Source organism: Eubalaena glacialis, chromosome 15 (assembly GCF_028564815.1).
Source record: "Eubalaena glacialis isolate mEubGla1 chromosome 15, mEubGla1.1.hap2.+ XY, whole genome shotgun sequence".
Taxonomy (NCBI): domain Eukaryota; kingdom Metazoa; phylum Chordata; class Mammalia; order Artiodactyla; family Balaenidae; genus Eubalaena; species Eubalaena glacialis.
In genome coordinates this window covers 20,759,206-20,831,294 of record NC_083730.1, presented here as the reverse complement: position 1 = coordinate 20,831,294, position 72,089 = coordinate 20,759,206, and the positions used below count along the sequence as shown (strand labels likewise).

Sequence of the window (72,089 nt, the reverse complement as noted above, 5' to 3'; positions counted from 1 at the left end):
AATGCAGGGGACACGGGTTCGAGCCCTGGCCCGGGAAGATCCCACATGCCACGGAGCAACTAAGCCTGTGCGCCACAACTACTGAGCCTGCGCTCTAGAGCCCGTGAGCCACAACTACTGAGCCCAGGTGCCACAACTACTGTAGCCCGCGCACCTAGAGCCCATGCTCCTCAACAAGGGAAGCCACCGCAATGAGAAGCCCGTGCACTGCAACGAAGGGTAGCCCCTGCTCGCCGCAACTAGAAAAAGCCCGCGCGCAGCAACAAAGACCCAACGCAGCCAAAAAAAAAAAAAGAAATGCCTGAATAGAAGGTCTTGAAGGTAAGATCTCTGATCAAAAAAAAAAAAAAATCTTGTGGGGATCTGGAATGCCACCCAATGGCTTTGTTTCCTCATTTTAGGTAGAATCTTTGCCTGCAGTCTTTCTCTGAATACAGATCTATGAATCACTGCTAGGTTCTGGGAGAGATGCAAAGAAGAATACAAGTGTTTTTCCACCCAGTAAATAAATTTTTTTCTCCCCCCCTCCTTCCTTCCACAAGTATTTCCTGGGCACACACTATATGCCAGATGCTGTGCTAGGCTCTGGATGAATCAAACGGCCGACATTTTGAATGCTCACTGTGGGCAGACACTGACTGTTTAAAGTGCCTTTTATGAGTTAACTCATAGACTCACAACCTCCCTTGATAAATCAGAAAGGGAGGTCCAGAGAGGTTAGGTGATTTAACCTGAAGTTACACTGCTAGAGAATAGCAGTGACAGGATTCAAACTTAGGCGTTCTGGCTCCAGAACCCGGGCCTTCACAGGGTCCCTGCCCTAAGCTCCTAGCCTAGTTGGGGGGACAGAATGTAAAGAGATTTGTAACTAGAGTCCAACAGGGCTGTGATGGAAGGGGAAGCAGAGGGGACTCCTGGAGCTGGCTGCCTGGAGGAGCTGGGAGCCATCACCAGGCATGAGACAGTAACTCTGGAGCCATAGCTTAGTGACAAACAATCAAAACACAAAAAAGCACCTCTTGTCTTCCTCAGTGACTCGCTTTGCTGTTAAGGTGTATCACTCCACTGAGGTTACTTCGCTAATGCAATTTTTAATTCTTTTAAAAGTAATATAAATAAAGTACTGACTGAAGCAATGAGTGCCACTTGGGTTTGTAAGACTTGGCAGGTATCCCATGTGTAAAGAGTCACTTTATGCTCTTGCTTTTGTCTCTCAGCCTCTTTTGTTCTCTGGGCTGGTTGGGGGGTTGAGCCAGGGTGGAAATCTCGAGACACTGGTAGCTCTCCCAGGACCACATGGACGTGACTAAAACCACCAGAAATGGAAAGGGAAATTGGAGGGGAAAGGGGATGGATAAATTCAGCCACTCCGTTGTTGAGACTTTAATCTGTTCATTCTCTGTGCGCTCACTGCCCCTCAGAATCTTGCGTCTTCCATCTCCTTTCCCTGAAGTACAGTGTCATCTCTTATTCCTGCCTGTCTGTGGTCCCGAAAGACGCGGCTCATAGCCTGCCTCTTCAAAAAGCCTCCCTCAGCTCCAGCGCCGTCTCCCTCACGTCACACTCCTGTGGTGCTTAAGGTACACACCGCTCGTCTCACTAGTGAACAGACATTGCTTTTGAAGAGCTGGTATTTTCATATTATGACATCATATTTCATATCTCTTCAAATTCAACTCAGTACCCTTTTTCTTGAACAGAAGATTCTAGTTAACTATACATCTAGGGTAGGTCTTCCTTTTAAAGCCGAGGAAATCTTGATTGTGTACCTGTAAATTTCTCTCCTTTTAGGCTTGTCAGCAGGTCAATTTTTCTAATCCTATTTTGCTTAAAAATCAGTTCCTCTTGTGGTGGACTCCTAACACTTTTTTATTTTTAAATTAATTAATTAATTAATTTATTTTTTGGCTGTGTTGGGTCTTCGTTTCTGTGCAAGGGCTTTCTCTAATTGCGGCAAGTGGGGGCCACTCTTCATCGCAGTGCGCGGGCCTCTCACTGTCGCGGCCTCTCCTGTTGCAGAGCACAAGCTCCAGACGCGCAGGCTCAATAGTTGTGGCTCACGGGCCTAGTTGCTCCGCGGCATGTGGGATCTTCCCAGACCAGGGCTCGAACCCGTGTTCCCTGCGTTGGCAGGCGGATTCTCAACCACTGCGCCACCAGGGAAGCCCACTCCTAACACTTTTGCATAAACTTTATTTATATAGAAGTTACAAAAATTTATAGGTATCAGCATGGTTGTTGCCTTTTGTTGAGAATATTGCATTGTTTTACGTACACTTAAAATTTTTTTCTCATAAAATACGCATAGCATACAATTTACCATCTTAACCGTTTGTCTGTCCTTTTAAAATCTCCAAGGTTGTGAGCTAAATAATCTGAATACATTTATTTCTTTTTGTATTTCTGATATTTCATAAATGTATAGAGCTCCATGTATCAGTCATTAAATATATCCTACTGGAACATTCTTGTTTCCTTTTTGCTGTTTTGTGATAAAGGTGAAAACACATATAAGGAATACATTTACCTAATGAATTCATTGCATTTTAATTTTTGTGTTCCTAATTAATTTTGGGTCCTGCAAGTCGAATTGATAAGTTCCCAGTTATGGACAACTCCATCAGGCTCATCGCACTCCTGCTTTTTACCTCCACACTTTGCTAGGTTTCAAATATTGTCAATACTTATAGCTGGGATTGAATTATTTTTGACATTACATTGAATATTGTGATTTTAAATGTAAATAACACTAATAATATGAATACTACTACTAATAGTAGCTAACACTTGTCAAGTACTTACTATGTTGCCAGGGAATTTTTAAAGTGATTTACACAGATTGACTTAGGCACTCAAAACATTAATTCCAGTCAATTCCTGTGCTGAGTAACACTTTATACTGTCTCGTGAAGTTAGACCAACAATAGATGCAGGTGTCTCTTGTTCTCTCCTGGGTTTGCTCTTGGGATATAAGGCACAAATATTAAAGTTCACCAAGAAGGGAGTAGCAAACTATACTAGACTGGAAATTCCTAGAATTATTTATTTTTGATATCCCAAGTTATTATTTGGCATACAAATATTTGAGAAATAAATGAATGAATATTATTTCATTAGAGCCCAGTAAAGTATAGGATCATGATGGGCTTTGAAATGGCAGGGGAAACAGCTGTGCAGGGAGCTGAGTTTTCAGCTAGAACTTACCTGCTGTTAGGGAGGTAAGTCAAGAAAAAGATCTATTCCTGTCAAGGAAAAATTTTAAGTACATGGTATTGGCTTCATGGATGATTGCAAATGTCAAAATTCCATTAATTTGATTTTTAAAGTTTAAGGTATTCTGCCATTTGGTTACTCAGTATATGAATAGAATGACATTTATTGTACTTGGCTCTCTGTAAGCTGCACATGCACATTTGTTTGAAGGGTATCATTTATCCCTTTAATGAGTATTTTAGGAGCACACCATGTTGGGCTAAATAGGATGTGTGAACTAAAGGAAAAGGACTCTGATATTTAGACTCTAATGGAAGACAGACCTGCTGAACATGAAAGTCTTAAGTTATAATGAAAACCAGTGTGGGATTAAGTGGCAGTGAGTGATACAGACAAGATGATACATCTACATATATTTCAGAGAAGGGAGAGGATGATCAGCTAAGGCCTGATGAGGAAGGTAGGATTCTGTTTGGACTTGAACTGCAGGGAGGGGAAGAAGAGTTTCCTTTAGAAGTGGAGGTGTGTTGTGACCCAAAGCAGGAATTAATAATGTCTGTTTTTGAGGTAATGTAATGATTTTTTCCTGGCTGGAGTTTTTTTTTGTTTTTCTTTTTTAAGGTTATTTATTGAGCAGTTACTACATGCCAGGCGTTGTGTCAAGTATTAAGGTGCATCGTTTAACTTAATCCATCTTATCGCCCTATGAAATAGCTATTACTAAATCCAGAGAGGACACTCAGGTAAGGGAGGTCAAGTCACTTGCCCAAAGTCATACAGCTTGTCAGCAACAGATCTCAAGTCTCTCCCTCACAAAAGTTTGTGCACTAACCCATCTGCTCCCATCCCAATTTGTTCAAAACAAAATGTAACCCAAGTGTCAACCTCTCTCGAAGACGTCTCTGCCTTTAGTATATTTAGGGATAGGTGGTTTTATCTCACATTTCCCCTGAGTTATTTCTCCGTAGCACACGTTCCTGCTCACTTCTTTCAGCTTAGCCCTGAGGTTCTGCTTATTTCATGGGTGGTCACTGTTTGGACACTACAACCATTGTCCTCATGATATGACGCTGCTGCCATTGTGCTGGCTTCAGCTGAATGGTGGTGTGGAGAAGGACACAGTATCTTTTACTGCTCTGTTACTTAATTCTTTACTATATCACCAACACGAAACATTACTGAAGGAATAAACTGGAGGTTATCTTAGTTTGGATGTAGGTTTAATCATAGAAACAGAGACCCACCATTAGTAATGGCTTAACTATGGTGGGAGTATGAAAGTCTGAGCTGTTAGGGTGGCTCTCCTTCATGACAGGGACAGGGGCCAGACTTCTGCCTTGTTGCTGTGCCATCGTAAGGCAGCTGCATGTAAGGTCCAATGTGGTGCATCATCATGTCTATATCCTAATAGTCTTTTTAAGGAATGGCCTGGAAGTTGCACACATCACTCTCACAACCATCCTGTTGGCCAAAACTTAGTCACATGGTCCTGCCTAGCTGCAAGGGAGGCTGGGGAATGCTGTCTGTATCCTGGGTGGCCAAGTAGCCAGCTGAAACTCAGAGGTTCTATTACTATGAAAAGAGGAGAATAAATATTGAGGAATAGTTAGCAATCTCTGCCACAGAGGGAATGATTACAAAAGAAAACTGAAAAGACCAAACTATTAAAATCTTTGGATTTGGGAGGGATGCAGTCCTCTAATAGACATTGTCTAGGTATAATCTTTGCTCTCAGGTGTGACTTCTTTCAGAGAGAGAGAGAGAGGGAGGTCCTAATGTACCTCTTCATTCTTTTAAAGGACTCTGGGTACTCCTTCTTCCACTGAAGTAGTTCTCACCCTTGGATCTCTCCTCCAGCACTGTCCTTAGACACGACAACCTGCAGCCATACCTTTGCCAAATTCTGGGGTTTTTTATCTAGAGTTACCCACAAGGGACATGAGTGGAAAACCCCAGATGTTACAGAAGAGTGTTACAAATGCAGCCAAAGTGGCTTTTTGCTTCACATCACTGGTGGGTTTTTTTTCCAGAAACAAAGTAGAAATGAATGTCTACCTCGCTTAGCTTCTACCAGCAGGTTCTGAGTCTCCACACAGTGGTTCTCAAACGTGGCCATCGACTGGGACCACTGACGGAATGTTTAGAAATGTCAGTGCCTGAGTGTCTCTCCCAGGGCTTCTAAGTTAATTGGTCCTGATCATGGCCTGGGCCTCAGGATTTAATAGGTGATTTTAGTGCACAGTTGCTGTTGGAAATCTGTTCTCTGTCTTTTCATAGGGATATTTCCTGAAGGATTCAATTCTGAGTTAGTGACTTATTTTAAAATGGTTCTGGGACTTCCCTGGTGGTGCAGGGGATGGGACTCCATGCTCCCAATGCAGGGGGCCAGGGTTCGATCCCTGGTTGGGGAACTGGATCCCATGTGCCTGCCACAACTGAGAGTTTGCATGCCCCAACTAAGGAGCCCGAGCTGCAACCAAGACCCCGCGCAACCATACATATATATATATATATATAATGGTTGTAAAAGCACTTATACTTGGCTGGTAGAGAGAACAATTAGTGAGCAGCATTGAGAATTGGGTAGAATTAGAAATAAAGTTGAGATTCCAAATCCTCTAGATCCAAAGTGAAGTGACACATAGGTGCACGATGGGTGGGAGACAAGGTGACTGAACCAGGCAAGATCAGAGTGAGAACACATCGTAGTGAGGCAGATGTAGGGGCAGATGTAGGAGGGAAAGGGTGAAGGGGTGGGCTCTGCTACTCCAGTCTTCTGAGGTAAAATTCTAACCAGGAGGATTTAGATTGCCTATGGGCTTTGGAAAAGTGCACAGGAGAGCAGGAATCCCAGGTGCGAGAGTAGAATTAGAATTCACCTCTGCCAAGCATCCCTCTTGCAGAGCTGCTTGGCTGGTCCTGTGTGCACTGAGGGGCTGAGAAAATGAAGGTTGAACACACCCTCCCTCTCCCATCCCCTCTTCTCTACAAGCTTCTCTGCCAGGGGACTGTGGACAATTCCTACTCAGAGCAGGGGGATTTAGATTTGACTTGGAATTGTAAAATTTCCAAAATCACTATTTACAGCTCTGCCCTGTTGGTTCAGTTCATCTCTGCAATCCAGGGGTTTTAAGGGGAGCTTTTAAAAATGGGACAGGTAGAAGTTGAGGAATAGGAGAGAAAATTCAAATTGGTCACTTTTGACCTATTAAAATTTGGAGACATGGAGCCAGGTAGTGATGCCTGGATTAGCAGTATTAGTCTTGCTTCACTTTAGTCCTCGAAGTTATTTTTGCTCTTTGTAGATATATTTTTCAGGGGATGAACCCGTGTCCCCTGCATTGGCAGACGGATTCTTTTTAAAATAAGTTTATTTATTTTATTATTTTATTTATTTATTTTTTGGCTGAGTTGGTTCTTTGTTGCTGCACGCGGGCTTTTCTCTGGTTGCGGCGAGCGGGGGCTACTCTTTGTTGCGGTGCGTGGGCTTCTCATTGTGGTGGCTTCTCTTGTTGCGGAGCATGGGCTCTAGGCACATGGGCTTCAGTAGTTGTGGCATGTGGGCTCAGTAGTTGTGGCTCATGGGCTCTAGAGTTCAGACTCAGTACTTGTGGTGCACGGGCTTAGTTGCTCTGCAGCATGTGGGATCTTCCCGGATCAGGTCTCGAACCCGTGTCCCCTGCATTGGCAGGCGGATTCTTAACCACTGTGCCACCAGGGAAGCCCGCTCTTTGTAGACATTTATTTGGTGTTTTTCTGCATCTCCTTGCTCTTTGATAATGGGTAAGATCTGATATATGTCCAGATAGAATAATATTAAATGACTATGTTTTGGCTCATATTACATTTTACATGTATTACATATTACATTTCTGCCTTGTAATAGTCTGCTTTAGTAGAATATCAGATTTTTCATTTCAGTGCAATGCAACCATCGAGTTTGGCTTTTCTCCAGTTTTTTCTGTTGGACACTAGTGGCAACAGTGTGTAAAATTTATACTTGCATTGAACCCCTGTAGTTAAGGGTTCAAATCATTCTTTTTGAAAAATTACTTAAGATCTCTGAGCCTCAGTTTCTCTTTTTAAAGTGGGGATAATAACAGTCTCTATTTTATAGGGTTGCCTTTTATACTGCTGTTTTAAAAATTATTATTTGGTTTTTACAAAAACCTGTTTTAGGACTTCCCTGGTGGCGCAGTGGTTAAGAATCTGCCTGCCAATGCAGGGGACATGGGTTCGAGCCCTGGTCTGGGAAGATCCCACATGCTGTGGAGCAACTAAGCCCGTGCGCCACAACTACTGAAGCTCATGCGCCTAGAGCCCATGCTCTGCAACAAGAGAAGCCACCACAATGAGAAGCCCGCACACCGCAATGAAGAGTAGCCCCCGCTCGCCACAACTAGAGAAAGCCTGCGCGCAGCAACAAAGACCCAACACAGCCAAAAGTAAATAAATAAATAAACTTATAAAGCAAAAACAAAAAAACTTGTTTTACAGTGCTGGAACAGTTTGAGCAATGACTAATAAAATAATATTGAACTAAAACTCAAAGTATAAAATAAATAAAATACCAATACTGACGTAATACATGATTGATTAATTAATAAATGGAGGGAGACTAAGCAAATCTGTGCAGAAGAATTGCAAATAATTCTGAAGTCCAGTCCATCTTTCAATCCCAGGTCAAAGCCAAAGTGTCTGATGGTAAACAAAACAAACGTTAATTTGAAAAAAAACCTGGGATATCCTCAAGAAATCTTAACACCTAATGATGACAAGTTAAACATGGAGAAGTCAGGGATGTTGGAGGGAAACATTCTCTCTTCGAAAACTATAAAAACAACGCCAATAACTTTCTACTTTGAAAAACTTGAAGTTTTTTCACGTTTGTTTTAAGTGATTTTTAAGTTTGCAATCCTGTAATACAGTGTTTTGGCTGATCCTTTAGAGTCTTTATTTTTTCCTTTCACTTAGAAAAATCAGGCTAGAGTAGTTGTGTTTTTCTGGTGTCAAAGAGAGTAGACTTTGACGGTGTCATTCCTCCTCTTTCTCTCCGTCCCCTACTCTCCCCATCCAACACCACGCCCCCCAACCAGAGTATTATTTTATGGTTATTCACCAACTCTTCCTTTAGCTAAAGAAAATATTTTTGGAAAAGTGAAAGATACGTGTTATTCTCCAAAGTTTATTTCTTTTTCCCGTTTGGACAGCCCTAGAAAAGATGGGTATATTTGAAGGTGTGAAAGGGATCAGGAGAGGATCTGGGAGAAGGCGGCAGTCGGTGTGTCAGGGGTTTGCACTCTTGTTAAGCAAGGTCTCAGCCAACATTACCTCTGACCTGCGTCCCTCCCAAAAGAGATTATGTTTGTCTGACAGCTTTGCGCCGTGTCTGCAGGGCGTGTTGGAAGTTTGTATTTGTATAATGCTTCTTAACGAGTGCATTCAACAATGCTCACTGTCATAGTTTTGAGGAACCAGTCTTGTTAAATCTTGTTTCACGTGAAATAGTTTAGCATCAATGCCTTACTTATGTCAAAGACATAGGAGCAAAAAAGTGTGACGGGATAATTTACTGAAATATTAGCTGACTGTTTTCTCCTGTTATTTCCCCTCTTCTCTATTTGAGGAATATAGCCTCGTCTAGTTTTTTGTTGTTGTTGTTGTTGTTTTTGTTTTTTGGCTCAGAGATTTTTGTTGGATAGAAAGGAAAAGCAACGTTTCCTTCCTTCCTTCTTTCCTCCTTCCTTTCTTCCTTAGCTAATGGCCAGAACAGGGAAAAATAACTATTATTTTGTAATAACGATAAATGGAATATAATCTATAAAAATATTGAATCATTATGTTGTACACCTGAAACTAATATAATATTGTAAATCAACTATATTTCAATTAAAAAAGAGCTAATGGTAATGTCCTATGAGGAAAAGGGAAATAGATAAGGCCTTTAAGGGCTTGGAGAAATCGAGGCAGAAGATTCTCCCCAAACTCACAAGTAAGAGGTTTGAGGTCTCATGGGGGAATAAATGCATTGCTTAGGGGCAAGAGCTGAGGAGTTGGGAAGACCCCAGAAAAATGGCACCTAGGGGAGAAGAGACATTAAGCGTGAGGGTTGCCAGTGCAGGTAAAGATCCCTAGTGCCCACGTGTGGCAAGGAGGCCAAGTCTTCTGCCCTTGTAGGACCACTCTGGGCTTGGAGGATGTTCCGCCAAAGCTCTTCCTGCCTTCTCTGCATTCCAAGTGACCCCATCGATCTGGTGCAGCCTGGGAATGGAAGGGGTGCTCTTCATGACTGGGATGAAATGCAGGCTTGGTGCCATATTAAGTTGATTAAAAGGCAATAAAACAGCAATATTTCTTGAACACCTGAGCTTGTGGACTGAGATTCATATCTGCTACACTAGAATTAATTCATGGCTAATTGATTTGAGGAGAAAATATTGATCTTTCACACCAAAGGCAAATGTTTGAGTAAGCCCCGACAAAAGCAGGAATTGTATTAATTTCATGTATTAAGGGAGAAGAGAAGGAAAAAGCGTAAGTAAATATATAGGGTTGGTTTTTCTATAAAAACTCAGAGTTCCAAAACCCTAGTCAGAGTTTCTTTTACAGAATATACACATTTTTAAATTCTAGGGGTTTGCAATCATTTTGGGCAAGTTTTAGGTGTGAATGGGGAGGGAGTCATTGCCTTACTTCCCGATTGGTTGTCCTTTCCCTTCCATATCCAGCTAATGCACTTTCTCGTCTCTGGAAGGAGCACTGGACTGGGAGTCAGGACCCTGAATTCCAAACCTTGGTCTTGGGTGAGCCATTTTACCCCTAAATATGTGAAACCGAGGGGCTTGGCGTACATGGGAGTTCCCACTTGTCGGGGTTGAGGATGGGGAGTCACCTGTGGGGAAGTGCGTAGAGTGAAGAGCACTGGACTTGCCCTGAGGACCAAAACTCAGAGTTCGGCTTTTAGTACTTACTAGCTTTTATGACTTTTGGCAAATTATTTAATTTTTCTCAACCCCAGTTTCCTAAACTGGAAAATGATCCTTATTTTTTGTGTGTGTGAGGATGAAATGAAATGCTGTATGCTGGAGTACTTTGTAAATTATGAACTACTGTACAAATTTAAGGCCTTATTAGCAGTCAATCAACATAGATTTTTGAGCACCTGAAATATGTTGCTTGGCTCTAGAGGAGAGATGAGAGGAGCCTAAGATGACTTCAGGTCTCAGTGAACTTTTCGTTCCGTTGAGGACAGGAAACAATCAGAGGACACCTAGCAAAGGAAAACTTTTAAAGAAGTTTGATTGGGGCAGGACGAGAAAATAGCTGGGGCATATTATTAAAAAATTATGACATTAAAGTAAATAAAAGCTAAATTATTTGCCAAGCCTTCTAAAGTTTGCCAAAATAAACCCAGATGATCTTTCATTTTTAAAAATTTTAATTTTTTTTCCTGGAACTTTATATATCATAGCAGCAAACAATTCCCATCCTATTCAGAAAATGCAGAAAGCTTCTCCGGGTGAGAATCTCCATGCCTGTTAAATCCCAGATCAGTAAAGATTCTTACTTTTTTGCTTTCTTGAAAGTGGCTTGCCTGCCAGCAGTGTGTATTTCTGGAAGAAATGATAGTAAGTTCAGGTGTCCCCATGCTTTACATAAATTTGCCTGTTTAATCCTCACAACAGTCTTATGAGTTAGGCACCACCATTACCACCAGTACCCCTGCTTTATAGAGAGGAAACTGAGGCACAGAGGAATTACAAGCAGTTGAGCCTGAACATGAACCTGGGCAGCCTGATTCCAGGGCCAATATTCTATGCATTAACCAGTATTCCATGTTGCTGCCGAAACACAGCATCATCTCTGATCTTAACTTTTGCTAACAATGAAATTTATATTCTGTAGAGTGTAGAATACCCAAAGTTCTCAAAGGCAGTTTTTTTGGAAACATTGTTTTATTTCATTTAAAGTGAGAATATCTATGACAATCTGTTTGTTCATTGTTGGCGCCATCAGTGAAGACAATACCCCAGGAAGATTAGTACTTTCCTTTGTGCTAAGGATTCTCTAGAGTGATGATACTGAGATCGTGAGTCCTAAACTCACATATAAGTGACAGTTAGAAGAGAAAAATTTAAACAAAGAAAAAAATGGAAACAACAGAATGAGATCTTGAAAAGACAGAGTAGAAAAACAACATATGTCAGATTTATTTTAACACAACTCACTTGAATTCAATGCATATTGTGAACAGTTTTGACTGAGATATTTGAATTCCCAGAGAATTTTTTCTTTCTATTAGTACATCCTTTAATTTTAAGTTATGTATTTGCATATCCAGATACTTGTCCTTAGGGCAAAAGTAGTTACCTATGTCCTTAAAAAATAAATTATTTGTATGGTAAACATGTTGAATAAAAAATATTAGGTCTCCAGGCAGAGGATTCTGTTCATGCGTAATTCCTATTTATTATCAAACACATATGTAATTATAAATCTTTTTGAAAAAATATGGAGAGCTGTAGTAAAGCTATTATATGAGCAACAATAAAAAATTTTACAATTGTGATGGAAAATTGGTTTGGGTGTTTTACCTCTGCATTAGGCCCTACATACCTTCAAACATTTAGGGCACTTCTGAGGAATAAGGAAGAAATTGGGGAACGCCTAATGGTAATTATATTAAATTTCCAACACCTATTTGATTGTAATACTGAAAAAATAAACATGATACTAGGTGGCAAGTTTAAATGGAGAAACTGGAGCTTACGTAAGGAGAATGAGACAGATGTTCAGAAAATTTGAGAAATCGGGCAGTAAAAATTTCCAGTGTGTAATTTCTTCCTAAATACACATATTAAAAAAACAGTTTTATCCCCTTACCTTTCTCCTTCTTTCCTTCCCTCCCTTTTTCCTTCTCTCTCTTCCTTTCATTCTTTCTCACATATTTATTGGGTGTGTACTGTATTCCAGTCATTGTGCCCACTCAGAGTGCAACAAGACAGATGTGATCAAGACAGGTGAGGTTCCTGCCCTCCTGGGGCTTACATTCTAATCAGCATCTCTCCCATGCTGTTTCCATTTTCTTCACTATCACTGCCATCCCTCATTAATAAATGTGAGCTATTGTAGCTAGACTTCTAACTGGTTACCTGGTTTCAACTTTCTTTCCTTACTCTGTTTAGCATACTGCAACCAAATAAATCTTTGCAGTATGTTGCTTAGTTGAATTCGCCACAGAGTGAGGACCAGAATACTACCATATGGTTAAATGAAACATTCAGGTAAAGATTTAGCCCAGTAAGTCCCCATTAAATATTGGTCCATGCTGTTATTCTAGAGCCTCCATTGGCTTCTCCCTATCCAGGAGGGAAAGGTTAGCCTCTCATCCGTCATTTGCATGCCTCCAAGATTTTGTTTAGGGCTTGAATATAACATATTAGGCAGTTCTGTTTGGTTTACAGTTTGTGGGATAGTGAGGGTCAGGTTAGGTTTATGATACACACATAAAAGTGATTCAGCCCCCAAAGTGATGATCATTCAGGGGTAACAATAGGGAGAGAGTATTTGTCTAGAGCACCTTTCAGTATTTCAGATTCTACTCTGTCAGCCTATGCTCAGCCCCTATAACAATGTAGGATATTGTTATTTTTGCTAAATGATACTGATAACTTCTACATGTCTAAAACAGAACTCATGGTTTCCCCTCCCTGTTGCCCCCCGGCCCCGCCCCATTGGTAAATGGTACTGCCAGGCACCCGCTTGCTGAGTCAAGAGATCCTGGAACCATCCCTGATTTCTCTCTTTCTCTATTACCCCGCACTGAGTTCCTAAATAAAGCCTGGGGGCTCTAATTTCAAAATTTATCCCCACCCCAACCCTATCTCCCTTACTCTCTGGTCCAGAGCACCATCTTCTCCGGCCTGGGTTCCCCCAAGAGCCTTCTACCTTGGCGTTTTGCTTCTCTTGCCCTCTACAGTCTATTCCCACACAGCAGCCAGAGTGATTCTTCTGAAACATTAAATTACATTAAGAACCTAAGTCCTTTGCTCCTCCAACGACTTCTCATCTCCTTTAGAATCAAGGCAAATAGCTTGCAGAGGCCCTCCCTGACCTGGCTCCTGGCATGTCTTTAGTCTCGTTTTCTACCCCTGTCACCTCTTGCTCACAGCCCTCCAGCTTCACTGGCCGCCTTACTGCTCCTCTGACTCACTGTCTCCTAAGCAACTTAACCTCCTGAAGCTTCTTCTGTTTCCATTGTACAAAGGAGATACTTGTATAGTTGAGATTTTTTGTCTCATGTTGCTTGGGAAGATTATAATGGATTAGGCTTGTAAAGTGTTGTGCCTTGTGCCTAGCATGCAGCAATTCATTAATAAATTTTTACTACTGTTTCTCTTTTAATACGACTCTCAATTTTCCAGATGTCCTAGATGTCTCACTGGCAAATCAAATTTTATATTTCCAACCTGAACTCATAAACGCTTCCCAACAAACCAGCTCTTTTTTTTGGCACTTCTATTCAGGTTAAGGACATCACCATTTTTCAGGATCCCTGTCCTCACACCTGTGCCCTCACTCTTGCTCAGATGTCACCTCTAATTGGTCACCAAGTTCTGTTGTTTCTAAAAATTTCCATCTGTCTCCCTCTTTCCTTCATGCCAGCACACTAAACTCTCATAGTAACTTCCTAACTGATCATCCTGCTTCTGGTTCCTCCTTTCTAAAGGATCCCGTTTTCCACTCTCAGACTCCTACAGTCTAGCTCGGCCCTGGTCATGCCACTCCTGGACTCCGAAGTCTTTAAAATCTTCCCGGGGCTTCCCTGGTGGCGCAGTGGTTGAGAATCTGCCTGCCAATGCAGGGGACATGGGTTCGAGCCCTGGTCTGGGAAGATCCCACATGCCGCGGAGCGACGGGGCCCGTGAGCTACAATTACTGAGCTTGCGCGTCTGGAGCCTGTGCTCCGCAACAGGAGAGGCCGTGATAGTGAGAGGCCCGCGCACCGCGATGAAGAGTGGCCCCCGCTTGCCACAAGTGGAGAAAGCCCTTGCGTGGAAACGAAGACCCAACACAGCCACAAAAAATAAAAATAAATAAATTAAAATCATTCAGAATCTTAAAAAAAAAAAAAAAAAAAATCTTCCCGTCACCTACAGAAGAAAGGCTCTGTGACCTGGCCTGTTATCTAAGGCCTCTGTATTTGTCAGTATTTTCCAGAGAAACAGAACCAATAGGATATGTGTGTGTGTATATGATTATGACTATATATATGAGATATATATGATTTATTCCATGGAATTGGCTTACATATTAATGGAAGCTGGCAAGTCTAAAACCTGCAGGGTGGGCCAGCAGGTGCTGCAGTGCCAGTGGGAAGACTGGCAGTCTGGAGACCCAGGAGAGCAGATGTTCCAGTTTGAATCTGGACGCATTCTGCTGTAGAATGCTGGAGGAAGAGCCGTTGTTGCTGATGAAGTCTGAAGGCAGCATGCTGGAGAATTCTCTCTTGCTCACAGGACGCTGGTCTTTTTGTCCTATTCTGATGGTTGGAGGAGACCCTCTCACATTGTGGAGGGCACTCTACTCAAAGTGCATTGATTTGAATGTTAATCTCATCCCAAGACAGCCAGAATAATGTTTGACCAAATATCTGGGCACCCTGTGGCCCGGTTAAGTTGACGCATAAAGTTAAAAGCTAATATCTTAACCAGCCCCCTTTGTGTAGGCCAGTACTTGCTGTTTACTGATGACTCTTATTTAGCTCATTTTGGAGCTTAAATCAGCAACCCGCTGTGCTTCTTGGTTTGTTTTTTTTTTTTTAGATTTATTTATTCATTTATTTATGGCTGCGTTGGGTCTTCGTTGTTGCGCGCGGGCTTTCTCTACTTGTGGCGAGCGGGGGCTGCTCTTCCTTTTGGTGCATGGACTTCTCATCGCAGTGGCTTCTCTTGTTGTGGAGCACGGGCTCTAGGCATGTGGTCTTCAGTAGTTGTGGCTTGCAGGCTCAGTAGTTGTGGCTCGGGGGCTCTACAGTGCAGGCTCAGTAGTTGTGGTGCACGGGCTTAGTTGCTCCGCAGCATGTGGGATCTTCCCGGACCAGGGCTCAAACCCGTGTTCCCTGCATTGGCAGGCGGATTCTTAACCACTGTGCCACCAGGGAAGCCCTGTGCTTCTTGGTTTTTAAAAAATAAGTAAAAAAATATAAGTTAAATTTAATTAAAACAATTTATTGTGCATAGAGGGATTTAGAACAACTGTTGGCCTTGTTCTTTTCATTTCAGTTCCCAGGCAGCAAAGGCTGCTGAGTATGAACTACCCATAGTCACCAGGAAGCCCTCTGAAACCCCAAACCCAATAGCAATCCAGCAAAAAAACAAAAACAAAAACAAAAATCTGTCATTTATTGAACTGAACATGAACTGTCTACTAAGGTTACACCGAATAGGCCTGAATGATAGTTTTTAGTCTTCCCATTTTGCAGCTGACAAGACTAAGGCTGAGGGAGACTGAGAGGGTTTAGGTAACTTTCCTGAAGACACACTGTAAACGGATAAACTGGGATTCATCCTAGGAAATTAAAAAAACAAAACAAAACACACACCTAGACTTACTCCTACTAGTGAAAGATTTTAAGAAGTGGGGCCTGGAGGTCTGCATTTTTTTTTTTAATTTTTTTTTAAATTAATTTATTTATGGCTGTGTTAGGTCTTCGTTTCTGTGCGAGGGCTTTCTCTAGTTGCAGCAAGTGGGGGCCACTCTTCATCGCGGCGCGCGGGCCTCTCAACTATCGCGGCCTCTCTTGTTGCAGAGCGCAGGCTCCAGACGCGCAGGCTCAGTAATTGTGGCTCACGGGCCCAGTTGCTCCGCGGCATGTGGGATCTTCCCAGACCAGGGCTCGAACCCGTGTGCCCTGCATTGGCAGGCAGACTCTCAACCACTGCGCCACCAGGGAAGCCCAGTCTGCATTTTTAATGAACTCACCAGGAGATTCTGATATGTGGACCACTCTTTGGACCACTCTTTGAGAAGCACTGACCAATGGGAATGAGCTTGTGAACATGAAGAAATGAGCTCACGGACACGGCACTGCTGTGGGATAGTGTTCAGTTCTCTCAAACCAGCCATTTGGTATTTCAGATAAATTGAAAGTAATACGGTAGAATCCAGCTACGGGACTCCCAGAAGAGGAGCTCAGCGCAGCATGAGGAACATGCTTCTCCAGCGGGCAGATACGGAGTAGCTTACAGTAGAGAGGCCCTGAGCGGAAGGCCAGCTGCGGAGTGGAGTTAGCTGGGTTACCTAGACATGTGAGGGCTCCATGTTCCTGAAAAGAGAGAAGCCAGTGTCAGCTCAGACTCTACCTGCAAGAGATCTGGGAGGGACTGCTTCCTTGGTCCCCAAAGTACAACACGTATGGGGAGGATTCATTGTTTTCCATTTAAAGAGAAAATGGCCCGCCTTGGTTCTGAATAAGCAGTGGGAGGTATTTGAGTGTGATTTCTGGAGAATGTAAACTGTCCCCCACATCAGTTACAAATAATGACTCCAGATGAGCTTTGAGCAAATTCATGAAAAGCTAAGTGTTTTCTGTCTGTTGTAATAAGCATCCTAATACAAGATCAAAACACGCAAGTTCAGAACTGAGTCACACAGCAGGAAAACATTTACAGAACCCAGAAAAGGAGGAGTCCAGAGGCCCAAGAGCAGAGATGTTGTCTTGGTTCTCACCAGAAACTAGACACTCTGAATCACATTCATAATATATGTAAATATAGCATAAGTTAACTGCTTCGTAAATGTATATATTTAATATTCTAGGATAGTATATTTTCCATTTATTTCTATATAATCCATTTGTGGTCTTCAAAAACTCTGAGTTTGAGTTCCTTCAAGTATTGTAATGGATGACCGATTATGTCTAAACATAAAAATGTTATAATACAAAAAATATAAAAGTGAAAATGCCTTATTAGTAATTGCTTCATTTCATTTAAAAAAGCACAAAGAAATAAAGAATCACAGAAAGTAGGTTTTGCTTATCTTAAATGCTGAAAACAAAACCGAAGGGGAGTATAAAATACAAAGGCAAATTTCAGAGTTTACCTACAGCAACGATATAAACTGCATCCTAAGTAATCATATTTCCCATCTTAAAAACAGTATGTATTTTCAAGTTCTAAAGTGAATGTTACCTATTTAAAGTTACAAAATAGACATCAGCTTATTTAAAACAAAAGCAGGATGACAGCTTCTACTCATGAGAATTTTTAGCAATACTGCCGAATTCTAACACTAGTTTTTGCATATCAGGGATTTTTTTTGGCAACAAAGAGCACCATGAAACAGGAACAAATTAAGGAATTCATCTATAAACTGACTGTAGTCTTGCAAATGTCAAAGGTTTACCTAAGGTGTTTGATATTTCACAGAGCTGGTGAAAGGATTAGCTTTCTTCCTTTCTCTCATTTCCTTCATTCTATTCCTGCACTAGGCCAGCTCAGAAATCAGACCTTGCCAGGCTGTTATCATCTTTTATTTGTCTCAATTTCCAGAAATGCTGTTCCTGCATTAATAAATAGTTAACGCTATATCGTCTTTTTTTTAAAAAATAGAAGGCAAATTAAAAAATACTCATTTGAAGAATGACTCAATTAAAAAACTGTAGTCAAAGATATCTTATTTTATTCCATAAGCCTATTAGAAAGATTGAAATAATGTTTGTTCTTCTTAAAAGGAAATAGATGTGTTCTGCCAAGGCCAGGGCCTAGCACAGAGTGGACACTCACTAAATGGTAGTAATTTTTAAAAATCTCTTTCAAGAGTTACTATCAGAAAAATATTTGACTCTTCTGAGGAACTTGTTTGCTTTTTAATAGAATGAATGATGAGAATTCTATTCTCACTTGTTTACCTATTTTCTATAACTGATAGAAACTCAAAACTAAATTTAGTGCTTAACTTCCATAATCATCTTATTCTAGATACTTAACGCATCTATTTCGAGTCATTTTACAATTGTAAAAAATTAGCTATTTTATTTTATTTGAACTTTAACATTCTGATCACCTTCAAGTGGTTTTTAGAAGATGAGAATAATGAAAACAAAACAGTAACAAGAAAGAATGCTGTAAGCCTCCAACTCCTAAGATTTTTCATAGACATTAGGATGCATCCAAGCAAAATTATTTTATTTTTATGACATAAATTATGTCAATTTATGTTATGTATTATTTATGTTTTTATTGTAGTGTCGAGTGTTTAAAATATTTCAAATATCACAGGAAAAATAGCCTGGATGACTGATTCACGCCGCACTTAAAAAAATAAAACAAAATAAAACAAAAACCAGTGTTTTATAAAATTTAGAACTTTTCTGTTTTCTAAAGAGAATTCTGAGAGAAGCAAAATATTAATTTATGCTGTGTTTTAACACTTTAAAGCATCGTGCTGTATACATGGATATATGGACAGAATCCCACAGACTCATGCTCTGACCCAGTTGCTGCTGCTTCCTCCTGGGTGGTCTTTGCAGAGTTAATCAACCCTCTGTGTCTCTTTCCCTATCTGTAAAATTAAAAAAAAACAGTTCCTACCATTCACAGTTGTAAGGATTTATGACAATTTATGCAGCTTGCCTGAGACAAAGCCTGGTACCCATTAAGTATTCCATAATCGGTAGCTGTTGAATTAATAACAAAGCCAACAATATATGCTCTGCTTGCCTAGAAGTGTGCTGAACATGAATCCTCAAAGGACCTTCGGTAAGTTGCATTGAGCAGGAAGAGTAATAACTGACAGCGAAACAAGCTGGCTTTTCCTTCTAGGATGATTCTGGCTTGACTGACTTTCTCTCTGATTGATGAAGCTGGATGGAAAGATGGGGACTTGAGTCTATTTTTAATAGCAAGAGTTATTAAATATTGTTTTCCGCTTATATCAAATACCAAAAGTAACAACACTAAGAAAATAACATTGTTATTGACATAGTTATACTCTTTTTTTTTCATAAGGAAGAGAGAAAAATATCTTAATCACTTAGAATAATCATGATGAACATGTTTTTCAGGCCGTGGGGTTTTTTCCTATAACACCCTGGAATAATTATTTACTTTTGTCCCAAATCTGTTTTTGATTGTGTACAATTTCTTTTGATTATCTTAGAGGTGTGCTAAGATTCCAAAGGGCTGAATTTTGCCTGTAACATAATACACCAGTTGAATCTGGAAATTGTGCCTATTGGAAAATAGATGCTGACTCACATGGTGGACTATAGCATGACTACATGTAGCCACGTACGTGCCCTTTCATCTGTTAGAGTTCCTGCTGTCATAATTGTAATTTTTTTGCTCTGGAAGAAACTGGTGATACGATTCTCAGTTTGTCAAAGCTGTAGAATTCCACTAATGCAACAATTTGGCTTTGGTATTCAGCATTTTTGCAGCTTTGTGTATTGGTAAAACTGAACTAAGCAGAGAATCATGAATTAAATGTGTACCAATTTTGACCCTTTAACTTTGTTTTCTCTAGGAAAATATAAAAACAAACAAAAAACTTTATCTGCCAATTGGTAAACTTTATAGTGTAGCTATGAAGTTTAGAAGCACACCATGTTTGACTCTGTCAAGACACCCAGTCATTACTGCGTTGGGGAAAAGTTCCTGCTTTTCTGCTGGGGGAAAGTTGCTGCTGCTGGGGGAAAGTTGGGGGAAAGTTCCCTGGAGTTGTTTAAGGGACTGGTGGGATGATGTCTGCCGAAACTGTGCTGGACTATGTGTCTGTGTGGAGTGGGATGCCTGCTTCTCAGACATGAAGCTCGTGGTTATTTCTTCCAGGGTAGGCAAAAGGCACAGTTTTATTTAAAATAAATAGCAAAGGTACAAATCATCTGAGGCAACGCATTACAGATGTGTATGTGTACGTGTATGCAGGGATTGATGGAAATCCTGCATTTAATGTACGACGTTCATTGCTATTTTCCATACTGTAGTGAGATATGCATTGCTAATGAGGGGCAATGCTTTGAACTTTCATGTATGCATTGAGCACCCCATGTACTTTAATGCAATATCACCAAATAAGTATATATTTGCCTGTGTTTTCAAAATAAATGGTCAAATAAATATATAGCTCTGTAATCCCTGAGTAGCACAGTGACTAGGGTGACCAACCATCCTTGTTTGCCTCAGCCTGAGTTTCTCAAGATCAGGACTTCCGGTTTTAAAATCAGGAAAATTCCAGGAAGAGTTGGACCAGTCGGTCACCTTAATGGTGACGTACCAAGATGTGAAAAAGTTGGTCAATATGTTCTACCTCCAATACTAATATAGGAAGTGTGAAATCAACTGAATGTTAAATTCTAATGTTAATTTACACAAAAGGGCAGTAGCTATGCTCTCTACCGTAAGACCTGTGGTTGCTCTAGGTCTCAGGACTATTTTCATCATTATCCCCTGCCTGGTATTTATAATACACATGATAACTACTGACCAAGATTTTTTTTTTTTTTTTTTTAAAGTAAAGTGTCAATTTCTTTATTTATTTATATTTATTTTTGGCTGTGTTGGGTCTTCGTTTCTGTGCGAGGGCTTTCTCTAGCTGCGGCAAGCGGGGGCCACTCTTCATCGCGGTGCGTGGGCCTCTCACTGTCGCGGCCTGTCCTGTTGCGGAGCGCAAGCTCCAGACGCGCAGGCTCAGTAGTTGTGGCTCACGGGCCTAGTTGCTCCGCGGCATGTGGGATCTTCCCATACCAGGGCTCGAACCCGTGTCCCCTGCATTGGCAGGCAGATTCTCAACCGCTGCACCACCAGGGAAGCCCTGACCAAGATTTTGTGGACTGACTCATCTAGCCACATCAAGTCCCAGCATGGAGCCAGAGAGGTGCAATGTATCTAAATAAAAGCAGAATTAATTAATACTGCAAGGATTTGCAAACCTTTTCCTCAAACTTAGAGGGACATTTTTAGGAAATATTAAACTAGAAGGGCTGGAAGAAAGGGAAGTATAATTCACTGTAAAGAATCTTTCCGGCTTGCTGTTTCTCATGCAGTTGTCTTAATGAGATTGAGAGAAACAAGTAAAAGAGCAAGGGCTCTGGAGTCAGGCAGGATTGGGAAGGAATCCTACCTCCAGGACACCCTGGCTGTGTAATCTTGATCAAGTTACTTAACCTCTGTAGTCTCATCTCTGAAATGAGAAATGCATAGTCTAAATCATTTTCCTTTGTCATATTCTCTCAGAGAATTATATTTCTTTTCATTAGAACACTGAGCTTAATAGTGATTATTTGCTGTGTCAATCTCCCTGTGAGTTCTACGAGAGGAGTGGCCATCTCTCTTTTTATTTTAACTGCATTGTCATAGTGGGCCTTCAGTCATTTTTTGTTGAATGGAAGAATGAAGAATTTTTGTGAGGATTACATGAAATAACTTACATGTAGGGTTCCTGGAACCTTCTTTTCTTCTTGTCTGCCCAATCAAACCCACTGAAATGCTGAAGTTACAGTCTTGCTTTTGCATTTGTAGAAAAAGGTTTAGTTAATAGATATTTTGTAAATATGTAGAAAAACTGAAAATCCAAAGATCAGATGGTATATCTGCATGTTCATCCAATCTGCATATTTGGTCAAAATGCCAATTCCTATCCAGTTATTTGGGGTAATGTCTGTGCAAATTTAGGTTATGGCTAAGGATTGTGACCACAGAGAACTGGAGGTTTATTTTGTTGTGATTAGTGGTCCCTATTTCTGTAGTGAGGATGCACTGATAATCAACAATTTAGATGGATTGCATACATTTTCAAATATCTGTTTATGCCAATTTTGAGCCCAGGTATTGCATTCCAGATAAGAATTGTGTCTGAGCAGACAGTGAAAAGTGAGGACTAGCAGGAAGTTTATTTTCTTTTAAACAATCAATATTTCAGCTGTATGTGATTTTCTGTCCAAATTATGTAGTTGATTGCTTCAATTTTTTACTTCCTTCTGCATGTCTAGACACATCATTAGAACTGACAAAGAGAATTTAAGCGGCATGCCAGTCTCTGTAGCACAGGGCCTTATGAGAAGGATAATCCTTGGAACTACTCCTTTCCAAAACAATTCATATAAAACAGGCCATACCATTTATTTGTAGAAGGAACACTATTCAGCTTATCAATAAGTTAATATGGGGTAGATAGAACAAATTCAGTTGTATCATATTTTTATAGTGGGCTTATTCCACTGTAAAATTCCAATACCCTTTCAAGGAGTCCTTTAATTTTGTGTGTGTTTTGAAGAGTTATCTAGATATAACAATTCAAAAATTTTAATGGTTGTTCTATGATTTGATCCCTAAAAATCAACAATGGATGGTGTACCCTCACCATTTTTGTTCAGAATAGTCTTGTTATTGCCATTTTCTTACCTCACCACATACTCTGCTCTTCCTGTACTCTCGGTCATACTTTCTTAAAGATTGGAAGTAAAGATGAAATTAAAAACATACAAACCAAATAAATAAAAAACCTTATGAATAATTATTTTATGCATAAACCTAATAAGAATACAAAATATAGGTTGTTACCTACACAAAAATACTTGGGGTTTGCCACAAATGCCATTTTAGTTTCTACATAGTTGATGCTGATGGGGAGGGAAAAATCTCTTCTTCTACCCATCTTGGGTTCTCTAGCTGTGGCCTTGTAAATTAGACTGGCCAAAGGCAGATTAACAAGGGAAAAACAAACAGATGGTTATTAACATGTGCACCATGCATGTATCACATGGGAGTACCAGAGATGAGTAACTCAAAGGTTTTGTTAGCATTTTAGCAGAGGAACAAAACATTTTTAGAGATATGACAAGACAAAGGAAAAGGACCTTGAGTCTCTAGGGATAGCAAATAGTGGAAAGGCAAATATATGAGAAACTAATGGAAGACAAGGACTAGCTAGTAAAATTTGTTATATAGATTCCTCTGGTGCCATCTCTAGGCTGATGAGGATCTAAAGATGTCTCTTGTGATTAACTTTTGTCCTTCCTGGTAGAGAGAGGGAGGAGGGACACCTTTGTACATTTATGTTCTGTTTTAGGCAAATACGAGGGCAGAAAGCTTTTCTTGTATCTGCTTTATCTCTATTGCCTTCCACTCAAAAATAATCCTTATGCCAAAGTGACACGCAGTTGGCCTATCCACGGGTTCCAGATCCAGGGTTTCAACTAACCCCGGAACCTGCAGATATGGAGGGCAGAGTGTACAGTGCTGTTTTACATAAAGGACTTGAGCATCTGTGGATTTTGAGGGGCATCCTGGAACTAATTCCCTCCCAATACCGAGGGATGACTGTATTTTGGGATGATATGTTTTGCTACCCTACAATGCCATTGGCCTTTTCTTATGCTGCTTGTGTGTGTGTGTGTGTGTGTTGCTTTCTTTTTAAGCTATAAGATGAAACTGATAGAATTAAGGACGTATATGATAGTAATCTCTATATAGCACTCATTGGCATATTCAGGGTTCAAATTAGATACGTTTACTTTGTAGAGATCAATTACATGATATAATGTGACAAACTCTAAGTGACTTTTTAAAATAGAAAAGGATACCAAGATCACCTTTTTTACTCACTGTATCAATTCATTCTCATAGTTCAGGACTAAATTTAACAATACTGTTAGGCAAATAAAATTTTTAGAATAAAAATTTGGGAACATTGCGCCCTCCCAAGTCCAAAATTTTATAAACTACATGGAGGGACACATTACAACATGTTTGCCCAGTGTTTTACAACAGAATTTATTCTCTCATTCAGAAACATTTACTGAGTGCCTCCTATTTCCCAGGTGCTAGTGCTGTGCTGCCAGTTTTAGGAAATAGGAAGCAAACAAGACATTGTTCCAGCCCCAGGGGAGCTTACCAAGAGTCGGACAAATAGATGGGTCATTTTTACATGGTGTGATGAGTGCTTTGATAAAGACAAGTCCAGTGTTGCCCTTCCATTCCCCTTAGAGGTAGGTTCTTTGTCAAAGTGGTAACTAATGAGGCTGCTGAGTTCATCAGTGATCTTTGAGGTTAATCATGGAGTGGGCCAAGTGGGATCATGAAGGCGTGTAAGGGGGTAGGTTGGGAGACCACAGCCTTCTTAATGTGAAATCGTTTGAAAGGACACTTCTCTGACTTCTAGCAAGTACTTACAGCTATGATAGAGATGAGTTATCATGGTAGACTTTCTAAAAAGTCAAAAACAGATTTCTGGATCCCTTTCAGGGTCTGCTAGTGCTCCTTCCACACTCTGTCTCACTTACACAGGATGTTTTCCTGCACACAGAAAGTCAGTTGTATTTTACCACTTAACAAGATTTATATAAAAACAAAATGATGAATACTACTTGCATTATTAGTTGCAACTAGTCGCAACCCCAAATATGTTGTAAGTCTTCCTGTAGTGGAGCCCATCTTCCCTTCATTGTTAATCAGTCTTTTTAAGCACGTGGTTGGCTTTATCACACTAGAGTTTCTAATTAACTCAGAAGTCTGTACAGTTCTGTTGTCAAATATGTCCTGTTTGGTTCAAAAAATTCAAATTTGTCAAATTTGGGTCATTTGATGAAATCAGGTGATTTTTCCTACTGTATAAAATCCCCTTATTAATGTTTTAGTAATGTCTCCAGATATGTATATTTCAACTAATTTAGGGAGAGAGAGAAAAATATTAGAAAATTGGATTGACAATGAAACTTGAAAGATTGAAATCTGAAGAAGAAAATAACTTCCTTTGCAACAAGCTATAGACATTGTATGGACACTGTGTGAAGAATAATGATTTCTTATTCTCTGTCTTCTCCATGAGAAGAAATATATTAGTTTTGTAGGAGGTGACATGTAAGTAAAAATTCCTGGAGAATAACATCCTCTAGAATGTTTAAATACAGTGGAACTGGTCAATATGGAAATTTCCATAATGTCCTTTATGACTTTTCAGAGAAGGCTATTCGAGGCACTGTGGACTACAGTGGTGAGTGAGGCAGTCAAGTCGCTCTGGGTTCTTGTTTTGGTCAGGGGTACCTTTTCTCTGGGGCCAGTGCAAGTGGCAGCAGATACCCCCTCTGCACAGAAACAATGCCCTTCATTCCTTTATGTTCAGAAAATAATATAAAGGTCTGCCTGGTAGGTTTCTGTTCTATATATACCCTTTTACTCCTACCCTATCAAATGTTTGGGTGGTATTTTATGCAGACTCATGTTTAAACATTTTTTTTTTCTGACTTCAAGTTTTTAAGTTCGAATGTTTACAATCTCTTATCAAGGGAAACCAGGCTGCTTACTCTTGTCAGTGTCACACAGGGATGTGGGCAGCCTTTTGGGTACGAGTCATCCACAATAGCCAGAAAGATGGAGGCAAAAGACAAAACCATATCTGAAGAAGACATCCAGGTTCGAAACTAGATTTGCCAAATTGGTTGTCAGTGAGGAGTGGGATGGTGGAGGGGGCAAATGTGGGGAATTTTCTAGAGTTCTGTAACTAGAAGAAAAAGCACAAAACAGAAATGAGATGACAGAGGTCAAGACATTCGTCATAAGTAGGGATGGGTGTTGACTGCATGATGTATGTGTGTGTCATTTGGGTCAGAAGGCACAGGGTTTAGTTTGGTATTAACATATACATGCTACTGTATATAAAATAGGTAAACAGGGACCTACTGTATAGCACAGGGAACTATATTCAATATATCGTAATAACCTATAATGGAAAAGAATCTGAAAGAGAATATATATATATATATATCTGAATCACTTTGCTGTACACCTGAAACTAACACAACATTGTAAATTAACTATACTTGAATAAAAAAGGATTGAAAAATAATAAAATAAAAAAAGAAGGCACAGGGTTTAAGGGCCTGAAGAAGGGATTTAAAGCATGTGTTAAATTTTATACCCACTGAGTAATTAAAGTTATTCATCCTTACCTAGAGATGAAGTCAGTGCCTTCTTTGTTTCTTACTTTTAAAAATTTGCCAGGCAGGATATGACTTCTCCTTTTTTTTTTTTTTTTTTTAAATTTTATTTATTTATTTTATTTTTGGCTGTGTTGGGTCTTCGTTTCTGTGCGAGGGCTTTCTCCAGTTGTGGCGAGCGGGAGCCACTCTTCATCGCGGTTCGCGGGCCTCTCACTATCGCGGCCTCTCTTGTTGCGGAGCACAGGCTCCAGACGCGCAGGCTCAGTAATTGTGGCTCACGGGCCTAGTTGCTCCGCGGCATGTGGGATCTTCCCAGACCAGGGCTCGAACCCGTGTCCCCTGCATTGGCAGGCAGATTCTCAACCACTGCGCCACCAGGGAAGCCCAGACTTCTCCTTTTTGAAAAGAAGGAATCCTCTCTTAAATATTCATTGCCACTTATCATAATAGAAGGAACAGACTGGAAATGAGAAAGAGAACAAGAAGAAAAGGGGGGATATAAATGACAAATATTTAATATATGTGCATTATGAAATGTATTATAAAAATGTAAAATATGTATTATCACCCAGATAACTAAAGTGACTTAAATATTTTACATTTATATTGTTTGTGGGACTAACAAGACAGGAATTATGTCCCTACTTCTTTAATCTGGCGGAAGAACTTGAAAAAATCTAGGGCTTTTCAATATCTATAAAATTTTGAAATTTAAAAGTGATAAATATAAAAAAAAAGAGTTTCTTCCCCAATTGGTTTTTTTTTTTTTTTTTTAGGTATTATTTTATTTTATTTTATTTTTTGGCCGTGCCACACGGCATGCAGGATCTTAGTTCCAGAGGTCGAACCTGTGCCCCCTGCAGTGGAAGCACGGAGTCCTAACCACTGGACTACCAGGGAATTCCCCCCAATTAGTTTTGACTTCAGTTCAACAGAACATGAGTGGAATACTTACAATTTCATATGACACACCATCCTGGGTTTTGTTTTCTGCCCTGGTGCAAAAGAATAAGGTGAAGTTGTGGAAAAATCTCAGCTCTTGGATCGTGCAGTCATATTGTTTCTCCACAGTCTTGTCAACATGAAAAAAGTCTATGTTATGGCTAATGGTTATGCTTGAGCAATGTGTTAATACGGTCTTTCTCAGAATTGAGAAATACATGGAGCCTTTTTAATGGAAAAAATTCCAATCCTTTGAATGTTGAAAAAATATTTTTATTGTAATGTTACTTGAAATGTACAAATATACAAGGATGTATACAACATGGGGAAAATAGCCAGTATTTTGTAATAACTGTAAATGGGGTGAATCCTTTAAAAATTATATAAAAATGTATAAATATAACACTAATTATATACTCTTAGCTATTAAATATAAGACCAAAATAAATTTACAAATTAAGTAAAAACAATACTTTAAAACCAACAAAATCCAAATTAATATGATTAATTTAATGTAGTGGATGATGTTGTATTACTGAAATTAAATTACCTCTTGTAACAGGAACTCTGTTATCTGTACCTTCAGACCCCAGGTACACAGATCTTGGCTGAGGAATGCCCTGCAATAATGCTATGACCCTCTTTACATCATCCTAAGGAAGAGTATGGTCTAGTAGATACCATGTGGGATTTAGGGGCAATCAAACTTCAGTTTGAATACCTGCTCTGATTTTTTTTCCTGTAAGCGATGTAACCTTGGACAAGTTTATTTAATTTCTTAAGCCTCATTTTTCTCATCTGTGAAATGGGTGGGTGGGTGTAATACCCCCCTCCCAGGTATTGTTTTGAGGATTTAGTGAGATCATTTAGGATGCCTGTCACATAGAAGGTATTCTATAACTATTAGTTCCTTCTCTTTCCCTGATTAATCTAGTTTTTTTATTTAAAGTTCCTCACAAGTTTGGACTTCCAAAAAGAATTACAGCCTATCAGACTGTATGAAACACCAACTAGCTAAGAAAATTTTTGGAGTCACAGAATAATTAAAACTCATCACCCTCCCCCGGCCCCCACTTTTTTTCTCTATGGTTGCTTATGCTTTCTTCCTCCATTCATATGTCCTTCTAGACATTATCACATGTCCAAATCCAACCCAGAATTTAAGGTCCAGATCAAGTGCACTCCAGTCCAGAAAGCTTTTCTAAATTCTTGGCTAGAGTCATCACTCCCTTCTTATAACGCCCAAAGCACTTAATCTGTACCTCTCATGTGTTACTCAAATTTGAGTAAGACAGCTGAATATGACTTACACAGTGGCAGAGCCTTGAGGATGGGCTTGGAGAACAGCTTTCTCATAACACAGCCCAGCCAAGGACTGCTGGGAAACAACTGCAGACGGACCCACCCCACCGGAGCAGTCACAGCTAGGCCCCTCAGCACTCTAGTTGTGTAGGCTGCATCAGAGCTGTGGAAGGGTCTTTTGTTCTGAGGGTTACTGGCCTCCCATTAGCCCTTTCAGCCAGTCACGCGCAATGAGCAGTCCTGTCAGCAGCCTCATTTCTTTAGAGGAAAGGAAGTGGTAAATCAGTGTGTGGTGAGGATCATGGAACATGGGTCGTAAGAAGCTGTGTTTCTGGAAGCTTCTCTACTGGCAAGTAGACACTGCTCAGTGGCTGAACTGCTGCTGATTTGGGCAGGAAGCTGAGTCAGCTTGTGGGTCAGCCTCTGAGGAAGAGGTTGTGAGGGAGATTCATGCACTAGGGTCCAGGGAGAGATGGAAGAGACCAGAAAATGAGGCCACTGCATAAAGTAGACTCAGCCACAGGGGAGGTGAGATCAGCTGAGGGAGGAACGTTGTCAGGCCAGAGGTGTGGTTTCTGCTGCCTATGGTGAGGACAAACAAACAGAGGTAACCGAATGTACATACCAAAAAAGGTCCAAGGTGCACCATGTTTGGAATAGAATAGGCCTGTCCCTGGGCAGAAGCCCTGCCTTGTCTTGGTTAACCTTAATATCTGAAAACACACTAGTGACTCAGAGTAAATATTTCTCTAGGGATATATGCAGTAGTGTTAGCATTTCTCAAACTGACCCAATCATAAAAATCACCTGGTGAGGTTTCTAAAAAGATACAAATTTCCAGGCTCCATCTCAGATAGAACTGCAGAATCAGAATCATTAGGGGAAAAGGCTGGTCTGGAATTCAGAATTTTTTTTCTAGGCTTCTCAGGGAATTCTTACAATCAAGCCAGTTTAGGATGCCCTGTTGTGCCTGGAAGGGCTCACAAATGGGAATCGGAAAGTCTGAGTTTGAATCCAGGCTTTACCGCTCACTCATTGAGAGGTCTTGTGTGAACAGTGTAACTTCTATGAACCTGTTTCCTCAAATGAAAAAAGGGCATCCCTTTCCTCCCTACGTCACTGGCTTGTGAGGCTCAAATGCCTTCATGTGTATGACAGTACATAGTAAATTCAACCTGTTTTCCCCAAACTGTCTATAAAATAAATTACTCATGTATTACAAAAGTTTTCCATTGATTTGCAGCGTATTTTGGAAGAAGTATACATTTAGGTAAAATCAATTACAGGATGACTTTAGTGGAGGCTTTAGTCTCCTCTGTCTGGCTTGCTCATCCCCCCACTCAGCATGCATTGGGTGAGCAAGTTATATTTCTTTGGGGACTGCTTGGGTTATCATTGCTGCTTTCATTGCCTTCTCGGGGGTTTGTGAAACATGACAGGTCAACCCCAGACTCCAAGGAGAATGGTTGTGTTTGTCTTCCTCTGAAGGTGGGATGGGAGCAGACTATGGGATGCAGAATGGAGTGAGACCACATGGTGGTCAGCTATGTTTCTTCCAGAAGCAAGAAGGGAAGATAATGATCAGGAAATCTGAGCATATAGATATGTATGTGAATATACTACTCACACACACACACACACATATATATGTAAACATATACATACTTATAAATATACACATAAATATATACAGGTATTAAAAATATCAAAAAGTATAATTGGGATTAAAAAAAAACCTCATTTGTTTTTCAGCTAATACAGCCTTGATAGCTTTCCAACTTAATAAATACAGACTCATAACATGATTTTTAATGGTTGACTGCTAACACTTAAATTAATTGATGTGTCATAACTTACTTAACCAGTCCCTACTAGTGAATACCTGGAATGTTTTCCAAATATTTGCTAACATAAATGTTGCCTCGTACATAAGTCTTTGCCTAATTGTCCAAATATTTCCTTAGGAAAAATACCTAGAAATTGAATTGCTGGGTCACGATTATGCACATATAAAAAAGACTTTTGATCTATTCATTCAAGTGATTTTCCAGAAAACTTGTATCAATTTATATTCACACCAGTACCTTCTATGTGCTAGTCCCTACCGTCAAGGAAACCACAGTCTAACTCTTTATACTTTAGGATATTAACCCTTTGTCTACCTTATATATTTGCAAATATTTTCTGGTGTTTTATGCTCTTTTTTTCTCTGATTGGACTGGGTAAATCCTTGATGTTTGCTTAAATTTCATAGTGTACTTTGTGGTTTGAAAAGAGATTAAAAACTGTCCTCACTTTGATCAAACATGAGCAGGAGGCTAAGGTTATTGTTGCCACTTACAAATATGTTTACATAATGTCAGATACTCAAATTCAATCTGGGTTTGTTGGCTGGACCATCGATTCATTTATTCATTTCATCAAACATTTATTGAGTGTCTTAAAAATTTCTAGGACCTTTAAGTCAAACGTGACTCTAACTCTGAGGAAGCTGATGATCTAGTAGAGAAGAGAGACAAATAAATCCATACTTATAGTGTATTATGCAGTGTGATAAGTGCTATGATATCAGAATACACAGACTGCTCTGAGAACACAGAGTAAGGAAATCTCTAATGAGATGGGAAGGCACTTGGGCCATTTTGAAATTTTAGTAGGTATTTGGTGGATATAGGCATGGAAGGGCATTCTGTGCAAAAGGAACAGTATGATTGAAGGTGCAGAGACATGATACACATTGAAACATTTAGGAAATATGCAGTGTTTTTGTTTGTCTGGATTAAAGAGTGTTGGAGAGCGGCAGGAGGGAAGTTAGAGATGAAGTTGGGGCCAGGATAAAATGGGCCTTCTGTAGGCTAAGATAAGAATGATGAATTTTACTTAGAAAATTTTGGGAGGAAAGAGGAAGAGGAGTGGGATTGCAGAGGGAAGAGTGGGACTTTACTTGTAGTGTTTCTTCTTTTTTTCTTTCCTTGAGGGATAATTTTAGATTTAGAGCCGCAAAAACGAGTTCCCACATGCCCTTTAACCAGCTTTTGCTTATGTTAACCTTACCTAACCATAAAACATTTATCTAAACTAAGAAATTAACCTTGGTTAAATTAATAATACTATTGATTACAGAACAGAACTTTATACGATTTCACCAGTTTTTCTACTAATGTTCCTTGTCTGCTCCAGAATCCGATCTGGGATCCCACATTGTCTTCAGTTGTTATATTGCCTTGGTCTGTGATAGTTCCTCAGTTTTCCTTGTCTCTCATTGTTACTGAACCAAATTTGAGTCCGCTGGCTCTCAGGCAGTAAAGCCGATCTACTGACACTGGGTTGTGGTGAAGCAAAGTGCAGCGTTTATTGCAGGGCACCAAGCAAGGAGTCCAGGACAGCTAGTGCTTAAAGCACCTGAACTCCCCATGGGTTTCATTCAGCAAATCATTTTTAAAGGCAAGGTGAGAGAGGGGCATCCCAGGGTATGTGATCAGCTCATGCACAATTCTCTGACTGGTTGATGGTGAGGTAATAGGGCGGTGTCACAAGGGTGAATATTATCAATTCTTTAGGTGCCAGTAAGTATGGGGGCTACGTGCTCATGATCATCAAGTAGTTAATTTCTTCCATTTGGTGGTGGTTTTACCATCTGTAAAACAACTCAGGAAATGTGCATCAGATACTGGAATCTAGGTACTTCAGAGAGGAACTAAAGCAGAGGATATGGGGGAGGGGTCTGTCCTGGGAAGGCCCCATAGGGTCCTGTTAGGTTACATCATGACCTTGACGATTTGAAAGAATACTAGTCAATTGTTTTGTAGCATGTTCCTCAGTTTGAATTTGTCTGTTTTCTCATGATTAGACTGAGGTTATACATTTTTGGGGAAGGATAACTCAGAAACGATGTGCCCTTCTCAGTTTGTCATATCATGGTGAACACTGATTTTTTATTGCTATCTGATAATGTTCACCTTGATCACTTGGCTAAGGCAGTGCCTGCCAGGATTCTCCACCATAAACTTAATATTTTTTCCTTTTTAATTACTTAATATCTTCAGAATGTCAACTAAAAATCTGGAAGAACATCTTCTTGGTGATTTGGAGACATCTAAGAAATAATATCAGTATTATAATTATAATAATAATTATATATTATTAGTATTTTTGAGAGACCTGCTTTCTGAGCTGGTAGTCTCTGTCTCATTAAAGCTCTAAGCATCCTTAACAAGTCAGTAATAGTTCAGACATTATTGCTCAGTAAAGACTAACAGCCTCATCTCACAACAGATATTGTGACATCCCCCATGTGTACTTATTCTACCAGCCAAGTTGCCTAGATCCTTAAGCCCTACCCCCCTCTTCCTCTCTTTCTCAAATGTCTCATTCCCTTCAGCACACACATTTTCTCAAGTCTCTTCCACGTTAAAAAAATACCTATATATACATAAAACCCCTCAATAACTTCCTCTGACCCTGTGACTGTCTCCCTAACCACCACCCTTTCCACATACTTCGTTCACAGTAAGCTTCCAGAGTATGTCATTGACACTCTACATCTGCTTTCTGTAATTAGCCCAGCCCACGGCATTCTTCTTTTGCTCCATCAAACAATTAACATTACTCTTATTAAAGTCAACACAGCCTTTCATTTGGCACTTTTCAGTAATTACCTTAATTTACTTCCTGTGGCATTTGATGTTGTTCACCATGGACTTGTTCCTGAAATGCTTCCACCTTTCTTGGCTACATGTGTAATACTCTCTCTGGGTTTTCTTTCTGTCTCTCTGGTTGTTCCTCCTTTATTTTTCTCTATCATATTTTAAATCCGCCTACGTCTGAATGATATAAGAGTCACACTTCCAAAGACTAGAGGGAAAAACAGTAAATTTACAGGGAAGAACTTGCCAAACACTACTTTAGCCTTGAGGTTAATATCCCTAGTGATGTCATGTGGTATCAGGTACCCCTGGCATGCCGTGATGAGAAGGGTACTTTCCCTCTGTGGTATTCTTTCAAAAAACCCATAAACCAAGTCAAGAGGAGTTGACCAAGGTGGTGACATAGGAGGCTCCTGAGCTTCCCTCCTCCCACACACACACCAAACGCACAGCCACAAGTGGAGCATTTCCCTTTGAAAAGGATCCAGAAACTGGCTGAAGACTCCTACTCATCAGACAAATGAGAAAATATCCACATCAAAACAGGCAGGAAAGGCTGAGACACACTCTCACCATAAACCCCACCCCTGACACAGCACGGGGAGGGAAGCCCCAACTCCTAGCTTTTCCTTAAAGAGAAAAGGGTTTGAGCTCCACGTCTATCATCCCAACATCTGAGACTCCCAGGGAGGGACAGGCTCCCAAAACATCTAGCTCTGAAAGCCAGTGGGACTTGTTTTCACAAGACTCACAAGACTATAGCAAAATAAGAAGCAATTCTTTTTTTTTTTTTTTTTTGTCTTTATCTGACTTCTTTTTGTTTAACATCTTTATTGGAGTATAATTGCTTTACAGTGGTGTGTTAGTTCCTGCTGTATAACAAAGTGAATCAGCTATACATATACATATATCCCCATATCTCCTCCCTTTTGCGTCTCCCTCCCATTCTCCCTATCCCACCCCTCTAGTTGGACACAAAGCACCCAGCTCATCTCCCTGTGCTATGCGGCTGAGAAGCAATTCTTAAAGGGTGAGTGAACACTCACCAAGGCTATCACCCCAGCGTTCAGTGCAGAGGGAGAGGGCGAAATAGCCCTTCTGCCAGTCTTCTCCTCAAAGAGATTTATCTGCATACTTTAAAAGCTGCTGCCTGAGGGCCAGCCTTCTAATTCAGCAGGCGCTAGAGGCTGGCTCTAATCCTCCCTAGAGTCCAGAGAAGGTGGAGGACACCTCTCCCACCTGCTCCTTCCAACCTGCTCCAAGTCACCAGTTTCTCCGTGGAAGGAACTTGTATGCATGTCTGTGCCCCAGCTTTTATGGCTGCTGCAGAAAGGGCTGACTGGATCACCTACCTCTCTGCTAGCCAAAGGGGCTTCCATTCCCAGGTCGGAAGTGAATGAAAGGAGGTAGATATAATTGCTAGGAAAGTAACTGGGATGGTGTCGATGGTAAGATTAACTGGTAGGTGACAATAAGCTGTATGAGTGTGTTGGACAGGCTTCACAGGTGAGAGGTAAATGACGGGTCTTAGTTTATAAAACATCTTTTGCGTGTACGATCAGTTCTTTAGTTACTCCCTGCAGTGACTCTGTGAGATATTATTATACAACATTTTCACTTTCCACGTGAGCAAGCTGAGGTAGAACAGCTTGTGTAGGCTCACACCGAGGGCCAGAGCCTGCTCGGAATGGTGTTATTTCCAGCTGTGCTGATGCCTGAAAAAAAAAGATTGGGGGGAGGTTTGTTAGTTCATTTTGCTAAAAATGAGACTTCTTTGAGTAGGTTTGGCTAAAGCAAGATGTGTGACCAAAAAATGCTGCTTGTTCCAGGTCTTATTTTTCCTTAATCACTTCCTGTCGATGACTGTCCAGCAGCTAGTTGTGATTCTGGTGTTCTCGCAAGAGGGAGTGAGAGCACGTCCTTCTACTCCGCCATCTTGGTTCCTCTCTTCCAGGTCTTATTTTGTGCTTTGGTGATGCAGCGCTGAGTAGGCTTGATTGAGCTGCTCAAATTCCCCAAGCGTTCTAAGAGAGCGGCAGGAAAATGCAGAGATGTGGGTGTTCATTTTCATTGAGCCTCGTGCTGTTTGATGGTGTATTTATTTTACTCATATTCCTTAGGATAGTCTGATTTTTTTTTTGTCTTTTTTGGTTAAATCTCTCATAGGAACAACTCCTATTTAAGAAGAGCTCAACACATTTAAGAGGCAAATATGACAAGATCTTGGACTTTTTGTAATGCCTCTTGAAAATTTCAAATAGTCCAAGTGACCAAGTTTCTTTATATGATTTATATTAGAGCTATCAGCTTCTCCAGGTCATACAGTTTTTTCATAAACAAGGTACTGTTTAGAGGATCAGAGCTTTTGGGCTTATTAAATACATTACACATCCTTATGATAAAAATTTTTATTTTTTATAATTTAGTTAATTCATATAGTAGAATTTAATAGTCTAAATTCTACAGGGTAAACCCATGCAAAATTTTCCCCTTTCCTGGATTTAGGAAACATTCTTTTGGATGACTTTTTCCACTGCAAGTATTTTGGGTCTCTTGTGTATAACAGCTAAATGTACAGTAAAGATCCCTGTTCCCAGGCCAATATGAGAGGCAAAACACGTAGAAAAAAAGCATACAAAACAGTATAGGGTACATGTCTGATGATAGGCGCTGACAGCAAGAACTACTGAAATTTAGAGAAGAGAGAGCTTAGGATGCATTAAGAGCAGTTAGGAGAAATGTTGCAGGAAAAAAAAAAGAGAGACTTAAAGATTGAAGGGTCTTTGAAACAGCCTAATTGAAGATTATGTAAGTGAGTTGGAGGAAAGAATAACTAAACTCCATACTGATGGAAAATATGAGTATCTCATGAATTTATGATCCAAATCCCAGGAAGAGGCATTCTTGAAAAAATTATTCTTGTGAGAAGAGTGAGAGAAAAGGGAGCATAGATGGGGATGTGTATGCAGACTGCCTATGGGCAGCCCTTTCAGATCTCTATGGGTCCTTCCCTAGTCGTACAGTGGGTGAATGCCATACTTTGTGCCTGTCCTTCGTGATCGCTTACCCAAGATCTTCAGGAATTTGTTCCTCAGGCCCAGCTGAGGAAAGCCTTTTTAGATTGTGTGAGATCAAGACAGACAGCCAGACTGCAGGAAAGATGTTCTTTTTATTCTGCAGAGAGGTCCTTGCACTTACAACAATTTACACAGGTGTGGTATAAATTGTTCTCTGAACCAGTAAACTAAGAAAGCGTTATAGCAGGATGAATTCCTTATTTGTTTTCTGTTCATTGTTGAAGGGTTATATTACTTTAGAAAAGTGGAGTGATTTTTCAGAGGACATAAAATTATCTAAACTCACAGGGACCAAGAGGTATCTAATTTGTGGCCAAGCTCTGAGTAAAAGTTTATCTTTTACATGGTACAATGTAAACGAAAACTGATTCTTTGGACAGTTATTGCTTGGAGTGTAACTTCTATTCCAATTATCCAGGAATTCTGAGTCCCTTTTGAAAATAATGGCATCTTGATGTTTGATGTTATTTTATTTTGAAGAATTCAAAGGCTTTTATTTTTCACAGTTTTATTTTGATAAATATACATTATTAGAATATTCATATTTTATTTGATAATGCAATTAGAATTTTATAAAATATGCAGTTAAAATTTCTGAACGATTTAAGTAATGGTCTTGAAAGGTAAACTTGACTTTGTATCATTAAGTGAGGTCAATAGATATGCTATTATACATTCACTTCAAATTAGTTGAGTCAGCCTGGATTTTATGATGTTAGACCAGTAAGATATCAGAAGTCCAAGGATATAAGCAACAAAAAGATAATAATGACATATATATCATTAATAATTGAGAAATTTTTTGAAGTTATTTCTCAGGTAAACTGCTTAAACTGTCATGAAGGTAAATTAAGTTAGATGCATCTGGTTATAGGCTCCAGATCTCAGAATACTTCATATATTATTTTACCAAATATTCCACTTAATTAACTATTTTTCTTAGCCAAAGAAAATCCATATAAATTGAAATACATTAATGAAAGAATGATTTAAAAACACACAGCATTCAAATAAGTGTAAAATTAAAATTGATTTTAATTTTACACTTATTTAAGTTGATGTAGTTTTCCAAGATTTAAAAATGATTTTAGTGAAATTTTAATAGGTACCCAAGTGGAGAGAAGAAAACACTTCTGGATTCTGGGTTTTGAACTATCTGAAATTCAGCAGTAATGAAAATTATTTCAGGTTTAATTCAATCAAAACTTGGCAAAGTTTTTGCCTGGATAAAATAGTTATTAATAAACATTAAATTGGAGAACAATTATTTAAACTACCCTTGAGTGAGCTATAGTTATTTTATTTAATAGAAAACTTTTTGTCTTCTTTCTTTATCTCTTGCTGAAGGAGTGCCAGAAACCATTTGGGAGTGTTCACTTGAAGTAAAATGAGAAATAAGCAAAAAGGGATAAGGAAACAGGGCAATAAGGAAAAATGTCTGATCTTCAGTGTGCAAATCTATTGGGAAAACAGTATTTTTAGTTTTGCCAAGCATTTATTGAAGTTTAAATAGCAGAATAAAAGTCTTTTCTTGGGAAGAAATGGCACTCATATCTTGTGAAAATTGAAATGTTGAGGTATCATAATATACTTTCCTTTGTAGTGCATTTTTAAATTAAATTTTTAAAATTTATTTTTAAAAATAAAAATTGTACATATTTAAGGTATACAAAATAATGTTTTGATATACATGCGTCGTGAAATGATTACTGCAGTCAGGCTAATCAATCCATCTCCTCACATGGTTATCTTTTTTTTTGTGGTGAAAGCACCTGAGTTCTTTCTACTCTCTTAGTGAGTTTCCAAGTAAACTACAGTATTATTATTAACTATAGTCACCAAGCTGTACATTAGATTTCTAGAATTTACTCATCCTACATAACTGTAATTTTGTACCCTTTGACAAACATCTCTCCATTTCTCCCACCTCCCTGCTCCTGGTAACCACCATTCTACTCTCTGCTTCTATGAATTTGACTTTTTTAGATTCTGCATGTAAGTGAGATCATGCAGTATTTTTCTTTCTGTGTCTTGCTTACTTCACTTAGCAGAATATACTCAAGGTTCATCCATGTTTTTACAAATGGCAGGATTTCCATCTTTACTGTAGCTGAATAATATTCCATTGTATGTATATACCACATTTTCTTTGTCCATTCATCCACTGATGGACACCTAGTTTGTTTCTATATCTTGACTATTGTGCATAACACTGCAGTGAACATGGGAGTGCATATATTTCCTCGAGTAACTGATTTCCTTTGTAGTGTTTATTACAAATGTTATTAAACATTTATTTGTATGTGTTTTTTGCTAAGCTCTAGGCTCCCTGAGAGAAAAGACTGAATCTCTGGTCCTTTACTTACTTTCAAAGACTCAGCATAGTGGCCGACACCTACTAAGACACAGGAAATAGTCATTGCATGAATGAATGTTACAAATAAAATGAAAAACTGAACCCACAAGGAAAGTTAAAAGAGGAAGTTTGATTATGTTAGTCATTAAGAAAAGACTAATCAAAGATTTTGTGGAGATAAACGAAGACCACCCGTGTGACAATAAACAGAGGCTCTTCATTCAGAACTCACTATATAGCAAGGGTGTCAGCCACCATCACTTGTGTTTGGTAGAGACTCAGAGGATGTAGGGGAGTGGGAAAGCTTTATAGTGGGGAAAAAAGGAAGGCTTCAGGTGAACCTGAAGGCTGTTGGCATGGGGAAGCTAGAGGTAGGAAAACTAGAATCAGGTCACCTTATATGGTTGGTTTGGGGAGCATATTTGGCCTTCTCTGAATGATCCTGAGTTGGGAGAGGGGGCAAAAATTAGGAAAGCTGTCAGTCATTGGCCAAGTCCTGACCATTCTAGGCTGATTGTGGTTTGCCTTTCCTGGCTAGTTGCTGCTGAAAGTTGTGGGTCAGAGTTCTATTGAGATGTATAGTTTGACATGTTCCATTTGTATATTCAATCTCTCAATTTAGTGTTCCTCAAATATGTGACAGGTTGAGAGCCTCATTTGATTTTTTCCTTCTCTCTGGTAAAAGATGGTGGGTGCTTAGTAAATATTTGTGGGATGGTGAGAAATGGGAAGAGAAGAGGGCTGAAGTTCTTTCTCTGCTGCATCCCAAGACTGTACTATGCAGTGCAATCGCCACTAGACACATATAGCTGGTGAGCACCTGAAATGTAGCTGGTTTGAATTGAGATGTGTTTTAAATGTTAAATATACAACAAATGTCCAAATCTTCATATGAATGAAAGAATGCAAACTATCTCATTAACAATTTTTTTTCCTGCTTTTATTTTTATTTGCATTTTTTTTTTTTTTTTGCGGCATTTGTTCCCGGGCCATAAGTTTTTGTTTCTTTAGTTTCTTCTGGGATATCTTTTTCTTCTGTGCAACCTCCTTTTCTGATTTAAGATCAATCTGTTCTTTTTCGGTAAGGATCATCTCAGTGTGGCAGGGAGAGCTCATGTATGGGTTGATCCGACCATGAACTCTATAAGTCCTGCGCCGCATCTCGGGGGCTTTGTTCACCTGGATGTGCTCAATATCCAGAGAATCTACATCTAAACCCTTAAGTTCAGCATTACTCTCTGCATTTCCGAGCATGTGCAATAAAAATTCAGCACTCTTTTTGGGCCACCGACTCTTGTGTCCAGCCCCACTGTTTGGCCCAGGCACACCTACCAACTCCACCATTGTAAAGACTGAATGGCACACATTGCTTCTGTAAAGTGACATCCTTCAGATACTTGGTGGCTTTTAAGATATGCATACTGTTAATGGCCTGGGAAGTTTCACGAGTGTTCTTAAAGTGAACACGAAGGTTTGAACCTCTTGATTTGCATGTTCGTGGGGTTTTCTGGGTCAAGTGAATGGTGAACCATTTTTAGAGGTCACCTCAGGCCGCTGAGGTGGAAAAAGCTCACTGGAAAAAGCTCATTAACAATTTAAAAAATATTTATGAAATATTCAAATGATAATATTTGGATATATTAGGTCAAATAAATATGTTGTTTAAATTAATTTCACTGTTTTTAAAAAATGTTTTTAAAAATGTGGTTACTAAAAAATCTAAGATTATGTATGTGGCTTGGATTATATCTCTACTGAACAATGCTGACCCAGAGTAACACTTTTTGTGCATAAATTTTCTCTTCAATAAAATAAAGGAAATAATTTCTATAGCATGTCCCTTTTACATTGCCTCAATATAAAGGTATTTGAAAAGGCTGGAAACAAATTTGCATTCATTTATTCATTCATCAAAATATGTGATGTATTTACTATGTCCCAGACATAAAACTAGACATTCCTGAATAATTCCCAGTCCTTGCCTTTGCCAACTTGTGGAGAGAGAGACTTAAAGGGTGATTTGTTTGGTAGGCATACAAAAGTACTTAAACCCGAGAAAATTTCATGGGAAATGCTCTTGCAGCCTAATTCGCACAATGATGTATCGATAATGTAATAACTTACGTCTCTAAAAAAAGTAAAACCAGCACCAAAAATATCTGAAAATTCACCTTAGGAAGATCTTTGTTTAACATGTTTTCATGAACCAAGACGCGTTTCAGTTCTGATTTTTTTTCCCCACTTACAAGCTGTGTGACCTTGATAAGCCCCTGAACCCTATGGGAATCATAATCTCCTCCCCCATAAACTGGATTTACCTCATGAGATTGCTCTGAGGATCAAACAAGATAATATGTGTGAAAAACTAATATAAATATGAAGGATAATTATAGTTATTATTAGAAACAATTATGACCATTAGGTTAAAATGAAGGTACTGAGAAAAGAGCAGTTTGGGGACCCACAAAATAAATTTTGGCTTATATAGATTCTTTTTTTTTTTTTGGCTGAGTTGGGTCTTTGTTCCTGCACGCGGGCTTTCTCTCGTTGCCCCAAGTGGGGTCTACTCTTCGTTGCGGTGCACGGGCTTCTCATTGTGGTGGCTTCTCTTATTGCGGAGCACAGGCTCTAGGCACACGGGCTTCAGTAGTTGCAGCACGCGGGCTCAGTGGTTGTGGCATGTGGGCTCTAGAGCGTGGGGGCTTCAGTAGTTGTGGCGCACAGGCTTAGTTGCTCCACGGCATGTGGGATCTTCCTGGACCAGCGATCGAACCCGTGTCCCCTGCATTGGCAGGTGGATTCTTAACCACTGCGCCACCAGAGAAGTCCATATAGAGACTACAAGAAGCCAAATAAAGAAGCATAAGGATGCAAAGCATAATACATGATATTAAGATCTAACCCTTCATATGCTTCTAAATCATTAGAAAAAATTGCCTTCAAGAATGAATTGAATTCCTTTGCTGTGCAGAAGCTTTTAAATTTCATTAGGTCCCATTTGTTTATTTTTATATTTATTTCCATTTCTCTCGGAGGTGGGTCAAAAAGGATCTTGCTGTGATTTTTGTCATGGAGTGTTCTGCTTATGTTTTCCTCTAAGAGTTTTATAGTGTCTGGCCTTACATTTAGTTCTTTAATCCATTTTGACTTTATTTTTGTGTATGGTGTTAGGGAGTGTTCTAATTTCATTCTTTTACATGTAGCTGTCCAGTTTTCCCAGCACCACTTACTGAAGAAGCTGTCTTTTCTCCATTGTATATTCTTGCCTCCTTTATCAAAAATAAGGTGACCATATGTGCATGGGTTTATCTCTGGGCTTTCTATCCTGTTCCATTGATCTATATTTCTGTTTTTGTGCCAGTACCATACTGTCTTGATTACTGTAGCTTTGTACAAGATGAAAAGACAACCGTCAGAATGGGAGAAAATAGTTGCAAATGAAGCAACTGACAAAGGATTAATCTCCAAAATTTACAAGCAGCTCATGAAGCTCAATATCAAAAAAACAAACAACCCAATCCAAAAATGGGCAGAAGACCTAAACAGACATTTCTCCAAAGAAGACATACAGATTGCCAACAAACACATAAAAGGATGCTCAACATCACTAATCATTAGAGAAATGCAAATCAAAACTACAATGAGGTATCACCTCACACCAGTCAGAATGGCCATCATCAAAAAATCTACAAACAATAAATGCTGGAGAGGGTGTGGAGAAAAGGGAACCCTCTTGCACTGTTGGTGGGAATGTAAATTGATACAGCCATTGTGGAGAACAGTATGGAGGTTCCTTAAAAAACTAAAAATAGAACTACCGTATGACCCAGCAATCCCACTACTGGGCATATACCCTGAGAAAACCATAATTCAAAAAGAGTCATGTACCACAGTGTTCATTGCAGCACTGTTTACAATAGCTGAGACATGGAAGCAACCTAAGTGTCCATCAGCAGATGAATGGATAAAGAAGATGTGGCACATATATACAATGGAATATTATTCAGCCATAAAAAGAAAGGAAACTGAGTTATTTGTAGTGAGGTGGATGGACCCAGAGTCTGCCATACAGAGTGAAGTAAGTCAGAAAGAGAAAAACAAATACCATATGCCAACACATATATATGGAATCTAAAAAAAAAAAAAAGCTTCTGAAGAACCTAGGGGCAGGTCAGGAATAAAGACACAGATGTAGAGAATGGACTTGAGAATACGGGGAGGGTGAAGTGTAAGTTGGGATGAAGTGAGAGAGTGGCATTGACATATATACACTACCAAATGTAAAATAGATAGCTAGTGGGAAGCAGCCACATAGCACAGGGAGATCAGCTAGGTGCTTTGTGACCACATAGAGGGGTGGGATAGGGAGGGTGGGAGGGAGAGAGACGCAAGAGGGAAGAGATATGGGGATATGTGTATATGTATAACTGATTCACTTTGTTATAAAGCAGAAACTAACACACCATTGTAAAGCAATTATACTCCAATAAAGATGTTAAAAAAAAAAGAGAACGACTCCATGCTTCCACTGCAGGGGGTGTGGGTTCGATCCCTGGTAGAGGAACTAATATCCTGCATGCCACGTGGCCAAAAAATATATATAAATAAAGAATAAAAAGTGTAAACTGTGAAAAATCCAAACATTAAAAATGTTTCTTGCAAATACAAATAAAATGAAAATAAAATAAAATGTGAAAAAAAAAAAGAATGAAATGAACAGAAAGCTCTTGGAGGAAACTGCTTGAGGGCTATATATATATATATATTTTTTAAATTTTATTTATTTATTTACTTTTGGCTGTGTTGGGTCTTCGTTTCTGTATGAGGGCTTTCTCTAGTTGCGGCATGCGGGGGCCACTCTTCATCGCGGTGCGCGGGCCTCTCATTATCGCGGCCTCTCTTGTTGCGGAGCACAGGCTCCAGACGCGCAGGCTCAGTAGCTGTGGCTCACGGGCCCAGTTGTTCCGCGGCATGTGGGATCTTCCCAGACCAGGGCTCGAACCCGTGTCCCCTGCATTGGCAGGCAGATTCTCAACCATTGGGCCACCAGGGAAGCCCCTGAGGGCTATATTTTTGATTAAAATTTTGGCCTAAGGCCTTATTCTTTGTAGCAATCTAAAAAAAAAAAAAAAAGGTAGTGCTCCTTGTTAACTCTTGTGGCCTTTTGATAAATTTTAGTTCTGTCTCTTCACCTAGCCTTATAAAGATAATAACATCCTTGGCTATATCTCTGGATTACAAAAGGAGAGATGTAAATGACTAGTCTAGGGCTGCGTAAAGGGAATAGCTTCCTTCTAGATCTCCACAGTCCAATATGGTAGCCATGTGTGGCTATTGGACACTTGATATGCAGTAAGTGTAAAATACAAATTTTGAAGATTTAGTATGAAAAAGAAGAGTGTGCAAAATATTTCATTCTTAATTTTCTATATTGTCTACATGTTGGAATAACATTTTTGTATATATTGAGTTAGGTAAAATCTCTTATTAAAATTAATTTCACTTTTATTTCTAGTGTGGCTTCTGGAAAATTTAAATTACACATGCCTCACATTTGTGGCTCACATTATATTTCTATTGGATAGCACTCCCCAAGACCCTTCCTAGTGCATTTTAAGTGTATTTATTTATTTATTTTTATCTTTGGCTGCATTGGGTCTTCGTTGCTGCATGCGGGCTTTCTCCAGTTGTGGTGAGCAGGGGCTACTGTTCACCGCGGTGTGCGGCCTTCTCATTGTGGTGGCTTCTCTTGTTGCGAAGCACGGGCTCTAGGCGCACAGGCTTCAATAGTTGTGGCACACGAGCTCAGTAGTTGTGGCTCACGGGCTCTGGAGTGCAGGCTCAGTAGTTGTGGCACATGGGCTCAGCAGCTCCGCGGCATGTGGGATCTTCCTGGACCAGGTCTCAAACCCATGTCCCCTGCATTGGCAGGCGGATTCTTAACCACTGTGCCACCAGGGAAGCCCCCTAGTGCATTTTAAAAGATCAAGTTCTGGGACTTCCCTGGTGGTCCAATGGCTAAGACTCCGCATTCGGGGGGTCTGGGTTTGATCCCTGGTCAGGGAACTAGATCCAACATGCTGCAACTAACAGTCGCATGCCGCAACTAAAGATCCCCTGTGCCGCAACTAAGACCTGGAACAGCCTAAACAAACAAACAAACAAATAAATAAATAAATAATATTTTTTTTAAAAAAAGCTCAAGTTCTTGTCTGGATGGATTTTGGAATACTTTTCCTCTCTCCACATCCATCCTTCCCTATCCTTTCTTCTAGCAGGCATGAACTAAGCTGCCAAAGCAGAGATCTAGGTTAATTACCTGAAAAATAAGACGCCCAAAATGTTCTTTCCTCTTGTTATTGATGGTTTTCTTCACTCTTTTTTTTCCTAGTTGAAGAGGAGAAAAACTTTGGTTGGAAATGACTTAGGCAGAGTTCCTGTAAAAATTCCTTCCATTAACAAAGAGTTGGAAACCATAAAATGATTTCTCTTTGCCAGTCAATGGCTTTCGGTTTAGTCTGACGTCATCTGTCTCTGCTCATATATGCAATGAATACAATTCGTTAGTACTTTTCCTGTACTAATTTTCTCTCCCACTAGACAGTCCACTGAAGTACCTCATCTGACCACAGATCTGCACCAAGAAGGGAGTCTCATGACAGAAACAAACACTTTTTCTTCTCCCACTCCTTTACTGGGAAAAAGCAATAGAAGTAGAAGGAGAGCAGAGATTTATGGTATCATGTTTAAAAGTCAACAGAAGGAAGAGAGATATTCAAGATTATTTAGAATTCCTGCAAGTGAAATTTTCAATTTACAGGGTTTTGTGCACACAGTGTGCCAGGAATGGTGGTAGGCACAGGTAATATAGACAAAAATTCCTTCCCTCATTCAGCTTGTAGTCTAAGGTGAGGAGACAGGCAATAAAGTGTTAAAGTATAATTTTCAAGAGGATCTTGTAATGACTTTCTTGCAACTATAAAATAGACACATGTCAAAGATTATATTCACCTCATTAATAAGGGAACAAATAAGACATTAAAACAACTTTCAAGATCATTTGAGAAGTTAGGTATTTATAGTCAATGTTAGGACAAGTTTGCTGGATTAGATACAAAACTGGTTAATGACCAATGGGGACATAAACCATAAACTTTGGTTTCATCTGTCCCACCAAACCAGAAGTTACTTGCATCTTTGCCAGTCAAAAATCTACAAGTTAGCCTCTGCTAACAAATTTTACCTATTTAAAAGTTTTGGATAATTTTCTGATATAAGTAACTAAGTAAAATATGTAGTATTTTGGATGGTGGTAATAGCTTTAGAGAAAAATAAAGGAGATAAACAGATGAGGGGGCTAGTATGTGTTTGTGTGCTCAATTTTAAATCAGGAGATTAGAGAAGACCTCTCTGAGAAACTGACCTTTGAATAAAGATCTGAAGGAAGTGAGAAAGTGATAATTATATCTGGTGGAAAAAGATAACAAGGTAGATGGAATAGTGAGTGCAACATTCCTAAGATGGAAATGTGATTGGCAATGGTCTCTGAGCATCTAGGAGGCCAATGTGGATGGAGTGCCTTGAGTGTCTGGGACAGATATAGGAGCTGATGTCAGAGAATTTATGGTAGGGGGTGGGCCAGATCCCACAGAGCCTTGTAAACCATTGTAGTGACTTTGAGTCACTACCTCTTTGAGGGAGATGGGGAAACGATCAGAGCCTTTGAGCAGAGGAGTGATATGATATGACTTCCATATTAATAAAGTCTCTCTGGCTGCTATATTGAGAACAGACTGAGGGAAGCTAAGAGTGAAAGCAGGACAGCCAGTGAGAAATGATGGTGTCTTGAACCATGTTGATGGTGTACAGCTGTGAGAAGTGAGATTGCATTTTAGATATGTTTGGAAGGAAGAGCCAACAATATTTGCTGGTGGATCACATATGGGGTGTGATTGAAATTGAGGAGTCGATGATACCAAGGTTTTCGGCCTGAGCACCTGGAAGGATAGGGCTACCATTAGTTGTCATGTGAAGCAATGTCCTGAGCTGAGGGCCATGTAAAGATTCTGAAAAAATTACTAACCAGTGATTTTTTTGCTTATTCTATCTGAGAAATACAAAATGTAGATTAACGAATTTTGTTAAGCCAAAGTCTTCAAGGGAATTAGTTTTTGTTTGTTCTTCATTTTTTTGTGTTTTGTTTTGTTTTGCCTAGTCATCTTTCAGAAGCCAAAATGAACAGAAGTCAAATATCAAAGAGATGATGTCCCCTTAGGCTCAGAGAAGAAGGGGAAGAGGATGGGAAGGAAGAATTCAAATTCTGGTTACTCATGTACATTACCACATAAGTAACTTGTATTAGAAAACACTGTATACTCATTATAATTAGGGAAGTAATGCAGAGTGGGATTTCTTAAAAAAAAAAAATTAAGGACAATCTTCCATACTTCCACCCTATTGGGTAAACTGTTAACCATCTGTTGTGTATTCTTCTACACCTTTCTCCATGCTTATATAAATGCTTTTGTAAATTTTTCAAACATATACGCATTAAAAATGGAATAATATTCTAGATTTTAAGCAGAATAACATTCTTTTAGTTTTTACTTAATATATCATGGACATCTTTCCCAGGCCATATGCAAAGCTAGATAGAGTCAGGACACGCCTATGGTCAGTGGAGAGCTGGAGCCATCTCCTACTAGCTCATGAGACCTGTCGGCATGTCTTCCCAACTCTGCACTCAGCAACATCACACTGGCAAATTGAAACTGACCATGGTGGGAATATTTACACTCTTTAAATTGTCAAATGCTACAAATCAGGCCCCCTCTTCCGAGAGCCAGTTGTTAAACACATACTATCATACCTGACCAAGATGGCCTTAGTATTCCCCTCAGCTGACTAAATTTTAGACAAACTTCCTGACTATAGGTCCCTGACCTCCCCTTTTTTAGAGTTTTTCTTTAGAGAACTTTCAATTTTAAATATTTTTCTCTGTCCCTTTGAGATGTTCTCCCAGCCTCTTGCCAGCTGCACAACCCAGGACTATCTTTCTCAAGGACCTGGGATCCATACATCCATACCTTTAAATGTAACCATCAAGGAAGACAGTGCCTACTACCTACCAGTCTCTTTGGGAGGGTAGGAGCCTAATTTCAATTACCGCCAATTAGCAAACACAGATGGCCTAATCACACTGACCAGTCTCCCCCCATTTTATAGGAACCTCGGTCCTATATCCCACCTTGGGCCTTCACTTTGATCCCTCTGAGGCCATTAAAACCCAAGACGATGTCTTCACGGAAGCTGTGACTTTAGTGCCTGTTTTTAACACTGGTCTTGAGACTCCTTCCTTCACCACTCCCATGTTATATATCATTTTCGATGTTTTGCAGTGGGAAGGATTTTGAGATATATGGTCAGCCATGTGGGTACAAATGGGTGCTGTCTCTCTTGCATAGGCCTAAAATTTCTTCCAGTAATTTCCTTCTTTGTATTTAACTTTGCAATTGAGCTGATCTATTTTAGCATAAGATATATGGTAAGAATTTCATTTATTTTTCCAAGCAATTGTCTATTGAAATAAAACCATTTGTGATTACCTGTTTGTCACATACTAAATTATGTACACTTAGGTCTATTCCTGGACTTCATTCTTTTCTATTAAATCTATCTCTGTATTTGGGAGCAAGTAACACACTTAAAATATTTTCTGAATTGTGGCTTCATAATACTTTTATTAACTATTAAAATTTTTCAAAACTTTAATGCTCTTTTAATTCATTTATTCCTCCAGATACATTTATGTTCTGAAATGTGTGTTATATCATAAATTAATTTGAAATATTGATATCTTCTTAATAGATACTCCAGAATTATGTTAAAACTCTATTCAAGCATATAGAACGTTTAAGCTAAGTGATTATTTTAGAGATACACATTTTAGGTAGCTTAACCCTGAATAATCAGGGTGGTAGAGAAATTTTACAAGGATGTAAAATGGGTTTTCTACATCTTCTAGTGAAGTGTTGCTTTTTATTTATTTAGTATAAAGATTAGGGAGGAAAAGAGAAGGAGGGAAGGAGATGGCAGGGAAGGAAGTAGTTAGGTAAATCAACGTTGGTTGATGGCTTCTAAATCCTACTTTCGGTTTCTAATTTTAGTCCCATTAAATTCTTATAAAAGCAGCTTTTAAGTAATACATGTGACTGATACTAATATTACAGTCTCTTCTCTTCCCTCTCTTTCTCTTGGTGGGGGAGGAGGACTGTGGAAGAGTCTGAGCAGTCGTCAATCTGGGTAGCTGACCCTGGAATTATTATGATTTCACTCAGTACTGCTAGGGTTTTAGTATCCAGTGCGATGAGCTGGTGATCTTTGGTAGTACACCAATGACAGGGGTCTTCACAAGAGAATAGGCTTTTGGTCAAATTATTCAATTATACATTTGATATTGATAACTTCTGGGGGCCTTCTAGTAGTTAATATGATCTAAGTTATTTTTTGGACAATGATTGTGTGCATGACTCTGACTTTTAACTCATGAATGAGGTTTGTAGGGCCCCTCTATTGCAGCTTATGATCCATCCCAGACTATCCAGGAGCTTTCTGAAGTACCAACTACTCACCCTTTTGTTGTTTTACTCTCAGACAATAACCGTGAGGCTGCACTCCGCCACTCCATCCCAGAAGTTCAGCTCACCAGCTGAACATGTCTGTTGTTACCTTGAAGATTATTCTATGGTCCTCCGCTATGTTTGAGGTTAAGGGGAATATATATTGCTCTGTCAATGGTATAAAATAAGAGAGATGAAAGGTGTTCTAAACTTCATCCTCCACTGGCCCTGCCATAGTTACTCTTACTTCTTTGTATGAAGGTAGCAAGACCCTTAAAACAGAAAGATTTTGAGGAGAAAGAAAACATTGTCATCTTACTGTACCAGAGAATGAGGAAAAATGGAAGAATCAACTTGAATATCCTTTTTTGTTCTCTGAGATCCTATCAGTTCTTTAGAACCCCTCTCCAGTCCTCTCCCCACCCCTCTGGCGTTTTCCTTGGCTACCCCACTCCCGGTGTGTCTGCTCTCCTCTGACTCTCACAGCATTTATTTCGAGGGATTCATCAGGCATAGGGACTCCAGTAAATCCTCATTATTCCTGGTCTCTATATTTGCAAACTTACCTGCTCACCAATATCAGTACTTGCAGCATTTTTACAGTCATTTGTGGACATGAGCAGAATGGTAAAAATTTGAAAAAATTGAGTCTCTCATCATGCATGTTTGTAACTGAGATTGAACAAAGAGACACTTCACCTTCCTTCTTCATCTCTCCTATTGTTGTGTACTTTTCATAGTCTATTTAGCTCCATGCTCTTTTTTGCACTTTTGTGCTTTTTGTTGGTAATTACATAGTTTAAAATAACCCCCAAGTGTAGTGCTAAAATGCTATTTAGTATTCTTAAGCTCAAGAAGGCTGTGATGTGTTTTATGGAGAAAATACATGTGTTAGATAAGCTTTGTTTAAGCATGAGTGCCATTGGACACAAGTTCAATGTTAATGAATCAACAATATATATTATGTAAGATATCTCTAAACAGAAACACACATAAAACAAGGTTATATATTGATCAGTTGATGAAAATGTTGTGATCAGAGGCTTGCAGAAACCTAAACCTTTATTTCTTCTAGGAGCAGTGGTTCAATATTTTCTTTTTTTTTTTTTTTAACATCTTTATTGGAGTATAATTGCTTTACAATGGTGTGTTAGTTTCTGCTTTATAACAAAGTGAATCAGTTATACATATACACATATCCCCATATCTCTTCCCTCTTGCGTCTCTCTCCCTCCCACCCTCCATATCCCACCCCTCTAGGTGGTCACAAAGCACCTAGCTGATCTCCCTGTGCTATGTGGCTGCTTCCCACTAGCTATCTATTTTACATTTGGTAGTGTATATATGTCCATGCCACTCTCTCACTTTGTCCCGGCTTACCCTTCCCCCTCCCCATATCCTCAAGTCCATTCTCTCGTAGGTCTGTGTCTTTATTCCCGTCTTGCCCCTAGGTTCTTCATGACCATTTTTTTTTTCTTAGAGTCCATATATATGTGTTAGCATATGGTATTTGTTTTTCTCTTTCTGACTTACTTCAGTCTGTGTGACAGATTCTAGGTCCATCCACCTCACTACAAATAACTCAATTTCGTTTCTTTTTATGGCTGAATAATATTCCATTGTATATATGTGCCACATCTTCTTTATCCATTCATCTGTTGATGGACACTTAGGTTGCTTCCATGTCCTGGCTATTGTAAATAGAGCTGCAATGAACATTGTGGTATATGACTCTTTTTGAATTATGGTTTTCTCAGGGTATATGCCCAGTAGTGGGATTGCTGGGTTGTATGGTACTTCTATTTTTAGTTTTTTAAGGAACCTCCATACTGTTCTCCATAGTGACTGTATCAATTTACATTCCCACTAACAATGCAAAAGGGTTCCCTTTTCTCCACACCCTCTCCAGCATTTATTGTTTGTAGATATTTTGATGATGGCCATTCTGACTGGTGTGAGATGATATCTCATTGTACTTTTGATTTGCATTTCTCTAAGATTAATGATGTTGAGCATTCTTTCATGTGTTTGCTTGCAATCTGTATATCTTCTTTGGAGAAATGTCTATTTAGGTCTGCCCATTTTTGGATTGGGTTGTTTGTTTTATTGATATTGAGCTGCATGAGCGGCTTGTAAATTTTGGAGATTAATCCTTTGTCAGTTGCTTCATTTGCAAATATTTTCTCCCATTCTGAGGGTTGTCTTTTCATCTTGTTTATGGTTTCCTTTGCTGTGCAAAAGCTTTGAAGTTTCATTAGGTCCCATTTGTTTATTTTTGTTTTTATTTCCATTTCTCTAGGAGGTGGGTCAAAAAGGATCTCGCTGTGATTTTTGTCATAGAGTGTTCTGCCTATGTTTTCCTCTAAGAGTTGGATAGTGTCTGGCGTTACATTTAGGTCTTTAATCCATTTTGAGTTTATTTTTGTGTATGGTGTTAGGGAGTGTTCTAATTTCATTCTTTTACAAGTAGCTGTCCAGTTTTCCCAGCACCATTCATTGAAGAGGCTGTCTTTTCTCCACTGTATATTCTTGCCTCCTTTATCAAAGATAAGGTGACCATATGTGCGTGGGTTTATCTCTGGGCTTTCTATCCTGTTCCATTGATCGATGTTTCTGTTTTTCTGCCAGTACCGTACTGTCTTGATTACTGTAGCTTTGTAGTATAGTCTGAAGTCAGGGAGCCTGATTCCTACAGCTCCTTTTTTTTCCCTCAAGACTGCTTTGGCTATTTGGGGTCTTTTGTGTTTCCATACAAACTGTGAAATTTTTTGTTCTAGTTCTGTGAAAAATGCCAGTGGTAGTTTGATAGGGATTGCATTGAACCTGTAGATTGCTTTGGGTATTACAGTCATTTTCACAATGTTGATTCTTCCAATCCAAGAACATGGTATATCTCTCCATCTGTTTGTATCATCTTTAATTTCTTTCATCAGTGTCTTATAATTTTCTGCATACAGGTCTTTTGTCTCCCTAGGTAGGTTTATTCCTAGGTATTTTATTCTTTTTGTTGCAATGGTAAGTGGGAGTGTTTTCTTAATTTCACTTTCAGATTTTTCATCATTGGTGTATAGGAATGCAAGAGATTTCTGTGCATTAATTTTGTATCCTGAAACTTTACCAAATTCATTGATTAGCTCTAGTAGTTTTCTGGTAGCATCTTTAGGATTCTCTATGTATAGTATCATGTCATCTGCAAACAGTGACAGCTTTACTTCTTCTTTTCTGATTTGGATTCCTTTTATTTCTTTTTCTTCTCTGATTGCTGTGGCTAAAACTTCCAAAACTACGTTGAATAATAGTGGTGAGAGTGGGCAACCTTGTCGTGTTCCTGAACTTAGTGGAAATGGTTTCAGTTTTCCCCATTGAGAACGATGTTGGCTGTGGGTTTGTCATATATGGCCTTTATTTTGTTGAGGTAAGTTCCCTCTATGCCTAGTTTCTGGAGGGTTTTTATCATAAATGGGTGTTGAATATTGTCAAAAGCTTTCTCTGCATCTATTGAGATGATCATATGGTTTTTCTCCTTCAATTTGTTAATATGGTGTATCACATTGATTGATTTGCGTATATTGAAGAATCCTTGCATTCCTGGTATAAATCCCGCTTGATCATGGTGTATGATCCTTTTAATGTGCTGTTGGATTCTGTTTGCTCGTATTTTGTTGAGGATTTTTGCATCTATTTTCATCAGTGATATTGGCCTGTAGTTTTCTTTCTTTGTGACATCTTTGTCTGGTTTTGGTATCAGGGTGATGGTGGCCTCATAGAATGAGTTTGGGAGTGTTCCTCCCTCTGCTATATTTTGGAAAAGTTTGAGAAGGGTAGGTGTTAGCTCTTCTCTAAATGTTTGATAGAATTCGCCTGTGAAGCCATCTGGTCCTGGGCTTTTGTTTGTTGGAAGATTTTTAATCACAGTTTTAATTTCAGTGCTCGTGATTGGTCTGTTCATATTTGCTGTTTCTTCCTGGTTCAGTCTTAGAAGGTTGTGTATTTCTAAGAATTTGTCCATTTCTTCCAGGTTGTCCATTTTATTGGCATATAGTTGCTTGTAGTAATCTCTCATGATCCTTTGTATTTCTGCAGTGTCAGTTGTTACTTCTCCTTTTTCATTTCTAATTCTATTGATTTGAGTCTTCTCCTTTTTTTTCTTCTTGAGTCTGGCTAATGGTTTATCAATTTTGTTTATCTTCTCAAAGAACCAGCTTTTAGTTTTATTGATCTTTGCTATCGTTTCCTTCATTTCTTTTTCATTTTTTTCTGATCTGATCTTTATGATTATTTTCCTTCTGCTAACTTTGGGGTTTTTCTGTTCTTCTTTCTCTGACTGCTTTAGGTGTAAACTTAGGTTGTTTATTTGAGATGTTTCTTGTTTCTTAAGGTAGGATTGTATTGCTATAAACTTCCCTCTTAGAACTGCTTTTGTTGCATCCCATAGGTTTTGGGTCGTCGTGTTTTCATTGTCATTTGTTTCTAGGTATTTTTTGATTTCCTCTTTGATTTCTTCAGTGATCTCTTGGTTATGAAGTAGTGTATTGTTTAGGCTCCATGTGTTTTTATTTTTTACAGATTTTTTCCTGTAATTGATATCTAGTCTCAAAGCGTTGTGGTCGGAAAAGATACTTGATATGACTTCAATTTTCTTAAATTTACCAAGACTTGATTTGTGACCCAAGATATGATCTATCCTGGAGAATGTTTCATGAGCACTGGAGAAGAAAGTGTATTCTGTTGTTTTTGGATGGAATGTCCTATAAATGTCTATTAAGTCCATCTTGCTTAATGTATCACTTAAAGCTTGTGTTTCCTTATTTATTTTCATTTTGGATGATCTGTCCATTGGTGAAAGTGGGATGTTAAAGTCCCCTACTATGATTGTGCTACTGTCGATATCCTCTTTTATGGCTGTTAGTATTTGCCTTATGTATTGGGGTGCTCCTATGTTGGGTGCATAAAGATTTACAATTGTTATATCTTCTTGGATTGATCCCTTGATCATTATGTAGTGTCCTTCTTTGTCTCTTGTAATAGTCTTTGTTTTAAAGTCTATTTTGTCTGATATGAGAATTGCTACTCCAGCTTTCTTTTGATTTCCATTTGCATGGAATATCTTTTTCCATCCCCTCACTTTCAGTCTGTATGTGTCCCTAGGTCTGAAGTGGGTCTCTTGTAGACAGCATATATACGGGTCTTGTTTTTGTATCCATTCAGCCAGTATGTGTCTTTTGGTTGGAGCACTTAATCCATTTACATTTAAGGTAATTATCGATATGTATGTTCCTATTACCATTTTCTTAACTGTTTTGGGTTTGTTATTGTAGGTCTTTTCTTTCTCTTGTGTTTCCTGCCTAGAGAAGTTCCTTTAGTATTTGTTGTAAAGCTGGTTTGGTGGTACTGAATTCTCTTAGCTTTTGCTTGTCTGTAAAGGTTTTAATTTCTCTGTCAAATCTGCATGAGATACTTACTGGGTAGAGTAATCTTGGTTGTAGGTTTTTCCCTTTCATCACTTTAAATATGTCCTGCCACTCCCTTCTGGCTTGCAGAGTTTCTGCTGAAAGATCAGCTGTTAACCTTATGGGGATTCCCTTCTGTGTGATATGTTGTTTTTCCCTTGCTGCTTTTAATATTTTTTCTTTGTATTTAGTTTTTGATAGTTTGATTAATATGTGTCTTGGTGTGTTTTTGCTTGGATTTATCCTGTATGGGACTCTCTGTGCTTCCTGGATTTGATTAACTATTTCCTTTCCCATATTAGGGAAGTTTTCAACTATAATCTCTTCAAATATTTTCTCAGTCCCTTTCTTTTTCTCGTCTTCTTCTGGGACCCCTATTCGAATGTTGGTGCTTTTAATGTTGTCCCAGAGGTCTCTGAGACTGTCCTCAATTCTTTTCATTCTTTTTTCTTTATTCTTCTCTGCAGTAGTTATTTCCACTATTTTATCTTCCAGGTCACTTATCCGTTCTTCTGCCTCAGTTATTCTGCTATTGATCCCTTATAGAGAATTTTTAATTTCATTTATTGTGTTGTTCATCACTGTTTGTTTGCTCTTTAGTTCTTCTAGGTCCTTGTTAAACGTTTCTTTTATTTCCTCCACTCTGTTTCCAAGATTTTGGATCATCTTTACTATCATTATTCTGAATTCTGAATTCTTTTTCCAGTAGACTGCCTATTTCCTCTTCATTTGTTAGGTGTGGTGGGTTTTTACTTTGCTCCTTCATCTGCTGTGTGTTTTTCTGTCTTCTCATTTTGCTTAACTTACTGTGTTTGGTGTCTCCTTTTCGCAGGCTGCAGGTTCGTAGTTCCCGTTGTTTTTGGTGTCTGTCCCCAGTGGCTAAGGTTGGTTCAGTGGGTTGTGTAGGGTTCCTGGTGGAGGGGACTAGTGCCTGTGTTCAGGTGGATGAGGCTGGATCTTGTCTTTCTGGTGGGCAGTTCCACGTCTGGTGGTGTGTTTTCGGGTGTCTGTGACCTTATTATGATTTTAGGCAGCCTCTCTGCTAATCGGTGGGGTTGTGTTCCTGTCTTGCTAGTTGTTTGGCATAAGGTGTCCAGCACTGTAGCTTGCTGGTCATCGAGTGGAGCTGGGTCTTGGCATTGTGATGGACATCTCTGGGAGATTTTCGCCGTTTGGTATTATGTGGAGCTGGGAGGTCTCTTGTGGACCAGTATCCTGAACTTGGCTCTCCCACCTCAGAAGCACAGCACTGATGCCTGGCTGGAGCACCTAGAGCCTGTAGCTTAGAGACCTCTTTAAATTTTCCAAAGCACTTTCACAAGAAGGTGCTGTCACAGCTCGGGGGTCCAAAACCCCAGACTCAGCGGCCAGCACCCGGGGGCCATCCTCCAGTCATTGCTGCTGAATCGTTCCCGTCATCCTCCCAGTATTTTCTAATTCAGTGTTTGCAGTGACTTTATAGACTGTAACTACTGTGAAGAACAATAATTAACTGCATATTTTTGTATCTCCAGGGCCTGAAGAATGTAAATCTCAATGCATGTTTATTTAGTGGAATAGTCAGTAGCTACTAAATATTTGCCAAGTCAGTGAAACCTAGGGATGTGCGACAAGGTGTAGAACAGGGAAGAGCGCTGTTAGGCCACAGCTTGGGGTCTGTTTGTTGGTTGGGGCAGTCACTGCACGTCATGGAGACCCTGTGCAACAAGCCGGTGACTCCTCCCCAGCGAGGCAAGGGGCCAATCCCGAACATAGCACAGACCCAGGGTAGTCAGGTGGAAATGAGCTGGAATGAAGGGTCTGGACTCCTGTTTGGGTCTGCTACTACTGAAATGTATAACTTAGGGAGAATAATTTGACCTCACTCCATCTCACTTTTCGTATAAGCAAAATGAGGCAGTTGGGCTAGGTTACTGTTTAAGGCCTGGTGAATATGTGAAAAGAGGGAGCTGGCACTTTCTGGGATGCAAAGAAAGCTTAAACCCCACATCATATTCTTTCCATAATTCCCAAATGCAGAAATACAGATAATCACAGATGTTTCAGTGTATGAATTCTGCCTTCAACTGAATGCCACCTTGTTCTGACAATCTCGTTGACAAGTTCTATAGAACATGTGTTCTGATCATACCTTTTGACACAAGAAAGAATCGCTTCTGCAGACCTCTTGGCAAGATCTGTGTGGTGCTTTCAGTCATATTCAACTTGAAGTTTGTAGTTCAGGTCAAATGAAATATTTTCAAAGCTCAATATGTATCCCAAAACAGCAATAAATCACTCAGAAAGTTACGTGCTCATTTGCACATGACTTCAAATTACTGAGTTAGCCAGCTGAGGGCACATATTATGGTTTTTCACCATATGATTTTTTTTATTTCTGGTGTTCTGATCATCCAGTAATTAGTGGATACAGATGAAATTACAAGCTGCTGCCATTGCCTCAGATGGTCAGGTTTTCAGGATGACAACTCCCAGCTCCTCTGGAGTTGACATAAATATTATGGAAGCAAAAAATTACAGTCATTTGCAGGGAAATCATGTGTTTAATTGCCAAGTGAAGCAGAGGAAAAATAGCAGAAGCACACATCATGTATCAGTTAATGTGAGTGCATTGTTGCATGTTGCAAAGGGGTCTAAAAGGACTTTTCAATAGCAAAATGAAAACAAACCTATTATAAAAAATGCCATCTGCACAGTGGTTAGGAATCCGCCTGCCAATGCAGGAGACACGGGTTGGAGCCCTGGTCTGGGAAGATCCCACATTCCACGGTGCAACTAAGCCCACGTGCCACAACTACTGAGCTTGTGCTCTAGAGCCCGTGAGCCACGACTACTGAGCCCGTGCGCCTAGAGCCCGTGCTCTGCAACAAGAGAAGGCACCGCAATGAGAAGCCCGTGCACCGCAATGAAGAGTAGCCCCTGCTTGCCGAAACTAGAGAAAGCCCGCGCGCGTCAACGAAGACCCAATGCAGCCAAAAAAAAAAAAAGCTGGCTCATTTCCTTTAAAAATAGTCCCTGCATTCCAGAAGCTGTTAATAGTGAATGGAAATAACTGCAGAGTACAAATGGACTAGACTATGGCTGATGGAGGGAGACTTAATGTTAAGGATTAGTTGCTACTGAAATCAACATGGAGAGGAATGTTCCGCAGACACATTTTGTGCAGATATTTCAATGTTTGCTGCAGATGGCACTTTAACACAGCATAAGACGCCTCAGATCCTACACACAGGGGGATTATTTTGATAATTCATTTCAAGCTCAGAATTTACTTGTAAACATTTATTTGTAAATAAATATTATTTATAAAAATTTTATTGATTTTCTGTTTTCCCATTTTGTTATTTGGTAGACTTGTCATCATGGGAAAGATAATTGATAACCATGTAAGATTTTATAGGGGGCCAAAAATTAATCTAACTTGGAAATACTGTTGTTATATTTCTGTATTGGAAACCAATCAGCACAACCAATCACCAATCACAATCACAGAAAAATTAAACCTAGTAATATGGCACATGTTTTATTCCTCTTTTTAAATTACATGTAAAATTGGGGACTTCATCTATTATTTTAAAACCAAAGATAAAAAACTCTCATGGGTTCTATCTATCATTGCCAAGCGATCAACACAGTATAGTGGTTAAGGTCACGAACTCTGGAATCAGATTCTATGGTTTTAATTTCTGTTCTGCCACTTACCAACATGTGACCTTGGGCAAGTTTTACATTTATATATACCTCAGTATCTTCATCTATAAAATAGAGATAATATCAGTACCTACCTCATAGGTGTTGAGAATTACATGAGACCATATGCATGAAGCAGTTAGTTTGATCTCGGGCATGTATGAAATGCTCAAGAAGTATAAGTTCTCACCATTATTTAAGTAGCAGCTGCAAAAACATCCAGCCAGAAGCTAAGTGGTGACATTCTCTGTTATTTAACAATTTTTAGGCAAGATGATTAAAAGGGCTGTTATATTATGAGGGTCTATTACTGTCCTATTATTTTATTTAATCTCCACAATAAATCTATAATGTAGGTTTCATCATCTCATTTTATCGATGAAGAAACTGAGATTAATTGAGGCTAACAATCATGTCTTTTGAAACAAAATAATAAGTAGGGCTTATTGAGTGATGGCTATGTGCCAGGCATTGTTAAATCACTTTCAACTGTAGTCGCTCAATTCTCACAACATTCTAGGAGGTAAGTATTCTTAATATCAATATTTGCATAGGAAGGAACATAGACACAGGAAGATTAAGTAACTGGTACAAGAGCACATAATTAAAAAGTGTCAGAAGTCAGATTTTGTCCCATCAGTTTAATTTCAGAATCCTTGTTCTCAACAACTATGCTGAAAGAAAAGAAAAAGGATTCACAGCCACGTAAAAAAGTTACTTATAATAAGTAATAAAAGAAATAAATGATAGACATGTGGGCAAAGTATATAAACAGACAATTTACAGTGGAAGAAATAACAAATGGCCAATATATCCATATGATATTGCTGTTGCCAATTTCTCTAAAAAAGACACAAATTAACATTATAAAGATATATGATTTTTCACCCATCAGATTTGCAAAATATGAAAAGATTGATACTGCTGTTGATATAAACTCTATAAAAGTCAATTCAGTGGGACCTGTAAAAAATGGGAAATGCACATACTCTGATCTAGCAATTTAACTTATAGAAATATATTTTAAAGAAATATTGATGTTCATTGTATTGCTATTTGTAATAGTGAAAAATTGAAAACACCCACAGTATATCAACGGAATGTTTTTGATAAACTGTAGATTTTTCATGCTGTTGAATATTATGTAGCACTCAAAATACAGGAATGAAGTAGATCTATATGAAATGTTATATAAAGAAGTCTACCACATTCTGTTCATGGTAAAAATCAAGTTGCATTATGTTATATATTTGGTATAATTATTTTTTGTGTAAAAAACCTATTCATTTACCTTCTATAGTTGTATATTTATAGAAAAAAGACTGGAAAGAAATACATAAAATATTAATGTTATTTCTTAGGAGTATTCATGGATGGAAATTTATAACAGGAGAAAGATTTTGATTTTACTTAACACTTTAGTATTATTTAATATATACTATAATGATATAATATATAATATATATTATAATGATCATATCCCATCGTAATGTAAAGAATAAAGTAAAAGTATAATGTAAAAAGAAAAGAAAAAAGAAAAAAGAAAGTAAGAACTGTATCAAAGTTACAGAGCTCATAAATGGCAGACATATAATTCAAACCAAGCTTGTGTGACTCCAAAGTTGTCTGTCTTCTCCACTTTTCCAGTCTCTAGGATAACAGAGCATTATTGAACATTGCTCCTGCTTTTCTATATATTATGTGAAATTATATATAATTTGCTTTCCTAGATAGTTATATGATACAACTTGTCAAGAAGGAGAGGAGACTTTGTTTTCCAGCTTATTTTTTAAAAAATATATTTATTTGGCTCTGCTAGGTCTTAGTTGCGGCAGGTGGGCTCCTTAGTTGCAGCTCGTGGGCTCCTTAGTTGTGGAATGCGAACTCTTAGTTGTGGTATGCATGTGGGATCTAGTTCCCCGACCAGGGATCGAACCCAGGCCCCCTGCATTGGGAGCACGGAGTCTTAACCACTGCGCCACCAGGGAAATCCCTGTCCAGATTATTTTTATTCCTAGATTCTTATCAGATCTTGATCATGCAGTGGAATGGAACAAGGTAAAGCTTTTTAATGAAGGCTGAAACAGTTCTGCTTCTTTCTTTTGTACACTTGTGTAGCGACGAGTTTATAGACCTTCAGTAAGTACTCACCTGTACTTTGCCTCAATTTATGAATGATAAATCGGGGTAATAATTCTCATTATGGCTTCTTCACAAGGACAAAGACAGTAGTGTAATAGGATATTAAAATGGAAGTGTCAACTAAGACCATATGGTGAAGGATATTGGATGTTATGGGTTGAATTGTTCCCCCTGCCCCATTCACATGTTGAAGTCCTAACCTCAGGACCTCAGAATGTGATCTTATGTGATGAATTACAGATTCAAGTAGGTAAACTTTACTACTTGGTATATCAGTTGGAAAAGGTCATTGTATTTATTTATTTATTTATTTATTTTTTAACATCTTCATTGGAGTATAATTGCTTTACAATGGTGTGTTAGTTTCTGCTGTATAACAGAGTGAATCAGCTATACGTATACATTTATCCCCTTATCCACCCCCTCTTGCATCTCCCTCCCACTCTCCCTATCCCGCCCCTCTAGGTGGTCACAAAGCACCGAGGTGATCTCCCTGTGCTATGTGGCTGCTTCCCACTAGCTATCTATTTTACATTTGGTAGTGTATATATGTCCATGCCACTCTCTCACTTCGTCCCAGCTTCCCCTTCCCTGTCCCTGTGTCCTCAAGTCCATTCTCTACATCTGTGTCTTTATTCCTGTCTTGCCCCTAGGTTCTTCAGAACCATTTTTTTTCTTTTTTTTTTAGATTCTATATATATGTGAGACTGAGAAGGGAGCACACAAGGAGATCTGACCTCTGGACAGTCCAGTTTGAGGCTCAATGCTGGATGCATACTTGGAAGGAGACATGAAGCGGAGTGAGCAGTTCAAGTCAGAGTTCATTTGTGCGTAATTGAAAACTCTGACCCCAGCTCAGAGGAGGAATCCGGCTGCAAGGAAACTCAGAGAAGCTGAGGCTTTCGGGGAAGTCCCCACGGGGTGGTCTCCATGCACTGAGGAGATTAGCTTGGCATGGCTAAAAGGTGCGTGCAGGAGAGGAGGGTCGGGAGAAATACAGTTGAACAGTTGAGAGATGGGACCACTGGGCTTTGAAAGCCAGACAGGAGGAGTCAGAACTCAGTTCATCAGGAAATGGAAAGCTGTTGCTGAAGGGAGGACCATGAAGAAGGTTAGGAAGCGAGATATTAGCTGAGTGTGGTGGGTTAGAGAGACTGTCAGCAGGGAGACCCTGCAGGAACCACTCTGGGTTTTTATAGGATCTAGAGAACTGGCTAGGTTTAAAAGACTGTTAAAATTTTTGCCAGTGTTTCAGGAATTTGGGGCATTGTTTTAATATGAAAATATTATGCTATTTTAAAATATGAGGCAGCACAGTGTGGTGATTAAAAGAAGGGACTCTGAAACCAAACTGCTTAGGTATATATTGTGCTTCACTGCTTCCTAGCTGTGTGACCCCAACCGGCTGTTTAACCTCTCTGTGCCTCAAAAATGGTGCCTTGTCAGTAAAATCAGGAAAATATCTGCTAAGATAGTTCTGAGAATTAAATAAGCTAATGTTCATAAAGTGCTTAGAACCTTTGCCTAGGGCTTATTAAGTACTATTTAAGTGTTTGTTAAATAAATATAAATAAATGACTCTTTTCCTAGGTTTGGGAAACAGATGCCTTTTCTTCCTACTTAAGGAAGGGTGCTGGAGGGCTTCTTTGATGGAAAGATGACAGTCTCTAATCATCATGGGATAGGGATGGCTTTGTGGTCACCATTTTGGATCCAAGGTCTAGAAGCCAGTAACAGACTGAGTCTTATTCTAGGACCAAAAACCTGAACACCCAAACCTGTGGTAATTCTTACGGCCTGGGTTTTCATCTCTCCACAGCTCCTCCCTTAATCCCTGGAGCAAGGTCTTTCTGTGTGGCTGACCTGGATTTTACGGCAACTGCACTAACCTGGACAAAGTGTGAAGCTCCACCCACTGAGACACAAGGCGTCTCTGGTCAGTAGGGACTGGGAGGCCCCGGATGGCCTGGCCCTGTGGGTGGCATGGACTTTGGGTGAGGCTGCATCTGCACAGGGCCTGACGCCCAGAGAAGGGAAGGCATGACCTGGGGTCATCCAACACTGAGCCTGGTGAGGAACACTTTCTCTCTAATTTTAATTATATTAATTTTCACATGTTACTTAAACCTAAATTGTTATTATCAAAAATGAGAGAGAGGAAAGAATCCTCCATTATACTTTCTGGCCTTGTGGATGTCAGGTGTTTATACTTTCTTTTCATCTTTGTTTAATTTTCTAGTTTTTTAGCTAAGAGCTAATGGTGAAAAAAAAGATTTCTCCATTGGTCTTTTCTCAAATCTTAGAAAGAAAGAGAGATGGGAAGACAGTTACAGATGCCTGATTTGAGACTCATTTAAAGGCAAGACTTTAAATGGGGATGGAGCAAGCAGATGGCAGGGGAGGCTCTGCCTGAGGCCATGTGGAGAGGCTGCGTCTAAGGGCTGGCATTCAACTTGGGTTTTCAAAGAAGCATAGTTTTCAGAAAACTGAGGCTCAGTTACTCACTGGTTGTGTGACTTTGGGCAAGTTACTTACACTTCAGAAGCTCAGTTTTCTTCTGAGTGGAATGGGGTCACTAAGTACTACCTGCTCATAAATGTAGTCATGAGGATTAAGTGGTAAAATGCTTATGAAGTGCTTAACACAGGCCTGGCACAGAATAAAGCTCAGTGAATACTAGCGGGGTGCATGAATGAATGAATGGATTAGTGTGCATTGGTGCACAGTCCTGAAAGGTCATGGCAAAGCTGGCAATGTAGCGTCACTGCCTAATTTTTGTCTACTTGATTGACTCTTACCCAGTACACTTAATTTAAAAATACAAATCACGATTTAATGATGTATGTAAGTCAAATCCTTATGCTGTACACCTTAAACTTATACAGTGTTGTATGTCAATTATATCTTAATAAAACTGGAAGAAAAAAAAAGAAATGCAAATTTTATTTTTTTTTAGATTTGTTTTCTTTTTTGAAATTTTGTTTTATATTGGAGTATAGTTGATTTACAATGTGTTAGTTTCAGGTGTACAGCAAAGTGATTAATTTATACATATATAGATAACTATTCTTTTTCAAATTCTTTTCCCATTTAGGTTATTACAGAATTTGAGTAGAGTTCCCTGTGCTATATGTAGGTCCTTGTTGATTATCTATTTCATATATAGTAGTGTGCATATGTTAATCCCAAACTCCCAATATATCCCTTGCCCCCACCTTTCCCCTTTGGTAACCGTAAATTTGTTTTCTAAGTCTGTGAGTCTGTTTCTGTTTTGTAAATAAGTTCATTTGTATCTTTTTTTTTTAGATTCCACATATAAGCAATATCATATTATATTTGTCTTTCTCTGTCTGACTTACTTCACTTAGTATGATCATCTCTAAGTCCATCCATGTTGCTGAAATGGCATTATTTCATTCTTTTTTATGGCTGAGTAATATTCCATTGTATGTATGTACCACATCTTCTTTATCCATTCCTCTGTTGATGGACATTTAGGTTGCTTCCATGTCTTGGCTATTGTAAACAGTGCTGCAGTGAACATTGGGGTGCGTGTATCTTTTCTTTTTTTTTTTTCATCTTCATTAGATTATAATTGCTTTACAATGTTGTGTTAGTTTCTGCTGTACAACAAAGTGAATCAACTATATGTATACCTGCATCCCCTCCCTCTTGGGCCTCCCTCCCACCCTCCCCATCCCACCCCTCTAGGTCGTCACAGAGCACCGAGCTGATCTCCCTTTGCTATACAGCAGCTTCCCACTAGCTATCTATTTTACACATGGTAGTGTATATATGTCAATGCTACTCTCTCAGTTCGTCCCACCCTCCCCTTCCCCACTGTGTCCACAAGTCCGTTCTTGTCTGCATCTCTATTCCTGCTTCGAATTATGGTTTTCTCTGGATATATGCCAGGAGTGGGATTGCAGGATCACATGGTAGCTCTACTTTTAGTTTTTTAAGGAACCTCCATACTGTTCTCCATAGTGGTTGTACCAATTTACATTCCCACCAGCAGTGTAGGAGGGTTCCCTTTTCTCCACACCCTCTCCAGCATTTATTGTTTGTAGACTTTTTGATAATGGCCATTCTGACTGGTGTGAGGTGATTTGATTTGCAAGGAAATGCAAGTTTAAAAAAAAGGACAAAGGACTTGAATAGACATTTCTCTGAAGAAGACATACGGATGGTCAACAAGTACATGAAAAGTTGCTCAGCATCACTGATTATCAAGGAAATACAAATGAAACGCAATGAGATATCACCTCATACCTGGTAGAATGGCTATTGTCAGAAAGATAGGTGATAACAAAGTGCTGGGAAGGATGTGGAAAAAAGGGTAAATTGATACAGCCATTATGCAAAACAGTATAGAGGTTCCTCAGAATAAAATTAAAAATAGAACTACCATATGATCCAGCAATTCCACTTCTAGGTATATGTCCAAAGGAAATGAAATCACTATCTTGAAGAGATATCTGCACTTCCATATGCATTGCAGCCTTATTCACTATAGCCAAGACATGGAAACAACTTAAGTGCCCACCGATAAAGAAAATGGTATATGCATACAATGGAATATTATTCAGCCATAAAAAAGAGGGAAACCCTGCCATTTGTAACAACATGGACAGACCATGAGGACATTATACTAAGTGAAATAAGTCAGGCGGAGAAAGGCAAACACTGTCTGATTTCACTTGTATGTAGAATCTAAAAATTTCAAACTCATAGAAGCAGAGAGTAGAATGGTGGTTGCCAGGAGCTGAGGGTGGGGAAATGGGGAGATGTTGCTCAAAGGGTAAAAACTTTCAGTTATAAGGCGAATACGTTTCTGGGATCTAATAACAGCATAGTGACTATAATTAACAATATTGTATTGTATGCTTGAAAAGTGCTATGAGAGTAGACCTTTAATGTTCTCACCATAACAGCAACAACAACAAAATGGTAATTATGTGAGGTGAAGAATGTGTTAACTAACTTTTTTGGGGTAAACATTTCACAATGTATATGTGTATCAAATCATCACATTGTACACCTTAAACTTATACAATATTATATGCCAATTATATCTCAATAAAGCTGGGGGAAAAAGGCACATACAAAAAAAATGAGATCATTTTTTCATTGAACATTTATTAAGTTCTTGTCCTGGGCACTGTGCCAAATGCTGGGTTGAAAACTAAACTCACCCCCCATGAATTGTTCTGAAGACTAAAATGTGACATTTGTAAAAATAACAGTAAAATTCTGAAATATATATATTTATAAATCATCTGATATATAAAATATTTATAAATCATTTATAAATCATGAAGAATTCCTGTCCTTCATCCCTTCACTTAAAGGTGAAAATTAAAGAATGCTAAGATTCTTTATTTCCTGCATTCTAATGTTCTTTTATTTTATGAGTAAACGTTGGGATTTTTTTTTGCCTTAACCAGTTCTGGTGCAAATGTAGATGTTGTAGTCAGTGGGTCTCAGTGAATTCTGGAAGATGTTGAGTGTGAGCTGCAGAACTCCTTCTAGTTGCTTTAAAGGCATGAGCTACTGAGGAAAAAGAATCTCACTGAGAGAGAATGACTGTCAACCCCAGAGGTGCTGCTAAGAAATGGACCATGAATGACCCAGCTGCAGACCTATATAAGGGAGACCTGAGCCTCAGGATCAGATCGCTGGTGTTCAGGTTCCAAATCTGCAACTTAGTTGCTGTGTACTTTAAGTAAATTGTTCAACCTCTCTGAACTTCAATTTTCTTTTTCTGTAATTTTTTTTTAAACAGTAAAATGCATTACAGGCTTGTGGAATTCTTTTCTGTGTTTATTCAATAGATCCTTATTAAGAGCTCACAATGGCCAAAGCACTGTGCCAGGTGCTGGGGATACAATGAAGATAAAAACCACACAGTCTACATTCTTGTGGAAATTTGAGTCCAAAAGGGATGATAAATATTAAAAACAAATAATATCTATCTATCTATCATCTATTTACCAACTATGATAAGTACTAAGAAAGAGCACAGTGCTGGGAAGACTATAAAAGTAGAAGAATAAATTTAAATTAGAGAGTGAGATTTAAACTGAAACATGAAGGATGGTGTATTTGTTTTCTATGACTGCTGTAAGAAATACCAAAAACTTTGTGGTTTAAAGAAGTACAGATTTGGGACTTCCCTGGCAGTCCAGTGGTTAAGACTCTGCGCTTCCACTGAAGGGGGCACGGCTTCCACCCCTGGTCTGGGAACCAAGATACCACATGCTGTGTGGTGCGGCCAAAAAAAAGAATAAGGCACAAATTTATTATTTTATTATCGTACATTTTCTGAAGGTCAGAAGTTCAACATCGGTCTCCCTGGGTTAAAATCAAGGTGCTGGCAGGGCTATGTTCCTTTTAGAGGCTCTAGAGGAGAATCTGTTTTCTTGCTTTATCCAGCTTCTAGAGTCTACCCACATTCCTTGGCTTGTGGCTCCCTTCCTCCTCTTCAAAGCCACCAAAATTGCCTTTCTCTGACCATTATTTCCATTGTCACATCTCTTTCTCTGACTCACTTCTGTCTTTTTCTTCTGCTTTTAAAGGCCCTGTGATTACAGTGGACCCACTTGGATAATCTCTCTATTTTAAGGTTAGCTGACTAGCCATCTCAGTTGCATCTCTGACCTTAATTCCCATTTGCTCATGTAACCTAACATATCCATGGGGGTGAGGATGTGGACATCTTTGGTGGGTTATTATTTTGTCTGCCACAGATGAGTAGAAATGAGCCTGGGGAAGGAGATCAGGGGTGGAGGATAAATTTCCAAGGAGAACACAAGTGGACGGACAGAGACCTTGAGACAGGCTTCCATAAATTAATGAAAAAGAACATGTTTGAAGGGTGGAGAAAGTAGGGAATAGTGGTGCAAGCTACTGTTTTAGAGTAGGAGCAGCTAGACTTTGCAGGGCCTTTTTGCCTTGTTAGAGATTTGCGATTTTTTTTTTTGTCTACATGCAATGGGTATCCTTCGGAATACTGGGTGGGACGTGGCATGATGTAATTGGCATTTAAGGATCATTTTATGTCCTTGGAGGAGAGTAGACTGGGGAGGCTAGTGATGAGGCTACGGTAGTTACCAGCGGAGGAGATTTATGAGAGCCTTTAATTCAGAGCCTGGCAATCAGTAAGAAGTGTCACGTCTGTAGTTCTTCTCCACAATCAGTCTGTTCTCGGGCATCTTCCTGACAACACACATTATTTTTCCAAATTCTACTCCTCTCTCAAAGGCTCTCTTCACTCATGCTGCCCACTTTCACTTCTTTTTGCCAACCTCCAATATACTTTAAGATCTGGCTCAAGATTCATACCTCCAAGAAGCCTTCAGTGACTGGCTTTGTTCTGCATTTGTCACTGCTTTTGCTTTACGTGTATTTTGAACAACGTCACTCTCTGCATAGTTACTGTACGTTTCACCACATTCCTCCTAATTGAGTCTACTCCAGCATCTCACAGCAGTTTCTGTCCTGCCCAAATTCCAGAGCCACCACGACTGAGACAGATCAGATAGGTAAAGCCCAATTTTGAACATTAGAGTTCTGGAGTCTTACTTCATCTCCTATGCCCAGATATCTAATGTTTCAGCCTTGAGATGAGGTATAACAACCCTTTGCTGACCACTTGGAGCCCTGTTTTAGTCAAGATAGCTTAGGTTTTGCTGCAGTAGCAAACAGCACAGGTATTGTCATGGCTTATGACAACGAAGGTTTATTTCTTGGTCACACTACTTGCCTATTACTGGTCACCAGAGCCCACCTATGGGCTCTGCTCTATTATCATTTTCTGAGACTCAGGCTAATGGAACCTGGCCTCTTTGTGGAACATTGCCATTGACCATGGCTTATGACTTGTCTCAACATTATAATGCTCCAGTCTCAAAGTGATACACCTTCTACTGACAACTCTGGCCAGAATAAACCTCACCGCAAGTAGGCTGAGAAGAAATAGAGGAGGATAGAAAGTGCAATTCTATCATGTATTGGAAGAACTTGAATGACTAGTACTACTTTCATTGTGGTCTGGGGATCAGTGCTCATCCCAACATTTAATGGTACCCTAGATCTGACAACTAAATTATGATGATGGCATTTACAAGTCTAAATCCTTTCTCTACGACTCATTCTGTAGGCCTGAGATCCTCCTGGATCTCCTTTCTGAGGTCCTGTTCTAGCAATAAGCTTGTTTCCTGGGGTTCGCCAATAGGACTGGAAGCCTTGTCTCCATCCCTTAGGACTGGAGTCTCATCTATCCAGGTGCTAGAGCACTGATACCTATAGGCAAATCATGACGTAGATGGCAATGAATGCTCAAACTCCTGATCCATTCTCCAATTGAATGGTACCTGTTGAGAAGCCGTGATATTTTTCTTTGAATTCTCTCATGCTGATCATTTGCCTGAACCGCAGACCGAGATTCAGTCTGCAAAGCTTGTAAGTCTTGCCTTCTGCCCAGGAATTCCTAAGCCTATGATATAAGTTGGGTCTAAATTCCAGCATCTTCTCCCTAGTAGGCAAGTCTGCTCCAGGTATTAATGACACTCCTTTCCTGCTATTAGTAAACAACCCTGCTGCCTTGATATATTCTGAGGCATGTCACAAGAATCTCTAGCTGTTGTTTTTTTTTTATTTATTTCTATCCATAAGAGATTAAACTTCTAAATATTTTTCCCTCTCCTCCCTTTCCCAAATTTTCTCAGCATCTAAAGTGACACAGTGAATATAGTAAGTACTTGATAACCACTTCTTGGGTGAATGAATGCAGAGCCACAGACTCATCTTAAAACTAATTATCACTAAATGCTTTGGTATTTCATCAGGAAAATGGGGTAATGATACTTAATTCAGGAAGGTATTAGGAGGATTAGACGCAACCAGTGAGGTGTGTACTAGAACAGGCACCCCTTCACAAGAAATGTCAGTAATATTAATAACAAGATGTGGCTTAGTCAGTAACTAGCCAGGTATAGAGCAGCACCCATTTAGTGTGCTCTAGTGACGTTCTTCAACAAGAGATGAAACTTTAATTTTCTTATCTCTCATCTATGTCTGAACTGCCCTCCTGCAACTTTCTCTTTATGTGAAAGGGAAATAACCTCTTAATTTATTTAAGCTTTTGTTTTTTTGTTGGGAAGGGCAAGAGAGGTAGATTCTCAAACAAATGTGAAGATAGTTTTAGTTTTTTCACTCTCTCACTTGGATCACTTTTTTCACATAGTCACTGCATTGGTTTGATTTTGACTTAATACCTAAAAACTTCTTTTACAACTTCTATGCATTTTGAATGACTATCTTATCAAGTTTAATAGGAAATACAGCTCTAAATACTGTACAAAAGCCTTTGAAATCTGCTGTCTGTTGGGTTATCATTTCAATCACAATACAACATAGTGAACTATGATAATGTCCTGGCCTAAAAAAATTGCTAAAGATGACAGAACTGGAGCTGTCATATTAGTTGTCATCACACTGAAAGGCCAAAGCACAAACACAAAGGTGTTTTGATTTTTATATTTTTTCATCTTATGCTGGCCTCTTTGTTTTGTTTTTTTTTTCCTTAATTTTATTTTATTCATTTTTTTATACAGCAAGCTCTTATTAGTCATCAGTTTTATACACATCAGTGTATACATGTCAATCCCAATCGCCCAATTCAGCACACCACCATCCCCACCCCACCGCGGTTTTCCCCCCTTGGTGTCCATATGTCTGTTCTCTACAACTGTGTCTCAACTTCTGCCCTGCAAACCGGCTCATCTGTACCATTTTTCTAGATTCCACATACATGCGTTAATATACGATATTTGTTTTTCTCTTTCTGACTTACTTCACTCTGTATGACAGTCTCTAGATCCATCCACGTCTCAACAAATGACTCAATTTCGTTCCTTTTTATGGCTGAGTAATATTCCATTGTATATATGTACCACATCTTCTTTATCCATTCGTCTGTTGATGGGCATTTAGGTTGCTTCCATGACCTGGCTATTGTAAATAGTGCTGCAATGAACATTCGGGTGCATGTGTCTTTTTGAATTACGGTTTTCTCTGGGTATATGCCCAGTAGTGGGATTGCTGGGTCATATGGTAATTCTGTTTTTAGTTTTTTAAGGAACCTCCATATTGTTCTCTATAGTGGCTGTATCAATTTACATTCCCACCAACAGTGCAAGAGGGTTCCCTTTTCTCCACACCCTCTCCAGCATTTGTTGTTTGTAGATTTTCTGATGATGCCCATTCTAATTGGTGTGAGGTGATACCTCATTGTAGTTTTGATTTGCATTTCTCTAATAATTAGTGATGTTGAGCATCTTTTCATGTGCTTCATGGCCGTCTGTATGTCTTCTTTGGAGAAATGTCTATTTAGGTCTTCTGCCCATTTTTGGATTGGGGTGTTTGTTTCTTTAATATTGAGCTGAATGAGCTGTTTATATATTTTGGAGATTAATCCTTTGTCCGTTGATTCGTTTGTGAATATTTTCTCCCATTCTGAGGGTTGTCTTTTCGTCTTATTTATGGTTTCCTTTGCTGTGCAAAAGCTTTGAAGTTTCATTAGGTCCCATTTGTTTATTTTTGTTTTTATTTCCATTACTCTAGGAGGTGGATCAAAAAAGATCTTGCTGTGATTTATGTCAAAGAGTGTTCTTCCTATGTTTTCCTCTAAGAGTTTTATAGTGTCTGGTCTTACATTTAGGTCTCTAATCCATTTTGAGTTTATTTTTGTGTATGGTGTTAGGGAGTATTCTAATTTCATTCTTTTACATGTAGCTGTCCAGTTTTCCCAGCACCACTTATTGAAGAGACTGTCTTTTCTCCATTGTATATCTTTGCCTCCTTTGTCATTGATTAGTTGACCATAGGTGCGTGGGTTTATCTCTGGGCTTTCTATCTTGTTCCATTGATCTATGTTTCTGTTTTTGTGCCAGTACCATATTGTCTTGATTACTGTAGCTTTGTAGTATAGTCTGAAGTCAGGGAGTCTGATTCCTCCAGCTCCGTTTTTTTCCCGCAAGACTGCTTTGGCTATTCGGGGTCTTTTGTGTCTCCATACAAATTTTAAGATGATTTGTTCTAGCTCCGTAAAAAATGCCATTGGTAATTTGATAGGGATTGCATTGCATCTGTAGATTGCTTTGGGTAGTATAGTCATTTTCACAATGTTGATTCTTCCAATCCAAGAACATGGTATATCTCTCCATCTGTTGGTCATCTTTAATTTCTTTCATCAGTGTCTTATAGTTTTCTGCATACAGGTCTTTTGTCTCCCTAGGTAGGTTTATTCCTAGGTATTTTATTCTTTTTGTTGCAGTGGTAAATGGGAGTGTTTCCTTAATTTCTCTTTCGGATTTTTCATCATTAGTGTATAGGAATGCAAGAGATTTCTGTGCATTAATTTTGTATCCTGCAAGTTTACCAAATTCATTGATTAGCTCTAGTAATTTTCTGGTGGCATCTTTAGGATTCTCTATGTATAGTATCATGTCATCTGCAAACAGTGACAGTTTTACTTCTTCTTTTCCAATTTCTATTCCTTTTATTTCTTTTTCTTCTCTGATTGCCATGGCTAGGACTTCCAAAACTATGTTGAATAATAGTGGTGAGAGTGGACATCCTTGTCTTGTTCCTGATCTTAGTGGAAACGCTTTCAGTTTTTCACCATTGAGAATGATGTTTGCTGTGG

General features: G+C 39.2%; 1 pseudogene; it reads right to left on the bottom strand.

The window, feature by feature from the left end:
* Positions 1–16,288: 16,288 nt before the first annotated feature.
* Positions 16,289–40,010, bottom strand: LOC133075104 (large ribosomal subunit protein uL22-like; annotated as a pseudogene).
* Positions 40,011–72,089: the final 32,079 nt, after the last annotated feature.